Source organism: Primulina tabacum, chromosome 5, assembly GCF_025594145.1.
Source record: "Primulina tabacum isolate GXHZ01 chromosome 5, ASM2559414v2, whole genome shotgun sequence".
NCBI lineage: Eukaryota > Viridiplantae > Streptophyta > Magnoliopsida > Lamiales > Gesneriaceae > Primulina > Primulina tabacum.
In genome coordinates, this window is record NC_134554.1 from 23,759,359 (window position 1) to 23,831,447 (window position 72,089).

At 34.6% G+C, this 72,089-nt stretch overlaps 4 protein-coding genes and 1 long non-coding RNA gene across 6 annotated transcripts; 2 read left to right on the plus strand and 3 right to left on the minus strand.

Moving 5' to 3' along the window:
- The first annotated feature begins 14,742 nt into the window (after window positions 1–14,742).
- Window positions 14,743–35,488, plus strand: LOC142547338 (protein GIGANTEA-like). 2 transcript variants are annotated; one of them, XM_075655591.1, is made up of 16 exons: window positions 14,743–14,911; window positions 15,418–15,473; window positions 15,606–15,696; window positions 17,370–17,441; window positions 17,614–17,668; window positions 17,776–17,918; window positions 18,184–18,446; window positions 21,022–21,077; window positions 28,470–28,707; window positions 28,781–28,931; window positions 30,951–31,157; window positions 31,239–32,768; window positions 33,788–33,856; window positions 34,039–34,257; window positions 34,379–34,471; window positions 34,806–35,488. In XM_075655591.1, exons 3-16 carry the CDS (start codon window positions 15,610–15,612, stop codon window positions 35,097–35,099), a joined length of 3,477 nt encoding a protein of 1,158 aa, XP_075511706.1. In that variant the 5' UTR covers window positions 14,743–14,911; window positions 15,418–15,473; window positions 15,606–15,609; the 3' UTR covers window positions 35,100–35,488. The 2 variants fall into 2 exon arrangements, with proteins under 2 accessions (XP_075511706.1, XP_075511707.1); XM_075655592.1 differs by lacking the exons at window positions 14,743–14,911; window positions 15,418–15,473; window positions 15,606–15,696; ... (2 more) ...; window positions 17,776–17,918; window positions 18,184–18,446 and adding an exon at window positions 18,915–19,042.
- Window positions 23,361–26,678, minus strand: LOC142545067 (uncharacterized). Its single transcript, XM_075652047.1, has 4 exons — window positions 25,875–26,678; window positions 25,283–25,834; window positions 24,366–25,190; window positions 23,361–24,284 (listed from the first exon to the last, which is right to left on the minus strand). Exons 1-4 carry the CDS (start codon window positions 26,266–26,268, stop codon window positions 24,181–24,183), a joined length of 1,875 nt encoding a protein of 624 aa, XP_075508162.1. The 5' UTR covers window positions 26,269–26,678; the 3' UTR covers window positions 23,361–24,180.
- A 19,522-nt stretch (window positions 35,489–55,010) lies between the features above and the next one.
- On the minus strand, window positions 55,011–58,050 carry LOC142547339 (butanoate--CoA ligase AAE1). Its single transcript, XM_075655593.1, has 2 exons — window positions 57,622–58,050; window positions 55,011–56,607 (listed from the first exon to the last, which is right to left on the minus strand). The coding sequence occupies exons 1-2, from the start codon at window positions 57,823–57,825 to the stop codon at window positions 55,141–55,143; spliced, it is 1,671 nt and encodes a 556-aa protein (XP_075511708.1). The 5' UTR covers window positions 57,826–58,050; the 3' UTR covers window positions 55,011–55,140.
- Window positions 58,051–64,855: 6,805 nt separating this feature from the next.
- LOC142547341 (uncharacterized) lies at window positions 64,856–67,278 on the plus strand. Its single transcript, XR_012820664.1, has 3 exons — window positions 64,856–65,024; window positions 66,686–67,022; window positions 67,142–67,278. It is a non-coding gene; the product is annotated as an uncharacterized LOC142547341 (long non-coding RNA).
- On the minus strand, window positions 65,031–69,715 carry LOC142547340 (cyclin-B2-4-like). The gene is made up of 13 exons (XM_075655594.1): window positions 69,497–69,715; window positions 69,238–69,318; window positions 68,958–69,057; window positions 68,808–68,864; window positions 68,558–68,606; window positions 68,319–68,471; window positions 68,110–68,241; window positions 67,462–67,551; window positions 67,154–67,375; window positions 66,944–67,042; window positions 66,665–66,843; window positions 66,203–66,579; window positions 65,031–66,144 (listed from the first exon to the last, which is right to left on the minus strand). Exons 2-12 carry the CDS (start codon window positions 69,311–69,313, stop codon window positions 66,432–66,434), a joined length of 1,305 nt encoding a protein of 434 aa, XP_075511709.1. The 5' UTR covers window positions 69,314–69,318; window positions 69,497–69,715; the 3' UTR covers window positions 65,031–66,144; window positions 66,203–66,431.
- Between the last annotated feature and the right edge of the window lie 2,374 nt (window positions 69,716–72,089).

Here is a 72,089-nt window from a genome sequence, read left to right on the forward strand (position 1 = left end):
TGATGTTTCTTTGTAAATTTGAACCGAGTTTTATCAACTGTTCCAACAGTGAAATCATGATCAGTTAGAAATTTTTAAAATGTCTCATACAAGGCTTGAGGAGCTTGTTTGAGATCATATAATGCTTTGTTGAGATGATAAACATGATCATTAAATAAATGATTTACAAAACCTGGTGGTTGTTCAACATAAACCTCTTCATGTAACTGACCGTTGAGGAATACGCTTTTGACATCCATTTGATATACTTTGCAGTTCTTGAAGGAGGTGTAGGCTAGAAATATTCTTATTTCTTCCAGTCGTGTAACTAGTGCATATGTTTTGTCATAATCGATTCCTTTCTCTTGCTTGTATCTTTGTGCAACCAACCTGGCTTTGTTGCGCATAACTGAATCATCTTCGTTCAGTTTATTTCTGTATACCCATTTTATACATATAATTGACTTTGAAAGTGGTCTTGGAACTAAAGTCCAGACATTGTTATGGGTAAACTGATTTAGCTCTTCTTGCATAACATTTATCCAACTCGGATTAGTTACAGCTTCATCAGTTGTATTAAGTTTGAATTGAGAAATAAATGCAGATTATACAAATAATTAAACGTCTGATTTCTAGATTTTACCGGATCAGATGGATTAACTATAACCAGGTCTTGTGGATGTGATTTACTCCATCTGTAATTGGAACTGGTTGGATCAATTTGTGTAACTAGTTCAGATTGTAACTGAACATTTCCTTCAATTTCAGTTGCAACAGTTTCAGTTTGTATTTTAATATCGTCATGTTGTTCCACAAACTGATTGTTAGGAATAGTTTCGTGTTCAACTGTTTGATCTACTACCTCTGGTTCAGGTGTTTGAAGGATGTTACGGTTGATGTGAACTTCTTATTCACTATCATCTTCCAAGATCAGTCAGCTCAACTGGATCAGTTGGCTTATCAGTTAGAGCAGATTCATCAACTACAACATGAAATGATTTTCCTATATTTAAAGTACACTTATTAAAAACCCACCCTATAGGCCTTGCTAACTGATGAATATCCAAGAAAAATTCATTCATCTGATTTAGCATCAAATGCAGTTAAATTATTTTTGTCATTGTTATGAATAAAGCATTTACAGCCAAATATTTTGAAGTAAGACACCACACTTTTATTTCCATGACAGATCTCATATGGCGTTTTCAAATGATTTTTATTAATCATTGATATGTTCTGATTATAACATGCAGTGTTTATTGCTTCTGCCCAAAATATCTGAGATATACCGGAATCAGCAAGCATTATTCTAGCTGCTTCTTTAAGAGTTCGATTTCTTTGTTCAGCCGCACCATTTTGCTAAGGTGTTTTTTCGGCTGAGAACTCATGCTTAATTCCAGAATTTTCTAAGAATAGAGAAAAGTTTTGATTGACAAATTCAGTCCCTCGTTCAGACCTTATTATGTCAATCTCTACTGATTTTTATTTAAAAGTCTTTTGAAAAGTTTAATCAGTTGTGCAACAGTTTGGTCTTTTGATCTGAGAAAAATAACCCAAGTAAATCTTGAAAAATCATCGACAATTACTAGGGTGTATTTCATTCCCCTAAACTCATGACTGATATAGGACCAAATAGATCCATATGCAACAGTTCTAAGCATCTGGAGAAAGACTTACTCCCTTCGTTTTTTTAAAAAGATCTTACTTGTTTACCAAACTGACATGCTGAACATATTTTATCTTTTGAAAGTTCAATCTTAGGCAGTCCAGTTACAAGATCATGACTACTCAAGTGTGGGATGGGTTTGAAATTAAAGTGGTTCAACCTCTTATGCCATAACTAGTTCTTGGATAGATTAGAAGCTACAAGACAAACGGATTCATAAGATGATAAGTCCAACTTACTTTATAAGTGTTACCACAGCTATTTTCTGTCATGATGATGTTACCAATTGTGTTCTTAATTGTACGGGTGTGCTTGTTGAACTCAACTGAGAAATTATTATCACATGACTGACTTATGCTAATCAACTTATATTTTAGATTATCAACGAGTAGAACATCATCAATAATAATGTTAACATGGATAAGCTTATTCTTACTCACGGTTCTACCTTTCGAGTCATCTCCAAAACTGATTTTTGGACCATGATGTTTGATCAGTTGGGATAACAAATCAGTATCCTCTGTCATGTGTCTTGAGCATCCGCTGTACAGGTACGAGATTGAGTCTTTATTTGATATACTTGTCACATGCAGTCACACACAATGAATAATTTTGGTACCCACATCTATTTTGGTCCTACACTGATTAGTCCTTCAGGAACCCAAACTTGGACCAGTCTAACTGACTTTACAGTTGTTGTGTTCCAAATAGTTTTTCTTGGATTGTGTGTGCTTGATGTATTGTGTGTAGATGAGATAATATGTGTTTTAGCCTTGTTCACCTAGTTGCTCATCCGATATCTTTTCTGAACAGGCTTACGATTATAATAATTGAAATAAGCATTCCTAGAGTTTTGGTTTTCATAGCTGAACCGTTTAGGTGACCAGCTTCGTGAATCATTTGAACTCGAATGGCTATATCTGATTCAATACCTCTTAGTCTTGTTCTTATGTCAATCGTTTGTTCAACTTGTTTACTTGGCTTTGATTGTTCATGTACCATAGCTGATTTTACAAAATGAATATAATTCCCTTTGAACATGTTCAGTTTTGGTTTGGTACCACTGGTTGAAGATTAATCTTGGCTATTAAAGTCCAAACCAGTTTTGTCAGTAACTGATTTCTGCAAATCTTGCATTTCAGTCAATGCGACAGATGACTTATTCCAAACTTGAATCAGATTAGTTTGTCTTGAATTCTCAAGCTTCAACCGCTGAATCACATATTGGTTCTCATTCATTTCAGATTTTAGCTCAACAATCTCCTTTTTTTAGATTCAACAGTTCAACTGATTCATAATGATCAATTTCAGTTTTATTGTCTTGAGAATCAGTTTTTTTTGCTTTGGCCTTCTCAAATGAAAGAGGCAAGTTTGTGATAAACTGAATTCAAAAATCTTGTTCTCGATATCAGTCAGTTAACTAGTTTGAAGTGCAGAGATAAACTAACGGATATATTGAATACTCAAGGAATAAATGAAACACGGAACACAACAATTTTTATGAATGTTCGGAGACTTCAAACGCACCTACGTCACCCTTTCTGTCACAAGGATATGTTTTCACTAAAAGACTTTGATTGATTACAACAAGTGTAATAATCCACTTCAGTTTGGACTCAAACACTGCCAAATTGAAACTCTTAGTTTCTACTAACTTATCAGTATTTCAAACTAATCTTGCTCAGTAACGTAGCACAACTGATCTTAAAAGATTGTATATAACAATGTAATGTGCTAGTGTTTTTCGCTCAAATAATAGCATGAATGCTATGAATAGGACTTTGAGATTTGAGCTTTTTGTCTGTGTAGATATCGCAACTAATCTTTGATGAGTAACTTGATCTTGCAATTTTTCTCTCTTTCGAAAATTCTCAATCCCCTTTTCCTTGCTGAACTCTTCAGATATTTATAGGCTTTGCTCCAACGGTAACATTGAATGAATTAATTAATACATATCCATTGATTCGTCCTTTCTGAGTATGTCAACATTCTTCTAAAAATAGTACGATGTTGCAGTCTGCTGTGCGACGCTCCTTCTGTCAGTTGCAATCTGCTTAATATGATTTGACAGTTTAAAGCTGATATAATTGATGATGTGTCAAACTGATCAGGAGTTAGACTATTCGACTGATCATTTGAACTGACTTAAGTCGTCTTGTTCAGTTCCAACTGATAATCCATTCAGTTGACTTACTAATTCAGTTATCTATTCAGTTCCATTATAGTAATCATTAATCTTCAGTTCGGATAACTTCAGTTGTATGATTTCAGTTTAACTTGTCAATTTTGCAAACTACGATACTTTATTTTTCAAACTCCGAAACCTTTAATTCTAACAAGATATTTTCACCAAATCATTATCCGAGACAAAGTTTTCATACTTTAGAAATATTATGGACTGGTAGACATAAATTGATTATGCATGATCTCGGGGGCAGGTGGGGTGAGGGGACCTTTCAGATTAAACTGATAAAACAACAGTCAAGGTCATAAGCTCAAATGATCTACCAACTCGAGCTGCCCGACAGCTCAAAAGATGGTGATCAGCTTAAATTTATCTTATGGCTCTTATCGGTCAGCAAGTTACCCAATAGCAAGCTGATAAGAACGTTCAACTATCTTCATTATTATGACACATATCTCATTTAATTGTACACGGAAAATTTATTTATCGCCTTAAATGTATGACTCTGATGTTTCAATTTTACTTTTCAAATTTTAAAAGTTCTCCAAAAACATGCTGATGCGTGGATTTATATGATCGTATATATCCATAAGTTTTTCAATTCATTTTCTTTTACACTTACTGATTATCGCCTTCTTTGCTAATAAAACTTACAAATATTCATATTTCTCTCGAAACTACTCACTAACAATCAGAATGTCTTCATTAGTCAGCAATGCTCTTCAAATCAAATTCGATGCAGTTTATCTATTGGTGGATGATGACATCGTGGCCATGTTCAAAACTCTGGAAGCCACCTGACTGAAGGGATTTCTTGGCTGCTCTAGCCATATCTATGAAGAAGGGCTGTCTCAGTTTTTTGCATATACAAGAATTGAAGATGAAGCTATTGTTTATGCTATCACCGATCAAACCTTCTCTTTTAATCAACAATAGTTCACTGACACATTCGGTCTGCCGATAGAAGAAATCGCTGATTTCAACAAACTGCCATATGCAAACATTGAAGCAAAGAAATCAAGTTTTCAGTGTCAGGTGCTCCTCTCAAATAATTCGGAAAGAAGAAAGATAAGAAGATTGAATCCAAACTACTGAATGACATAGTGGCAAAACCCCTGAAAACAAAGGTAGTCTCCTTTGATGCCTTCAAAGTGGAAAGATTGGAAATGATGATTTCTATCCGTGTAGGTATCAAGATTAAATGGTATGTTATCTAATACAATCTATTAGTGGCGATGCTCTCATCCAGACAAACCGCTCCAAGGATTTTCTGTTCAAATCTGCTGATTGATGGAAAATACTCAAGCACAGCTCGGACCGTTAACCAATTTGCACGTTCATAAGGTGCTCAACAAAATGTCCATTGTTTACAAATCAAACCACATCATTACTACATATTATCTGTTTAAGGTCAAGAAATAAGTTGATGAAGGAAAAAAAAAAAATAAATCACCCAAAAGGCACCAGTCAAAAGAAAACTTAAAGTTGAGTTGTCTGACTCGGAAGACACTGATTCTAATCAAGAGAAACTACCTTTCACTCAAGTCATCTCACCAGCTCCTCAGAAGAAGAAAGGAACCAAGAAAACCAAACTTGTGAAGAACTTCAACGAACCTATCAGACCAGCTCTCATCCTAGTTGTTCTGATCAGCAAATTTCTACCAGGAATCAAGATAGTTGAAACACACATTGTCTCTCATGGATCGGGCTTACCTCATATTGACCCCAAAATCAAAGTAAAGGGCACGGTTATTGAACCACCCAAGTTGTTGTTAGTCGTTCAGACGGGTATCAATCTGGCCATGTAGGAAGTGGAAAACATAGTTCAAATTCCGCTGAAGAAGTTTGATAAATGGGCAAACAATAAAATGTTCGGACATTATTCAGATATCAAGATTCTGAAGAAACTTGAACAAATGACAACTCAAGAAAATCAAATTCTTGAATGGACCGAGACTCAGATAATTCCTGAAGGTCTGAACAGAAGAGATTTTCTGCCATGGTGATAAGGGAGAGTGGTTTAAGACTCTTGGTAAGCAAGAAAAGACAAAATTTTAATCTTTAGGACCCAACAACACATGATGACTCTGCATTCATCAGTTAGTTAGAGATGGATGCACATGGGTTATACATGAAATTTAATTTGATGAACATAGAGTTTTAAATGGCTTTATCTATTGAAGCACTTCATGGAGAAAGTCCTTCAGATCAAATGGATCCAGAGGAACAAATCAAACAGCTTGATAAGGAAAAAGAAACGACGAGTCAAGCTGACCAAAGACCAACATATGTTCCCTCCATCAATCAAATTCTCAAATATGCTTTGCACCAGCAACAAGGTGAACATGTTAAGAAAGACTCAGTCACCATGCACTGTTCAGAAGCTCTTCATAAAATTTCACTACTTACAACATCAGAGATTCTGCAGACCTTGCACAACACGATTACTCCTGAAATAATTTCGACATCTTTTCCAGAGACTGATGCCGATCATGATTTTCCTATCCCCAGAGGGAAAAATGCACTGATCACAATGGCAATACCAAAACAATAAGTAGCAATAGTTGATTCCAAGTCTATCATTGCATCCCCGACAGAACAGACATGTGTCTAATCTCTTCAACAGATCAATACAACAAATCGAACGGATGCAGCATCTTCGACTGAGCTCTCATCTATTGATGAGATAATTCACAAATGTTTAAAATTTCGTCCTTCAGTACTCTGCAAAACCTACCGGCTCAAGAAGAAGAAGAAGAAGAGACACCAACAGAGCAAATCGATGAGGACCTGAACTGTAAATACCTACATCCTTCATACAGAACAAGAAGCTTCTGAACTTGAGCTGACACACACTTCTCCATCAATCTCACCTCCAAAGTTCCAGGATCAAGATCAAGGATATAATCCAGAATTTCCACAAATTGATGGCATGCATTCATTCATTAATTACTGATGAATATGCACAATGACATCACTGGATTTAGGACTGATCAGATGGCATCTTCTCTGGATCTTGATGTTTTAAAGATAAATCTCTCTGAACAGATTACTGAAGTACTCAAGATTATGAATATGCATTCCAGTCAGATATATGAACTTAAACATACTCAAAACATGCATGTTGTTGATCTTATATGCCGAATTTAGAAGCAAGAATTTGTACTGACATGACATATTGAAACCATTGGGACTCAGATCTCCCAGATTGTTATATTTTTACAAGGTGGAAAGATTGATGTCAAAAAGGGAGGAAAGCTGAAAGAACAAGACAAATCTAAACCTTCCTCGTCGTCATCTGAGCATAAGAAGCCACATGGTGTAAGTTCTGGAGACAGTGATTGTGGTCATCATCATCACAGCAACTCAAGTAGCACATACAAACTAATCCATACCCCACATCAACAGTTCAAGAAAGGATAAATAAGGAGATATAATTTTTTATGTACAGAACTTTCATAATTTATTATTGTGCATTAATATATGTTTCTTATGTCTTACTTAATATAGACAACTTAATTTTTACATCATCAAAAATGCAGAAATTGTTAGACAAATTTATATCTAAGTGGTGATCACAAACTAAACTGATTTAGCTCAAGCTCATATTAGTACATACTATTAAACTGAACCGACAGATCAAGTTGTTCAACTATTTCAATCTGATAGAGTTTATTAATTAGCACGACTTGAACCAAGATGTTCGAACATAACAAATCAACTTGAAGACCATTCTGTCAACATTCTCTGTTATCTATGAGTTTATAACAAAGCTGTTAGCATCTGCTGGCTACTCCTTCAGCTAGTGTCTAAAGAATTTGAAAAGGCCGACACTATATCTGACAAATCAACAAGGACATGCGGCTATATCCAGATAAATGTCAGCTACCTAGTACATATGAGAGTATCATATATATTTATTGCTGTTAGGGACCAATATCTATAAATAAGGAATGCATCAAGACTGATGAACTCTCGAAAAAACTATTATTGCTTTGTCAATCTTCATCAAGCCTTCAAATCAGACAGCATACCTCAAAAGATTCATCCTTAAGTTGTTTTTTCACACACTCAGTTTCCCATCAATAGATTAAGGATCGATATTGTGCACTTTGTATTCTCGCTTATCTTTTACACACGAGTGTTGTTTTTTTGTGAGAATCAATTGTTATTAGAGAAGTCTGTTTTTGAATATATCAAGTTGAACAAAAAAGTGCTAGGAGTTTCAGTTCATTAGGGTTGTGGAACCGAGCTGAAGTTAGTTTGTACAAGTTGTTGTATCGATCAAATCTTCTAGTAGAATTCTTCTGAAAACAGAAGAAGGGGAGAGGTTAAAGTTTAGTGTTCGAACTTCCATAAACAATTATTTCCTCTTTATTTACTACTATTTACTTGAGTTGCTAAGCATATTATTTATGTTGATAACTGAACTAAAGTAAATCGAGTCGTTGCCTCTTATATCATACCCACTAAGTAATTTGAGCAGTTTTCGCACTTAGAACACGTTTCTAGTAGCTCAAATTACTCAGTCTGATTGGAATATTGTCTTAATCTGTTAGCACAACTTAAACTTAACATTATTTGACATATTTTACATAACCGTTAATTCATCCTCCTCTAAACTGTTATCTTCTATGCAAACAGATTTTAATATTTTTAAATTAAACTAAATTTTAGATCTAATTTATATTTGAAGGATCTCTCCCCATAAACGAAAATTTTAAATTTCTAATCTTATTTAATATTATATTTTTTATTTTCCATTTTTACCTAAGATCGTGTTTTCTTATTTAATAAAATGGGACTTGACCTCACATACCAAACATAGAAGTTTCACTAATCTGAAAGACAAATAATTTTCAAAATATTGGTGAACACTCGATCATTTTTGTAAAAGATTATTTATTTTTAAAATATTGGTAATTTATCTTAAAAAATAAGATTAGCATGTGTGTGTGTGTGTAATTTGTTATTGGGAGAAAGACATTTGCAAATTTAAATTAGATCTAAAATTTAATTCAATTTAATAGTATATTAAAATCAACTATTAAAAACAAAATAAAATCAACTACAAAATTCATATTAATAATTTCAAATCAAATATATTATGTATATACGTGGGTATAAAAACGGTATAACAAAAAATAAATATTAAAAATAAAAAAAACGTATAATTAATAGATATTTTATTTTAAAATTTTGAATAAGCATGAGATCAATAGAAACATCAATCTATAATTTTAAAATTATTTTTAAATTTGGTATTATAATTTTTTAAATTTATAATAAAAAAATTAATTCGTGCTTAAAAATATTGCATGTAAAATTTTTTATCTTAACTGTAGCCAAGTATTAAATAGCTTGAGTCTTTCAATACATTCTGTTTGAATTAGCATTTTATCACCTGTTTACAAATTCGCTCCCCTCATAGTAGACGCTGCAAAAACTGTGGCGTCCACGGTCAAGGATGTCGTTTTGGGATAGTTTTGCATCGAGTAAATCTTTTGTGAGACTAGTCTCACAAATCTTTATCTATGAGATGTCAACCCCTACCGATATTCACAATAAAAAGTAATATTTTTAGCATAAAAAATAATATTTTTTCATGGAAGACCCAAATAAGATATTCGTCTCACAAAATACGACATGTGAGACCGTCTCACACAAGTTTTTGTCTTTCGCATCACTCTTCAAAATAAATAAATTTTTATCTTTTTTACAAAATAATTTTTTTTAAAAAAATACCTTACGTATCTAATAATTACATTCCTTGCAACTCATAAAAATCAAACATGTGATAACTCTGATACCAATTGTATAACCGAGAGTTTGTTGATCTAAATAAAATTATAGTTGGTGATAATAATACAACTTAAATATTTTAAATCATACAACAATTAAAATGTCGCGTTCTAATTGTTATCTCATTAGTGGAAATTACTATGCACAACACAAATATTTTTCTTCATAATATATAACTAAAAAATTATTATTTTACTTTATAAATGAAATATTAGATTAGATCTCATTTGTGTGTAGTAAACAAAATTTATAGATAATTAAAAGTGAAAATAAAAATAAAAAATGGATAGCGGTTGAAAATAAGTGAGAGGTTGAATTTTTTTAAGGTAAAATGTCTAATAAATTAGTGAGCCTCATATTAGGGTTAGAGAACACATCTATCTTTTTATTTATTTGAATGAATGTAAAAAATAATTTTGGATTATAAAGTGTCCAGAAAAATGTTCATCTATTTACTAATTTATCGAAATCGACTTTGAAGAATCAGAATCAACATGAAATTATCTTTGAGATTTTAATTAAATTGAGCAAAAATATAAGTAAAATTTGGGTTTAAAAACATCAAAGACCGATTTTTAAAAGTTAAAAGTGCATAATCACTTTTTTGTTTAGTGATCACAAACACTCTATTAATTAATTTAAATTTAGATAGGAAATTCTCACCCCAACTCTGTCAAAGAAAACCACTATATCATCAGTTTCTTCTATTTTTTTCTCATTTCATCCCATGATTTTTTACAGCTAATGTTTCAATTTATCATATTTTTGGTAGGCACAGTGCCTACACTAATATATATTCCTTAAATATAATGATATGAAAGTTTTTTTTATTCAAATTAATAAATAAAAAGTTGGTGGAACCAATTTATGATTATAGGCTTTTCTCATTTTTTTATTTTTCAAAAAGTATACATTTTGTTGCCCCAAATATGTTGTTGTGATTAAATTGAAGTTTAGAGAGGGTATAAAATTTTAAAAACTTTGAATCACCCTTAACAACTTCTAAACTATAAAAAAATATTTTCAAACAACTAGTTTTGTTGGACCACTGAAAATTGAGTAAGTGCGGAAATTATTCGTCTTGACTAATGATAAACTACAAAATACAATCGATAGTTAACAAGAAACAACTTGATCATAATATGCAAAAATGTAAAATGCGTAATGAAATGAAATAGATATTTTTATAGTTGTTACTTCTACGTCACCCCTTCTTCCACTTAAGAAGGTTAACTAAAAGGTTTTAGTTTTACAACGTTTGTTACAACTCATTTCAGTTAGGACTTATCATTGCCTAAGCTAGAAATCTTAATGATCACTTTACAATATCTGAATATTTAAGAATCATCGGTTAACCAGAAAACAATGCAAAAATAACCCAACAGTGAGCTTGAAGACTTGAGTTGTTAATGTAACACATAATGATCCTCGGAAATCTAATATATTCTAATAGTTATGTGATTTGAACAACTTAAAATTATGTGCCGGAACTTTTCAAGTTCGCAATCTTAATTTTTGATATTAACAAAACTTGTTATTTTGTGTTACTGATGTTTTACCTTAAGTGTACAGAAGCTGGGATCAGTTACGAGCTGTTTACATCGCAAACTGAACACCCAACTGATCGCACAAACTGAATCAAGCGAACTGATACGTCAAATGAGTAGTTCAGCTGATTGTCCAGTTGATAAGTGATTCAGCAGGAGAATCTCAGAAGTCCGGCCAGCTGAAGGAGTGTTCAACTGATAAAGAAACACAGATGATCAGTTCAACTGAACGAGAGTGAAATAAGTTCAACTGACGAGTCAAACTGATTTCACCAGCCCAACTGAAGATCGGTTCAACTGACTAGTTCGGAGCGTCAGTTAAGAATCCTTCAGTTGTAGATGAAGACAAACTCATTCAGTGGATTCCAGCTATACACAAAGGTACAAAGCAATTGTCCAGTCAAAGGATAATAATGAACGTTGCATCAGAGCATTAAAGACAAACGTTTCAGAAGGGCAGTCGAAAAATCGAGACACAGAGTCCAAGGAACGAATTCAAGATGCAACAGATACAATAATTGAGGCTCACTATACGATCAGTTTCTCGCCTATACAAAGAGCAGATCAGTGAAGACAAAATATATAGAACATAAAAGAGATACAAGAGTGTGTAAAGATAAAAAGAAAGGGCGCGCTTATTGCATATTAGCTTTCAGAAGCAATCAGTCCAGAGGGAACGATTCTCAGTCATATCAGTTTAGTTTAGAAGCTTATTTCCCTCAGTGTGTGATAACATCCTTGTTCAGTTCTCACACACGAACACACTCACCTCCACCCAATTACACTCTTGCACAAATACATGAAACTTGTGTATGTAGTCTTTCTCACATAAACGTTAAAGAAGTGTTGGCTGGAAGGTGCTGCCTTCAGTCTAGACTAGGAGTTCAGTTAGGCAGTGGGTAAGTCATAAGCTGGGCGGGTTTGTACAAGTAGTTGTATAAATCAAAGTCTTCTAGTGGATCCTACCCGAGGTGGTAGAAGGGGTGACGTAGGAGCAGTTGAATTTTTCGAACATCTATAAATATATATTGTGTATTTAATTGATTAACTGTTGTTTTCAAACTGACTTGATCTATTAGAACATCCGTCAGTTCAGTTCTTGCCATAACTGAACTGATATATGCGACAACTGATCCCCCGCTTTTTCAGTTATTCAGTTTATATAAGTTAAAATATTTTCTAATCTAACAGACTTCTTCACGAAGGATTACTTCGAGTTTCTTCCGCTTGTTTTTTAACCAAACTCGATTTAATTCATCGGTGTTAATATTTTTAGAACACGAGTTATTGCAGCTCATTGGAGAATATTGTGTTTGAAATGCCTTCAAAGGCACCAGCATACGATCCTTCATTATGTTTGCTTGAGAGTGCTCATAAATCTTTTGAGAAAACAGATAGGCAAATGCACGATAGTTCAAGAGAGTTGTTTGAAGTTCTCGAGTCTTCATATTTGTAGTTGAAGAGCTCCAACGTTCGAATATTTTTCAAATATCATATGTACTATTACCAACAGAATTGACATGTCGCTTTCAATCTCCGTATTTATCATTAAATGCTAATAATTTAGTGGTCCTTATGTTTTGCTACTTTATATTATTTGCTTTTCAAAAAACTAACAGACCATGAACGAAATAGACAGCTTTCTGTCATTCGGTAGTTGTTAGGATACTACATAATTCATTCTAATATATCAGTTGTTGTACGGTTTGTCTTGAAATATCCTTGGAGTTTCAACGGTTTGAGAATGTGTACTGCAAACATGAATTTGATCCGATCAGTTTGACAGATGATATCTTATAGCTAGAGTTCATATAATCTGCAGCTTGACTTTCTTGTGAAAACGATTTGAACTTCTGATGTTTTGTTTGAATGGCTTGAAATGATCAAACGGTCCGAAAACTTGAGATTATAATTAAAGAGCCGTTGGATCTAAAAAACAGCTCGATGCTATTATTTGTCGATTACCAAAATTAGAGTAACAGAAATATTATAACATATATGGATGTGAACATCGATAATAATATTAATAATATATTAATTTTTATTAAAAATCTCTATGATAAATATAAAATGGTGTCATTATCTGTTATTTTTTTTAAATCATGATTTCATATCGAAATCTAGCCATTGGTCTTTTTTTCTATATTATTATTTCAAATTATAGTTTAGTCCTTAATTATTTTTTACAATAATGATATAACATTCATTTAATGTAATAATTTCAAATTACATTATGACATTTTATTAATATGATATCATATTTATTTGAATATAAATCAAATTAATTATAAAAAACTATCCAAGTATTAAGGATGTAAATGAACCAAACCGTTTGTGAGCTATTCGAAGCTCGATTCGATACAAGCTCGTTTGAGCTTGTTTAATGAGGCTCGTTAAGATAAACGAACCAAGTTCAAGCTCTACAATATTCGGCTCGTTAGCTCGTGAACATGATCGTTAGTAAACTCATAAGTAATATCTTAGATGAAAAATAATAATTTTGATATTTAATTTATTGATTTAACACATTAATTATGAAGTATTTATAAAAATCTATTAAATTTATTTATTATAATAAATTGACAAATTTTAATAAGAATATTATATTTTTTTCTAAATGTATAATTTATCTTTTAATGAATTTAATGAATATTTAAATGTACAATTCATATTTATTGAGCTCGTTTAGGTTCGATAAAAGCTTGAATAAGCTCGTGAGCCATGAATATATTTGTTAAATAAAGCTCGAGCTCGGCTCGATTATAAACAAGTCAAGCTCAAATATTCAAGAGTTCCGCTCGATTCGACTCGACTCGATTACATCCCTAGCAAGTATATAAACGTATATGTTGATATGCTAATTATTAAGAGTAAAGCCCACAAGAATATCCAGCATCCCAAGCAGGGGAGCTTGAATCAAAATTTATCCATATATTTAAATATTTTTAGTTAATTTAATAACAACTGAACATACACATAATTCATAAAATCAGAATAAAACAAGAGTGCATTTGAGGATAGAAACCGAAAAGACAAGCAGGTACAAACCAAAAATTGGCATGACCTAAATGGTTAGTTTTATGATATTTTTCTGTTATTAGTCTTTTCCGATGCGATGATATTGTATGTTATGTTACATGAATATTAACAAAGAAAAAAATTTAAATTTGTCAAAAATCAAGAGATACACGGCTAAAACTGAAATTTGACAATTTAGATATTCAAACTCACATGAAAACAAATATATCAGAGAAAATTATAAGTTTTTCAAAATAAAATAACACGAGACTACGTTATGTATAAGTATATACATAAAATAAAATGGGAACTGTGAAAAATAATATTTGTTACACATTAATTTTAAAAAATAAATATCTATTTGTTAAAATAAACATGGTCCGTGACTGTTAATTAAAAGAATTTGAACTTTGATTTCTTATTTGATAATTTATTAAAAGGAAAAAAGGTCATGTGAACGATGGGCATGGGTGGTGATGATGATGATGATATGATGATGATGCCACATGGCCTCGTTAGGCAAGAGGAAAATATCATATCCACGTATGCGTTTGAGAGAATACAGCTAAAGATCTCCTCCTCTCCACCCAAATCTACTATCCTCCCAGAAAAATCTTCATTTTTTCGATTTTAAAAACTTTTTTTTGTTTTTGTTATTACTCTGACAATTGATTGATTAACTACAGTTAAACTCTCCGTTGAAGCTGATACAAGGTACGGATTTGCTGTGCTTTAATTGTTCGCATGTTTAATTATCATCAGTGACTGTTTGGTGAGATTTGACGGATGGAGAAGGGTGATGGCTGTTTTGAAGTTTATGTATTTGTCGATAATTTGGAAGATTATGGAACTTTTCTATTTCGCTGCCTGAGAAAAGTCCGAGTTTAGTTTTTTCGTAATTTACTTCTTGAGGAATTGATGTAAAGGTTGGTGATATTTATGGTCTGATTGTGTTTTTATTTTGTTTAATTAAATCTGGTATATACTGGAAGGCGAGTTGATTTGCTATGTATTTTGTGCCCTTTTTTTTTTGGTTGGCTGAACATGTTTTTTTTTCTTTTTTAACTGTTGAATAAATATATTTTTGGGAATGATAGATTTAATATCGTGACTTCTTGTCATTTGTGCCTTGTATTAGATATGTGATACGTGGAGCTATACAAGTAAGTGTTTATATCGATTCATGGAATGAAGACTGATATTTTCTGTTATATTTGCAGGGCTGTTGCAATATCTTGGTTGATTTTATCTTGAAGTATACAGGCGATATATTAGCGTTAGATGTTGTAGCCATTGTATTTGGATATGAGGAAATGCTTAATTATTGTCTTCTAATACTGGATTGGTAGATGTAGATTATGGGGGGTGATGACTTTTCTGAGTGCGTCCATCTTGTTTGCATGTAAAGGCTTATGGCAACTTCAAGTGAGAGGTGGATCGATGGCCTGCAGTTTTCCTCATTGTTCTGGCCTCCACCACAAGATGCAGAACAACGAAAGGTGTGATTTCCCTGTTGATGATATATTGTGATTGTTGTGTTCAAATACAGGCATTCTTCTCCATAACTCACTGTTGCCTTCAGATAGCAGGCGACATTTATAGATCTACTGGATGTGTGCAACATAATTGATTTCTTAATTTTCTGTCAGATATACAGATTTGTGATTTAGGTTATCTACAAATTCCAGAGAATGGTGGGGAGACAGAAAGTTTTGCTTCTATGTCATTTAGTAATAATGTCATGTGGGCCTTCTGTGATTTTTTTTCTTAAGTGGACATTTGATTTGGTTGCTTGTGTTGTCTTATGTTGTTGCATTCCTCTAAAAGAACCTTAGTTAATAATTTGAAGAGATTGAGTGAAAAACTTCTGTTACAAGGAAATAGATACAGAAGCTTTTTCAATTTACATACATCTTCTTTCTGTATCCTGATGGAAATTTGTGTTTCTTCCCCATGGCTCCTCACAGTGCCCTCCATATGTGTTGATGTAAATCTGACAGCATGGTTAAGAATTGAGTTAATAAAACATACACAGACAGTGTTATACTGGGGGAATGAGGTGTGTACTACATTCTGGGAGGATAAAAGAAAATATTGATATAATAAAACAATCATACAGAAACAACCAATCTCTTTAAATTTCTAATCTTCTGTCTGTCTCCTTCCGACTTTCAAAATATCTTTTTCCAAGCACTTGGAGACACTGCAGGAAGCACAATGATGTAGCCGGGACTGCATCTCTACAATTGTGTGTTCAACCTATTTCCTTTTTGAGTTTTTACCAGGGTTTTTGTCACCAGGATGTTCATGTTTTTAGACTTTATCTGTGTATATGGCAGCCAACTGCCAGGGTGTGGAGAAAGATCTACCAGTTACCTCTTAGGCAAGTGGAGACTGAGATGTGAGGTGAAAACTTTTTGAGGTCATGTGGACAAAGTGCCTTTTCGCTACTGTCGACTGAAAAGTTTAGGCTTCCTATTGCCCTGTCTCGGTGCAAATTTATTTTAGATTCTAGAGTAATGTGATGCTCATTTAGTTAGTCTTGAAGTAAATTAATAAATATGGTTGGACTTTAGATTATTATTTTCTTATAATTTTAAGCATTTCAGTCAATAAAGGGTTGCATCTTTATAAGTGATTAAGCTTTGCATCGCCGCGGCACTATCAAACCTGAGTGGCTGCAGAATTAGCTAAGGAGAGTCAGCAAAAGAAATAAAACATTATCAGCTTCATTTTTTTGAACAATAGTTGTCTCCTGCAAAAATATTTAAGAGAGTCAAGTATGGAAAAACTTTGCTGTCAGTTATTTCTGTCAGGAATGTGTTTTAACCTTCCATCTCATGTGTGCCTTTTAATGATTAAGAAGTGATAGTCGATGGAATGATAAAAAATTAGAGGAGTTTTAAAAATACAGAGAAATTCATGGAGAAGAATTTTGTTAGGCTAAAGAATGGGGCTTGATAGAAATACTCAAATAGTTTGAGTGAGATTGCATCGTGTACACCTATTACTGTCAGTGGAAATGTGGAATAGTGTGCTGTTTTCGTGATCAAGCAGTTCATAGTACATTCAGTTATTCTCACATCTCTTTTCCATGTTCTTGGCTTTAAATAATGCATGCTAGCCTATTGCAAATCTCGTTATCACTGAACACCATTTGTACTTATTGCAGGCTCAAACTACTGCATATGTTGAGTACTTTGGCCAGTTCGCATCAGAACAATTTCCTGATGATATAGAAGAGGTATTTTCTTTCCCCTATAACTACGAGTACGATTTTGTTTCCAATGGATCAATTGTGCAAGGAAAGTTGTTTCTCCGGCACTTAGAACCGTTGCCTTGGTGTTTAGTGAACTGTCAAAAATGCATATATTGATACACATATTTCTAACATGTAACATATGCTGGTTTTGCAGCTTATCCGTAGCCATTATCCATCCAAGGAGAATAGACTCTTTGACGACGTTTTGGGTACTTTTATTTCTAGTAGTACAATTAATTGTGGCTGTGATTGTCTCGATGTATACTTCTTCCAGGCTAGATTGTGTTGCATGATAACTTCTGTGTTTGTTTTCCAGCCACATTCGTTCTTCATCATCCAGAGCATGGTCATACTGTTATTCTTCCCATTATTTCATGTGTTCTTGATAGTGCTCTGGAATATGATCGAACCGGTCCCCCGTTTGCCTCCTTCATTTCCCTATTTTATCCCAGCAGTGAGGTATTCAGACTCTTATCTCTATCTAAAGCTTGTTTTGACTTTCCTCATGTATATTGTACTTGGGGCTAGTGCCTTTGGGGCATGCTTCACCTCTTTGATTTTGTCAGTTCGACACTTGTTTTTGTTTCAAAAAAAAAAAAATTTGACACTTGTTTTGTCAACAAGAGCATTTGATTGTTTGTTTCCTATCCAAAAAAAAAAAAAACAAGAGCATTTGATTTGTCAAAAAGACACTTGACTGAATTGATCAATTCTTTAATTACAGAATGATTATTCCGAGCAGTGGGCTCTAGCATGTGGGGAGATATTAAGAATTTTGACTCACTACAACAGACCCATTTTCAAGCTTGAACGTCAGGAAAATGAAGCAGATAGAAGTAGCGGTGGGAACGATGCTTCAGCTAGTAAAAGAGAACATTCTCTGCCTCCCATACATCCGGAGAGAAAACCACTGAGACCATTATCTCCCTGGATAATAGATATATTGCTTGCAGCCCCCCTTGGCATTAGAAGTGATTATTTTCGCTGGTAAGTGGGTGAAACTCTATACTATCATGATTTGACATTAGACTATAGCATCCGGAATCAATGTACACAAAAAGTTGCTAACATATTTTCATTTTTATATATTAGGGTGTTAATTTCCATTTTATGTTTTGAACCACAAGGTTTATGGATTTTAAATTTATTAACTGTGGACCCACGTGACTAGTCTTTGCAGCCAATAGCATAATTTTTAAGTCCATGCAATTACCAACACTTCACAATAAAGAAGCATACCACTTGCATCTTCTGATATCTGCTGCAGAGTTCTTGTCTGACCAAAATGCAATGCATCCAGTGCGCGCCCAAGTCAGTATCTAAGATTAGGTCAGCTGTTTATGTTTGAAAGAATGACTCTGCTAATAGGCTAGAAATGTTCTAATAGGCTAGGAAATGTTTTTAGGTGCATTGATACAATTTTGAGATGTATCTCGTTGGTTATTAGTATCATGTTCCAAAGACATAGATCACATGGAATGAAAGAAGATCCAAGACTGCAAAATGACACACACGCCTACCATCAGAGGTTCCTCCCCCTATGTGCAGGATCCTCGACTCACCTGCTATAATCCACACACAAAGTAAGTAACAATTACTCTGAAGGGTGAGCACACAGATAGTATGAAACAATTACTCCTTGATCCAAAAGAATACATATAAGGTTAAATAAGGATTAATGCAAGTGTAAAATGCTACTGTGTAATGATATAAAAAAAGGTGTGTTCTTAACAAAACGTATTTTGATTTTATGCAACGATTAATGCAATAAAGTGCAACCGATGAGTTCACATAAAAACTTAATGTCGTGAGTTCCCTCCCTTTTTTTGCATAGGTCACAGCTTTGTTTTACACGGTTTCCATTGCCCTCGGCCTACCTGCTTTCCTCACATAAGCACGTAATTTTATGTAGGCGTATAATATCCAATACAACTATTGTATGTTACGCTATTGTAATATACATTGTATCAAATGAACTTCTAGAATGATTGGTATGGTGCAAGGGATCACAGCTCACTCTAAACAACCAACACCAATCAACTACCAACAACATTCACAAGCTCAAGCTTAAGTAGAGGTCATTTTTCAAAGCAGGGCAAGATTTGTTCTCTTTTAAGAACTTGAGAAGTGATGTCAACCTAACTATTTATCATATCTAGTCATACTGCAGAAAACATACTTAAGTTGTGCTTTAAAGTCTCACGGAAACTCAAGAAACAATTAAAATCGTAAATAACGAAACCATAACTCAATAATATAACACTTGTTTCTTCTGTAAATCTTGTGTAAAATGGTTTTTAGGAAGTTGCACAGCTATAACCAAGGGCTTATGATGAAGCCATAAATAAGTTAGCTTCCATATGGAAGTCAAGGAATTAAGGAAAACTCATGTCATAATTTGTATGTGGATCGGTGGTGTGAGAAGTTTCGAAGCTTATATCTTATAGACAAAATGTCAGAGGTTGTCTTTGAATTTTTGTTACTTTTTCGTTGTGATTGTATGATGAAAAGTGATGAATAATGGCTGACATAGACTGGTCTATATAACGCATCTATCGACATGTAGCTTCTTAAAAAGTTTTTGAAAAACGTCTATAGACACTTCCACAGACCCGTTGCCGGTCTGTGGTTAGATCCGTGCTTGACGCTCACTAGACGTTTCCTTCACGTGCTACAAGACATACAACTCTCAAATGCTACCTCAGATCCATAGCAACTTTTTGTTATAGTCTGTGCGACTCTCTAGGTTCACTGCCTAGCGCGCGGACATGCGCATGTACTACACAGGTCCATGTGTACTCCAACCATGTGACATGCTAACAGAACAGGTCTGTGGGCAGGTCTGAGCCCCAATCCATGACCAAAACAAAGGTATACTGGATACTAGAATTTTGGGTCAGACTGATGTCAATGCTTGGGTTTGTGGCACTCCATAAGTTAATTTTAAAATTCTGATATAAGTTTTGAAGTTAAGAGTTTGAAGCATGATTTCAAATAGGACATTCTGGGATAATGCAAGAAATTGTATGTATCCAACAAAGTCTGTCTGCCGCATGAGGATTTGTAGAAACTGCAAAAAAATACAAACGTTATTAATATTTATAACTTGTGTTGTAAATCATAAGAGAAAAAAGAGATGAGTAAAAAAATTCATGAAGAAAATTAGTCAAGGGCAATTTTTATTGAATTCAATCACCTTTTTACTAGGGGAAAAATTTACGACATACAAATATTTACAGACTCTCAAACTGTAAGCAAATAGAATAATCAATCTACAACAAGAATATATTTATAACATTAAGGTCGTTTGTGTTGTTAGTAATTTGTTCAGTCCCAGCTTACCGAAGTTTTTGGTTTTAACACTGACGAGGTTTCTCGACTTTCCTATCAACATTTGCAGTGTTTTGGTTCAGTAATAGATATATAGCATTTGCCAATGTCACAGTGTTTATACAGCGGCACAAAGTTTTGGAGCAATGCCATATCTACTGGCCAGTTCTTGTATACAAATTCCGAGTTAAACAGTTGGCATCTAAGCCTCCTCTTCTTGGCATGTGTGCAGGTGTGGAGGAGTCATGGGAAAATATGCAGCTGGAGAACTGAAACCACCTTCTACAGGTCAGTTAACTTATCTATTCAGCATTATACATATTATTGGCACGAATGTGTTGAGCTCCAGAAAACATACATGATAAATTGATCACATATTCCCATTGTTCTAAAATTCGGCCTAGGCGGCAAAGCGCCCAAGAAATCACCCTTTTTTGGGCTTTTTAAAAAGTTTTTTGGTCTTTTAATTTAAATTAAAAGCCCCAAAAAATGAGAAATAATTTTTTATAGGTCCTAAATCAAAGTCCAACAAGAAATGTGATTTATTGGCTTGTCCTAATACACCAAACTTCATCTTATTATGTTGATATCATGGAATCCACTTAGCGGCTTCCTAAGCGCAAGGGGTTTGGAGTCGAGCGCCAGCGAATTTTAGAACCTTGCATATTCTTGGCATCAAGATTATTCTGTGCATCCATGAGCTTAATGTGCATTTGATTTAGTGTCATTCGCATTGAAATATAGTTTTATTGGTAGTTTTGTTTATGTTCCAAAATTAGAGTATTCTGTTCCCAAGTCTTGATAATTTAATTCCCTTGAATATTGACTGTGATATCCATAAATATTCAATGTTTATTATTATCTTAATTAAGCTTATCTAAATTACATCTCAAATTGAAGAGATTTATTTTCTTACAGTAGTTAAATGCAGCCGCATAATGCCTCTAGAAATAAATTAGGATCTGATATCTAAAATGCTTTGAGCACATTCAACATCAATCGTTGGAGGCATCCACGAGAATGTGGGAAGTGACATAGAAAGCAGACTTAAAGAAAAGGATAGCGGAACCAAAACAAATTGTTGGTATGAAATTGGGAAGAATGATTAAAGTCATTTGAGAATTAAATTTTATCATTCCACAAACTGTAATGTAGAAGAAAAATTTATATATCGAATAGACTATTTTTGAACTAATACTTGATTGATGAGATGGGACTATGGGCAAAAATAGGTGGACAATGGTAAATTTTGGGCAAGTGTTTCATGTGTGGATGTAAAAAATACAGATTTTTTTGATTTGGTTAAAATACTTATTCTTATAATGAAATATATATTTTCCGAGTTCTCCCCTTAAATTGAAGTAAATAATGTTGTGTTTGAAATTTGGACAAATACTATTGTTGCATATTTTCTGCTCGATAACGCACGGTTGTCAAGTTTTAATATAAGAGAGTAAAATATCGTTCCCACGAGGAGTGTATATATAAAATTTTATCACTGCTTGTAATTAAAATATTTACTGACTTTATCTAGAAGAATCAATAGGAGGTTTAGTTTACTGAAAACGAATTAATTGAAAATAAATATTAATCGAATCACTGAATGGAGCAAATATCAATGAGAGAAAATATCTAGATGAATGATTTCACTTAATTTTCACGATAACTATTACTGGTTGAATTTATATTCATGAATTCCATTCATTTAATAGCAAAAAACATTTAATTATTTTATTCTCCTTTTTCCAAGTGACAAATAGAGTGTATCATTCAAATTTCGATACAAAAATTCCTAATAAAAATATAAGTTCAAATTATAGATTCAAACGATGATCTTACCTAAGACACGCTAAAGTTATTCGTCTTCCGAACATTATAAATATTTAACGATGTGTCTCCAATGATCTATAATTCTAGTCCATCTCCCGAGTTGTAGAATTAATAAGATAACAATCAATTTATGGCCAACAAATTGAAATCGATAATGAACTAGAAAACACAGTTAAACTAACATGTATTCAATCATATAATCACCAGAGTCAAAATCATCGTGTCAACGAAGATACATCATCCTCTAAAATTGAAAGTTAGTTCATAACGGAATCTAAACTAAAACATAGCATGTTTGAAGATTTAGACATCTCAATACAAGAATTTAAAAGGCGGAAGACTAAATAACAAATCCGAAGTAGCGTCTTTGTCCCCAGAATCGTCGTTCTTCGTCGTTGAGATTAATCCTTGCATTCCAAATCCTTCTTCAACGTGTACTCGTTGTCTCTCACGTCTTTTTCTCTCCACAAATGGCTGTCTCCTTCTCGAAAACCTTATTCTTCCTTTTATCCTTCTCCCGAGCTCGTAAAATAAAGCCCAATTATCTTTTCTCGCACGTGTTAGCGTCGCGGCGCTTGTCAAGCAGCGCCTAGGCGCCCGTAAAGTCCAGATGTAGCGCTGCGGCACTAGTTGTGTAGCGCCTAGGCGCCATATTTGTCAAGGCGCTAGGTGACGTCAAGGCGACGAGCCACTGCCTAGCGCCCGAACGCCTAGGCGACAAAAGACGATCACCTAGCCACGAGGCGATAATATAGAGTGAATGTATTATATATTTATGTTCTACTAAAAATCAACTATTAATAATAATGAACTATATGAAAACCTAAATATATAAAGCTTCAAGTAACAAAAAACAAAAATATCTCAATATTGTCGATAAATCAACACATTCAAATCTTAATTCTTATGCTAGACAATTTAATTTTTCCAAAACAATCTAGACTCAGATCAATCACTTTCTAATTCAATCATTTCATCCACATCACCATCCTCCACATTTTCATCAATGTCTGAATAATCATCTTTCAACACATCATCATCAAACTCTCCCTCGTCAGTAGATTCTTCATCTACATCCATTGGTGATTGTAGAGCATGAGTAGTTTGGCTTGTCATCCGACCTCTTCGTCCTCCCCTACCTTTGCCTCTAGAAGTTGAAGCTCCCCTATAAATAGGGTTCGAGGTCCGTTGTTGTCTAGTATGTCTGGTTTCTTCTTCTGCTCCAGCAGCCTCTGCTACAACGTTCCATGTCAAAGTATCATCATCATCATCAAAAACAGGTTCCTCTCCAGCTTCCATCATTCCAATCAACCACTCATTATTACAATCATCAATATTCCTCAAAACTATAGGATCTCGTTTATCCTTCTTAGCCGCACGAGCCTTGAGTGTTTGATTGTACTTCACATATACCAAATCTCTTAGTTTCTTGTGATCGAGTCTATTCCTTTTCTTTGAATGTATCTGTGACACGAAACCATCATAAACTATAAATTGAAAAGAAAAGTGAAAGAAGTCATGTAATACCGTAATAGTATTTACTCACATGCTCAAATATGCTCTAATTCCTTTCACAACCCGAAGCACTACATGTGAGGCTAAGAACTTTGATAGCAAATTCTTTCAAATTTGGAGTACCATTGCCAAACATTTTCCACCAATCCGCTGAGAAAAAAATGTATCTCATCATTTTCATTTGATATTTAAGTATTTAACTATTTAACTTCTTGCAAAAAAAACACATACCAGGTGCCATTGGTTGGTCTTTATTATTCCTTGCTCTAATGGCAAATTCGTTGCCGAACAATGACTCCGAGTTCTTATATACCAGCAACTCCTCCATAATAATCTTATCCCTCACGTCATGGCTTGGAATCAATCTTTGTATGCATGCAAACAACCCATTTGTGACTTCTGCATCCGTCTCAACTTTCGGATTGTGATAGTAAAAATATAGGTTTAAGTAGTATCCTGCCGCGTGCGAAGGATGATGAAGCTGATTATCCCATCTAGCATCAATAAATTCTAACACTTTTTTACATTTATCTCTGTTGTTATCAAAGGACTTGAGAATTGTTTCTTTTGCTCTGTCCATAGCTTCATAGATATAACCCATCGCTGGCCTTGTTTCATTGTCGGCAATGCGAAGAACCATCACTAGAGGACACATCACTTTAAGGGTGTATGTCACATTATTCCAAAATGAAGGCTTGAAAACAGTTTTATTTGCCTTATTACCCTTTATATCATTTGACCATTTACTTTCTATCCACTGTGTTGATATGAACATTCTCTTCAAAGCTTTTTGTCGTTTGTGGAGGCTTTGCAAAGTGAGAAATGTAGTAGCAAAACGGGTGACTCCATGTCTTGGCAGCTCTTTGTTTCTAGTAAATTCTCTCATCATGTGCAAAACACCTCCATGATTGTAAATGTAACCAACAAGAGCAATTGCTCTAGAAATAGTCTTCCGAACCACCTCAATTTTGCCAATATCCTCTAGCATCAAATCAATACAATGAACAACACATGGAGTCCAAAACAAATTCGATCTTTTTGCTTGTAGAAGTTTACCTACAAAAAAAAGAGTACAAAACAAAAAAGAATCAAATTATGTTATATGTAATATAATATCCAAGGAAATAAAATTTCAATACTTCACTTACCAGCTAAAACATAATTGCTGCCATTGTCTGTAATCACTTGCACGACATTTTTCTCTCCCACACGCTCTACAAATCTATCAAGCAACTCATATAACATGGTTCCAGTCTTGACATGGGCGGATGCATCCACAGATTCCAAGAACATTATTCCTTTGGGTGAATTTACCAAAAAGTTGATCAATGTTCTATGCTTTCTATCAATCCACCCATTAGACATAATCGAGCAACCATATTTCTCACATTCATCTCTGTTTTCTTTCAACAACTCATTTGTGTAGGCAATTTCTTTCTGTAAAAGTGGTACCCTCAATTCATGATAACTTGGTGGTTTCAAATTCGGCCCGTACTGACCTATGGCTTCAATCATTTCCTTGAAGCTATCTAAATGGGCAGCATTGAAAGAAATCGCAGCTTGATACATGAAACGAGCTATCTTTTGAACTGTTCGATCTCTAAGCTCTTTATCACAAGCATCGTTTATGTTTGTTTGCCTCAATTTCCCCCTTTTGGTTTTCTTCTTCGTGATTAAGAGATCCATCGGCCCAGACGGCCCTTTAACACTGCCACTGCCACTGCCACTGCCACTTTCCACTTCCACTTCCAGTCTCGTGTATGGAAGTCAAACTTCTCTTTTTGCTTGGTTGTACATCTTCTTCATCGTCTTCATCTTCATCGATATCAAGAAAGCAAAAATCTTGCTTCATTCCACCGCAAGCTCTCAATGTTTGCTTCTTCTTTTCATTCATATAATTCAACAGCTCATCACGGACACTTTGAGGACGCTCTTTGCATTTTCTGACATTTTTTGAATTCCCAGCAATATGTTGTTTGGCTCGAAAAATTCCTCCATTGGACGTGAAGCCACAAAACCTACACGTCACACTATTAGTATCATTTGGATTTTTCAAATAACAATGCTTCCAACCGGGGTCTCTCTTATTATCCCCATCTGGTTGTGTGTTTTCTGATTGAGGATGAGAAGCCATAATTAGATATCTGCTGCAGACAAGAACAACTCCAAGTTACTTGAAACAAAAGCCTGTGCAGAGAATAACTGGTCCAGGAGCCTTCAATCGGCAGAGAATAACAGGTCCAGGAAGCTTCAATCTTCAATCGGCAGACAGAGCATGGTGCGCAGAAGCTTCAATCGGCAGGGGTTGATAATAGAATACGTATCGACATGCAAAACTAGGCTATTTTTTTTAAAATAAATTACTTATGGGCTGAAATTATTTATGGGCTTATTCAGTTGGGCTTTGGTTCATTAAAAAATAAAGGAGAAGCCTGCTTATGCGATGCGCACAGGCTGCTGCAAAGAGGCGATTCGCCTGGAACGCCCATCGCCTGGAGAAAGGCGGTTTCAAGGCGCTAAAGGCGCTCGCCCAGCCATGCACTGTCGCCTGGTTGTCAACTAAGGCGCTGAAGCTCCGCCTAGCGCCGGCGCCTTTGACAACTAAGGCGCTAAAGCTTCGGCAACTCTAGCGCTGCGGCGCTGAGTTGTAGCGCTGCAGCTTTTCTTTCCCTTCTGTCAAGCCTTAGCGCTGCAGCGTTAGTCCTTGAACTGTTCAGCATCTAATGCGGCGCTAGTTGTGTAGCGCCTAGGCGCTAAAGCTTCGGCAACTCTGGCGCTGCGGCGCTGAGTTGTAGCAATGCAGCATTTCTTTCCCTCCTGTCAAGCTTTAGCACTGCAGTGCTGCTTCTTGGCGCTGCGGTGCTAGTCCTTCAACAGTTCAGCATCAAAAACACCTTTAATCGCCATCAATCATCGAATAGTTGTTCATCCCCTGCACGACACGAAAACAACAAATATCACGTATAATTCTGTCCGAAACTAACATAATTCAAATGGATTCTCATAAAAATTAAGTGCAATTCTTGCAATTATCAACTATGAATTAAGTCTCAACTTATGATAATTTTTCAAAACATGTGCCTTAGCAAAGGTGCTAACATCTGTTCCCTCGATTAACAAACTCACGTGACTATTCAACAAACTTTTTCACCATTGATTGCCACCACTTTACATCTGCAGACTAAATAGGTTCAAAAACTACTTAGTCACACTTCTTTCCGCTTGATCGTGATTCGCCACAGTTGCAGACTAATATGTTTAAAAATTGCTTAGACACACTACTTTCCACTTGATTTCCAAAAACCCCTTTTTCACAATGATTTGGTGCTTCATGTTGTTTGTTTTTGTTTGCTTCCCATGGTTAGATGCATTAGATTGCATAAAAATGAGTGATGAAAGGGGCACCATAGTAATACAAAATGAAATATAAATTATCAATGTATTAGAGGTTCAATTGTTCTTGATCTAATTGAGCAACCTGAGTTTGTTGTTTCAAGAAATTTTTATAGCCTAAAAACATTCTTATTCATGCTTCTTGTTCATGTTGGAACTTCTCCATCTTTTTTTTGAGATTGATTTGGCTTTTGTGGTTAGTCCTCGGCTGGAAGGTTGAAGTATGTACCTAACAAATGTGGCCTTCCAGCACGTGCCTTTATTTTTTAAAAGGAAACAAACTTTTGGAAGAAAGATTAAACTAATCGTAATTTTTGCAACACTGATTTTTTTGTTCCAAAATGGTTTCATATTTTATGCATGTGGATAAATGACATGCCCTTATAATAATTCTAAAATTAATTTAAATTTCCATCTCCTTTCATAAAATAAGAAGTGAAATATTTTTCTGAATACTGCCGCATCATGCCCACTGTTTGAGCGGAATAGTGGAGACATTGCAATCAGTATAATCCGACTAAATAGAACCAAACTGTTACGAAATTATTCTTTTTTATCAAAATATAATTAATCTAGTCGAAGTACGAGATCATAAGTGATAATTATGGATAAAGCTTGTTGATCTGAGTTGTATAAATATTAATTAAAAACTCCAAAGAAGATTGGAGTTTTGAGGATAGGTTTATCATCGTAACTAGTCTTTTTTTGTTGATTTAAAGGCAATTTTCATTTCAGCAGGTCCTAATTTTATGAAAATCTTCTGATTTCAACACTGATTAATATTGTTAATGATGGGACGTTGCCACCAAATCTTAAAACTTTTCCCTTAACCTGGAATCTTATGCTCACTGCTAGAGTTTTCCTGAAACAAAGATATGTGATGTTAATTTTTTCGGTGAGCTTTCTTTCCTCTCAAATGTTTGAGTTTCTATCATATCTCAGCTTCTCGTGGATCTGGAAAGCATCCTCAGCTTATGCCATCAACTCCAAGATGGGCTGTTGCTAATGGTGCTGGAGTTATACTTAGTGTATGTGACGAGGAAGTAGCTCGTTACGAGACTGCTACCCTGACAGCAGCAGCTGTTCCTGCACTCTTACTTCCTCCTCCAACAACACCTATGGACGAGCATCTAGTGGCTGGCCTACCAGCTCTTGAGCCCTATGCACGCCTATTTCATCGGTAGATTTTTGACATGGTTTTTCCTAAGCTATAAATTTTCAATCATTTTGTTGATTTTTTTCATCTGTCTTAGATATTATGCAATCGCTACTCCAAGTGCCACACAGAGGCTGCTTCTTGGTCTGCTTGAAGCTCCGCCATCCTGGGCTCCAGATGCGCTTGATGCTGCTGTACAATTAGTGGAGCTTCTTCGTGCAGCGGAAGATTATGCCTCAGGCATGAGGGTAAGCTATATTCACATGCAAATGATGAAATATATTATGGTAAAAGAAACAAAATAAACTCTTAAGAAAGAAATGAAATCAACACCGTTTAAGTTACTGATCTCCAGAGAGCTTGATGTCCTCATGCATATCATAATACTCTGAAAGTTTCTTATGTTTTCCCATTTTGCTGCTGCTACTTCTCTCAGTGTCAGTACAACTCTTTGTGGAAATTTCTTATTTTCAGCTTGACTTAAAAAAAATGGACCTTTCCGAAATGATGAAATCTCCTCATATATTTGGTCGATGCAGTTATCTATTTTTAGTGTCAATACATCAATTATACTGCCTTACCTTTAACTGGTAATACATGTCTAGCACCGCTATAGGTATCACAAATGCCTTATTATTTAGTAATAGTTTCGTCATATTTAGATTGAAATCAAATGTTATAACACTTGATCAAGTCTCATTTAGCTTCAGCTGGTGCATTGTTTTACCTAGAGATGCTTCCAAAACATGGCACGTGTCTCATGGAAGATATTTTTTATGATGTGTATAGTCTATTGTACACTTTTGATTTAATTATCAAGTCATGACGTCAGCGCCCTTGTTTCCATGTAGTGGCAAGACCAGAAAAGCAATGTTTTTCATTGATTGCACTTTTCTTAATATGTGGAGTCATTTAATACATCTATGTGGAGTCATTTAATACATCTATTTTTTAAGGTGTAAGGTCAATTCATCTACACTGTCCTTGGATTCATTTGGTAAACTTTGAATTAAATTTACCCATCTCTTATGTGGATGTTTATCTTCAAGAACAAGGAAAGTAACATATCAGCTCTCTTGCTTGTAATTTATATTTCTTGGTAATTGATTTGTGAGGTTGCTGAGGGCTTCTTTAATGGGTGTTTTGATCTTGCCTGTTTGGGATGTGGTGAAAAATGTGAAATGTGGGTTAATAAAGGGTATAACAGAAAGGCATTCAGGCTAGCAGGTGCAATAGACTTGCATCTCTTACATCCTTTCTTGAAACTATCCCATGCATCCTCACGCAACATTCGATCACTGGATGGAATTTCATTTTTCAGGGTGATATATTTAGTGGACCTTTACAATGTTTGTTATTGTAAAGCAAAGGAGTCAAATAGGGCATTTTCACTCTATTTGACCTCTGCTGAAGTGTGGTCCATTTTGATTAATGCTATTAGAAACAATTTTCGGGATCGAGGGAGGAGGGGTCAAATTTTTGGGGTTGTGGTGGTTCATTGTTTATATCGGTTCGTTTGGTTGGAGAGGAAAAGGAAGAGTTTTGACGACTTAGAAGACTCTCTTGAAGATTGCTGGGATAAGATTAAGTTTAGGGTTTGAAGTTGGAGTTCGAAGAGTGTGAAGTTTAAATCGTTGGTCTCAGATTTGTATAGGAATTGGAGTATGATATTATGCTTATTTGACTTAGGGTTTGACTTCATTATGTGTGGACTTCTGGTCCATTTTTTGTAAGTATAATCTTTTGATTAATATAATTTTGTTTCCTATAAAAAAATTCTATTAGAAACAATTTAGAGCATTGAAAGTCGTGATATGATTGAAAGCATGTGAGTTTTCCATTTTCCCTTGCAGTAAAATGATTACCCCTTAATTCCTTTCCCTCTTATTTTTAACTATATTTCATGGATACTGTTGTTCACATTCTTATCATTTTAGTTTTAAAATACTTGTAAGTGGATGCATTATGATATATTGTGATAATGTTGGTAACTGCATTGCATTGACCTGCTATTATGAATTTATTTGTGTGATCCGTTTTAGTCTTTAGTTGTCTTTGCAGATTTCCTACAGAGACCTATTCTCATGGTTATTGGTCACTTGTATTTTGAATTCCTATGTTAATATCGGAGCATACTGTGCCTCAAATATAGTCAAGGCACAAGGCTACAAAACATTTTTAGTTAATTAGTTATATTTCTATCTTTTACGTGATGCATGCATCGAATTCCCTTTGGAAATCCTGATTGTTTGCATTTATTGATGAAGCTTCCTAGAAACTGGATGCAATTGCATTTCTTGCGTGCAATAGGAATTGCAATGTCTATGAGAGCCGGGATTTCTGCAGATGCTGCGGCTGCTTTGCTTTTTCGTATACTTTCTCAACCAGCTTTACTCTTTCCTCCCTTGAATCAAGTTGATGGTACAGAAAAACACGAATCTTTAGGTGGTAACATTTCATCGGATCGAAAGCAGGTATGGCATCTGCACCAGTCTCGGAATACTCTTCTTACTATGACTCCTTCCTTTTAACTAGCATCTTCTACTTGTTTTCAGCAAAGGGAAATACCTGCAGCAGAAGCTACCATTGAAGCTACCGCCCAAGGGATTGCATCCATGCTTTGCGCACATGGTCCAGAGGTCGAATGGAGAATATGCACAATATGGGAAGCTGCTTATGGTTTGATTCCTCTGAGTTCCTCTGTGGTTGATCTTCCTGAAATTATTGTTGCGACACCATTGCAGCCCCCTCTATTATCATGGAACCTATACATTCCTCTTCTTAAAGTCCTCGAGTATCTTCCTCGTGGAAGTCCATCTGAAACCTGTCTGATGAAGATATTTGTTGCTACTGTTGAAGCAATTCTTCGGAGGACATTTCCTCCTGAGCACTCTAGAGAACAGATAAGAAAAAGTCAATATGTTTTCAGGTCTGCGTCCAAAAACCTTGCTGTGGCCGAACTCCGGACGATGGTCCACTCACTGTTCTTAGATTCATATGCATCAGTAGAACTGTCTTCTCGCCTTCTTTTTGTCGTGTTAACAGTCTGCGTCAGTCATGAAGCACAGTCCAATGGTAGCAAGCAGCCTAAAGGTCCGAATTCTTTTCCTGAAAAAGCAAGCGAGGAGTTTCGAGGAGCCGGTAGAAACCAGAGAGAATTGGGTAGTAAACAGGGTAAGAAACAAGGGCCTGTTGCAGCATTTGATTCTTATGTTATTGCCGCCATTTGTGCATTATCCTGTGAACTTCAGCTCTTCACCTTCATCTCGAAAGCTGGTAATCACTTGGATTCCCTAAATAATGGTAGAGTACCCAAGCCTGTAAAAGTGAATGACACTTCTAGTGAGTTACGGAGTGGTACTGACTCAGCAGTTTATCATACTTGCCGATTATTGGCAATCCTAGAGGCACTATTTTCTTTGAAGCCTTCTTCGATTGGAGCATCATGGGGTTACAGTTCAATTGAAATAGTCGCTGCTGCTATGGTCGCAGCACATGTTTCTGATGTGTTCAGACGATCAAAGGCTTGCACGAGAGCTCTTTCCATCTTGATGAGATGCAAGTGGGACAATGAAATTTACACCAGGGCTTCTTCACTTTTCAATCTAATTGATATTCATAGCAAAGCTGTTGCATCCATTATAGATAAAGCAGAGCCATTGGAAGCACACCTTCTGCATGCGCCATTGTCAAAGGAAATACCTTCATGTTTAACTGGAAATAAATCTAATACATGTGCCCTCTGTTTCCCCTCACAGTCTGGTCATCCATCTACATTGCCTTGTGAAAATTGTTCAAAGACTTCTCTCAATTGTGTGGTAACTGATTCCATTGAGGTGGAAAGGTGTATTATGGGGAAAGGAGTAGCAACTTTCCCCGTAGATGCCTCAGATTTGGCCAACTTTTTGACAGTGGACAGGCATATAGGATTTAATTGCAACGCAAAAGTTCTTCTTAGGTCTCTCCTCACAGAAAAACAAGAATTATGTTTTTCTGTTGTTTCATTGCTATTGCACAAATTGATTGTATCTCCAGAAACCCAACCAAGTGCTGTAAGCACATCTGCACAGCAAGGATGGAGACAGGTAATATGATAGATTCATTCTTTCACGTGTCTTTATGATCTTTTATGCTTCGTAGCATGCTAGATGTTAGAATCATGGCCATCATGCATAGGATTTGTTCTATACAGTCAGCGGTCATAAAATGTGGGTGGACATCCAAGAATGAATCTTCCTACAGCCATAATTAAATTGTGAATATTTTACGAAAAAAATTGTGAATATTCTGTAGTGACGTTTTCTGGATCATTAAATTGCGGGGACAAAGGCTTGATCGATTTTGTTGTCCGTACAACAAGTTTTCTTCTAAAAATCCATTGTTTAATTTAATGATCAGGGACAAAACAGATGAGTGTGTACAGAACTCGTTTTGTTAACATCTTTGGGTTAGATGATTTTCCAATTTCTTACCCAGTGATTAGATACAGTCATTTGCATTGTTAAATGTAGGGTGGGCTGAAAAAAGTTTCCCAATGTCACTTTGAAGTTGCTAAATCCCTCCTGCAAAAGGTTTTTGAGCCACAACCCTCCAGTTTTTAAATTTGTAACTAAAGCTTTCCTATGAAAATGAATGGCTGAAGTCCCTTATTGTTATTAAATTCCTGGCTAAAAATCTGTTATGAAAAATTAGCGAGCTAAAACCTCCTGTTTGAATTCGGATATAAAACTGTCCTGCCAACAAACTTTTTTATGTGCCTGTAGAAATTCTGCCAAAAATTAAGCATTCAAAGTAAAAATATATATTTTAAATATAATAAAAACAATATATGTTTCGTTCTTCCTCAATTTCAGCAAAATTTCTGTGCGAAAAATTTGGGAACTTATGCACTAAGAAAGGAAGAAAAATCATATTTATTTTTACTTGACATCTTATTTTGTTGTCCTCTTAAAATTTAGTAAACATGTGATGTGTGCTCATTCGATTTATATACATGTGATTTTCTTCATTGTTTTCCTGAATTTGACAAATTCTTTGGTAACCGCATGCTTTGAAAGGCTCTAATCTTTTAAAGGACCTTAATGTTTTCAACAAAATTATGCAGGTCGTTGATGCGCTCTGCAATGTTGTATTAGCATCCCCTGCTAAAGCTACAGCGGCTGTTGTTCTTCAGGTCAATATTCTGTTATTCTTGAATTTTACTTTTAAAATTCTTGTTCCCATTCATGAACTTCTATATTTAGTTGCAAGTTACTTTCTCGTCAAAAAACTTCATTAAGCTGTCAGTTATACTTTTGTCCTAAATGTTGTCATTTGGTTGGTGTAATCACTTTACTGTATGTGCTATTTTGTCAGGCGGAGCGAGAATTGAAGCCTTGGATAGCAAAAGATGATGACCTTGGCCAAATGATGTGGAGAATTAATCAGAGAATTTTAAAAGTGATTGTTGAGCTAATGAGAAACCATGAGGCCCCAGAATCATTGGTAATTCTGGCTAGCGCATCAGACGTCCTTCTTCGTGCGACAGATGGTATGCTTGTTGATGGAGAAGCATTCACTTTACCACAGCTGGAGGTAACATCTTCTGATCTTATTTGAATTTTTTTTTTAAAATTTCAGGGTTTTGCTTTTAACGAGTGAATCCTTGTGAGTTTTAATAAGTATTAACTCGTTTGCAACTCAAAATATGTAACAGCTGTTGGAAGTTACAGCCCGAGCAGTTCAACCGGTGCTTGAATGGGGAGAATCAGGATCTTCGGTAGTGGATGGCCTTTTGAACCTGTTGAAGGTATGTAAATTCTCCAACTAAATGTAATTTGCGATAATATTCCATGCAGTTTAAAAAGGACCATGCTCAAATTTTTTTTTATAACCTTTTTTTTAAAACTAAAAACGAGTCCATTGAACAAATCTGATGTCATTTTTTAAAAATAGAAATCTGCCTAGGCGGCTAGGCCCGTTCAGCAATTTCTCCCCTAATGCACGCTCACATGCATACATACATAATAGAAATTGAATCTCACATGTGCTTCTGCTGTTAGTCACTACTCAGAGAATGCCTTCTTCGCTTGCATCTGATTCTTGAAAATTACATCATATTAAATATCGGTTGTGAAATGCAGTGTCGCCTCCCTGCTACAGTTCGCTGTGTTTCTCATCCTAGTGCTCACGTTCGGGCTCTTAGCACATCAGTTCTTCGTGCTATTCTAAATGCTGGTTCTTGTATTAAACAAGTGGATGTTAATGGCATCCGCAAGGACCATTGTCATCAATACCTAAACATAGGTGACACCGATTGGCTATCTGATATTGAGAAATGTTTGACATGGGAAGCACATAGCCGGATCGCAAGTGGGTTTCCTATTAATTTTGTCGGTGCTGCTGCGAAAGAACTCGGGTTTAATGTCACATTCTGAACTCTCCAAAATTGTGGTGGTTTTTCTGTATACGTCCTGTTCTATTATATTCTATTATATTATATTCAGCCACTCGAAATACACAAAAGGCTACATAATTCGTTTCAAAGATGTAGAGAGGTTCGTAGCATCTCTGGAATCCGAACTCTCCGGTTTGATAACCCTTTGCACCAAAGGATGGATGTAAAAAGTTATTGAAGTTTGCTAGTTCTTTAATTAACAATAACTCCGCTCCTAATGGATGTTAGTATTCCCTAACAGCACTATGTAATAATTCAAATGTTAGCATGATTTCGAATTGCTTTTTGTATGGTCCTAGACCACATGAAACGGAGCAGAGCAAATTTTCATTGTTACATTTGGTTATTTATGGCTATCCGTTCACAATACGTCTTATAATTACATATGTATTGAAAACAATGTCGTGCAATAAATGTGCGACACTTGCGGAAATTGTACATCCATATCCAAGACCTCTTCTAAGTATAGTTGAAAATATGAATCACACGTTTCTTTATTCAACAAATATACATTGAAAAACGAGTGCAAATAGATCCAGCATATACATGAAATGCAAGTCTGTCAACAGTAAATCATATGATTAGTATGTTACATACAATAACACGCAATTAGCAATAGATGTAATAAGGATAAATATCATCAATACAAGTCGCAATCAATTCAATTTCTTTCGATGATATTTGAGGACATCTATAAATAGTGACATACATGATCGTTAAATCATGCAGATATTCATAAATACATTATCTCATAAATTGCATAAAAGTTTAGAAATATCTGTTTTCTTGTATCGTGAGATATCTCCAATTCCAATATCAAATTCAATATCAATGGTAAAATGTTAGAATTCGTTCAATGTTAATATTTTTGCGTATCGATCTTTACTTGTTATATTTGTGTGTATGTACATCGAATTTATTCCAGTATTATGTTAAATTTCTAACAAGTAGTATCATAGCGGTTCTTGCCATTCGCCTTGAAACGATTAAGATTTTTAAATTGGGCAAAAATATTGGAAAAATATATGGATACAATTTAATTTTGTATCATGATTTTATACAATTTTCGAAAAAAAAACTCTTAATTTTATTCAATTTTCGAAAATCAAATAAATTGGATAGAAAAGCGTAGCTTTTATAATTTGTGAAATAAGCTATCGTATGGAATCTCCAGCAAATGAGGGTATGGGCCGAAAGCCCATGTCGCTGTTGACCAGAAAATGAAGTCGCCGCGCTTTATTGGAGATTTCCGGTCACAATTCATCGATTTCCGACCATTGAAGAGGCGGTGACTGAGAGGAATGGTCGCTCAAGTGAGACCGACATATTGGAGGTTACAACCGACCATCCGATGACGTATACTAGCCGGAGTTTCACGAAATCATGCAGCCTGCACGAATTTACAAAAAAATCTCTATCTCCGGCCGATTCACGGCGGCGAAGGTGAGGCCGGGCAGTAGTGGTCGGTCGGAAGTTTGGTCGGAGGTGGTCTGGCGGCGCCTAGTCTAAGTTAGTGATAGGTTAATATTGAAATTAGGGTTTTGCAATTTAAGGATTTTTTTATTTAAGGTCTGTTTGAATTTCAAGATTTGACTGAAAATTTTGAAAAATTCAAAACATTGACTTCAATACGAGGATTTTTATTTATTGAGAAATTTGAACTTTTCAAAATTAATTTTTGGATTTCAGTTTAGGATATTCCAAATTAAGAATTTTCAAAATTTAGAATTTTAGTTCATAGGCATGTTTGTATTGTTAATTTATGAAAATTATAAAAGTTGGTTTTAGATATATGGACACTCCAAAATTGTGATAACTAGCTTATTTAGAATTTATTTGCACGGCATATATTGTGTCAACATTATGTGTAATTATTGTTTGGCTATTATGAAATGGGGAATTTGCCAAAAGAATCCCTATTCTCATTCTCAACTTTTTTCTTTACTCCCTACCCCACTAAAACTTTGTTTCAACTCCCCATATCTATAAAATTTCCAATTTTATCCTTATATCTTTATTTTTAAATAATTGATTTTTCTTGTATAAATTATGGCCCATCATGCTTTCGTAAAATAAATTAAATCTTTTACCTCTTTGACCGGAGTACCACCAGGTTATATCCACCGTATTTTACGAACTGCTCCTCACAGTCCAACCACGCGATCGCAACCGATGGTTATCGACGCAGATTCCTTCAGCAGTACTTGGCACAACCCTAATTCGTTTCCTACCTTAGGGTGTACAATAAAAGATAAAATTTTGAAAATAATACATGAGATGGGCTAAGAGCAAAGATCTCTTTATTCAAACACAAACATTTATTAATACATTGAAACCTCCTGTAAAGGAGGAGGAACTTGTTTAGCTACTAATAGTAGCCGAACTTGAAAAACTCATAACCTGGAAAGAGAAAATATTACAATTTATTGTTGAAAGAAATGAAGAAAATATTCGATGATCTTCACTTCTTCCTTCTTGCCTTATTTATAGAAGGCTTATTCGGATTTGAACTTCGAATTTCAAATCTTCATAAACCTTTACAGCTTGCACATGAACCCTGTAGTGGTTGAGTGGTCCATTGAGATGGTGGTTGAGTGGTCCATCGGGATGGTCCCTCCACCTTTCTTGATTTGTCTTCTTCTAGATCATCAATCTAGAAATAGTCATTTCTTGAATTTTTATCTGCCTGCATAAATAGTTTATATGCATCTGGATCAGATCAGCTTGTATCTCATTTCCTGTTTCTTTGAGCCGTTTATAATAATCTTTGGAATTTTTCAGCTTTTTTCTTGTTGCCTTAATCCTTCTTCTGGAAACTTTGAGATATGAAAAATACATTTTCTTTTGTTTCCAGTTTTGGTTTAAGTCTGGTGTGATTTACTGGTTCCCATTTACCCTTATTTATATTATTAATTTTGGGTCCAGTTTTCTTGTCCGTTTATCAGATTTCCATTGTTTTTAAAGATAAGGAATCCAATGTCCTTTGTCATTTTCCACCTATTATTGGTGGTCCTTGTTCTTTTTCCACCGATTATTGGTGGTCCTTCTTTTCTTGGTGAGATGATCACATGTTTCTTTTAACTTTGTCGAGGAATCTTTGGCTTTTTGCTTCCTCGAGGAAAATGTGATTGTGGTCCTTCCCTACTTGTCCTTGTTTCGATAAATTGTTTCCGATCAGATCTCGGTTTGAAACCTTTACCGAACTCTGGTTCTTTCTGATTCTGGCATTCAGGGTAGATATTTTCTGACCATCTTTCTACATGTGCCATATTGCAGAATTTCCGACGAGTCTCTTTACTTGCCGGCAGCTTGCTGTTCCATGGTGCTGCACTGAAAAAGTATAGCTCCAAAACATCTCATCTGGACAAATAATCGTTATTCGCCCAAGTTTCATGAACAGCTTCCTGAATCCATTTAGGTAATCCTGAAATTTCCGGAAAGCTGGGTGAGGTGGTATAAACTGAGGCAAGAGCCCCGAATTCATACCAGGCTTTGACCTCCTTGGGATATGAATTAGGTTTCATCCATATTTTTAGATGCTATTAAAACATTATCAATATAAACAAACATAAATTTAAAATAATCTTTAAAAAGATTATCCATTTTCCTTTGAAATATCTGGGGTGAATTAGCCAATCCCATTGGTAATACTTCCCAAATATAATGTCCTTGAGGTGTGGAGAAAGCTGTGAATTTCTTGCTTTCTTCCTGCATCCGAATGTGATAAAATCCGGACTTACAGTCGAACTTAGAGAATATCTTGGCGTTGCGTATGCAACTAATCAAGTGTTCTCTACTAAGTATAAAATACCCATCAAACTCCAGAATCTTATTAATTTCTTGATAATTAATAACCAATATGGGTTTTCCTCTTTTTATCTCACCACGATTTCTTACCAAGAAACCTGGACTGCTATATGGTGACATATCTGCTTTGATTAAACCAAGGTCCAAATGTTCCTTGATTATAATCTGCACATCCCTTTGATCAATGATATTCATTGGGATAGGCTTGCAACGGACAAATTCATACTCTTTGCCTTCCTTAATTTTAAGGCAAGCTTTGAGTTGATTTCTGTCCCACCATGCCAAGAGATCTTCATTGTAATTTTCTTTGATCCTCTTTTTGACATCTTTCAATGATACCCTAGATTCGAACTCTACTTCATTCGTTTGTAGAGTTATCTTAAGGAATTCTATATCTTCTGGCTGGAGTACTTGATCTGCTCTTAACTGGAGCATTGTTTCTCCAAATCGTCTAGAATCCTTCATCTTTGGGTTCAGAAGTTTTCCTTCATCACCACGCTTGCTGCGAAACTGTATCGTCAATTTTCTGTAAAATGCCTCTCGTAGTCTCTGGACTATGATCTTGTGATCACAGGGTGCTGTGAACACTAATCTTCTAGTCTCATTTTCTTGCGTATAGGATTTGAACATTTGTAGGAAATTATTTTCTTACAATATGTCAGCTCCTGTATCATGAAAATAAATTGGTGGTGTTTTCACCTTGTACCAAGGTGTTTGTCCAGCACCGCCAATCATGATTTCAGTCATCTTAATCCCTTTACATAAGATTAAGATTCTTCTGGAAAAATCTCTTCCGACAATCTTTGGTAATTCTTCTTCCAAATTATTTGGAAAATCTCTTCGTTTTGCTGTACAGATTCCAGCACCTGAATCAATATAAGCAGCAAAATATTCTGCCTTATATTGTTCATATAACATTCCTATTGGAATGTATATAGAGAATGGACTTGTGGTCATTGGATTTTCCACATCTTTATCATTTGCCATAAACTTCATTCCAACTCTAATCATTTCCAAGAGTTGTGTTCCTCGAAAAACTCTAGTCCAAGAATCAGGCGATCTGATTCTTTCCTTGGAATTCCTTGAATATGAACTTCCAATTCTCCGATATTAATCAGTCCTTGGTAAGTTCCTATCATTGGTTGTTCAAATAGTATATTGAATTACAAGAAAATTAATTCCTTTGCTTTGTAATATCAAATACTATTTTTATTTCCTTCCACCCTTCTGGGCATCTAAGTTTTCCTATTGTAGAAAAACTTTTCGGCTCCTGTTGGGTTTCTATGACATGCGTTTTTCCCCACCTGTAACTAGTAATTCTATCTCCCTAAAAAGATAGTCTTCTTGATTCCAATCTAAGACTTTGATTCCTTTGTAGAATCGGTTTGTCTTATATTTGGATATCTGTTTCCTGTATTAAAGGAAACTCAACTCGTTCTGGATAAATTGCCTGAGCAACTTTTCCAAATATCTCGGGTGTTTCAATGAACTCATTTCTAATAAACAATTCTAAATGATGTGTATTAGATAGAGCATATGAAATCTGATAGGTAATAAAATATGACCTATTACCTTCTTTCATCAGCTTTTTTTCCTTGCAATTCTGATGTAAAGTCGAGGCTCGACTGAAATCTCGATCTGCCAGGTTGTAGGCTATCCTTGGATAAATTACTCCTACAATCTTTCCTACACAGAGATTTCCTGAGATTGTTCCCAGTACTGAATCTTGTAGATTCCCCATTCTTTTATCGCATATAGCAATATCAATAGGCGAATCTATTCCTTCTTTGAAAGTAGCCTTTATCATAATATGGATCGCTCCAATATGAATCCAGGATATAGTCCTTGCTACTTCTATCTTGAGTTCTTGTAATTCCTCCTTAATTTCTTCGGAAGGAATTAACTGCATCTCCATTCTATTGCCTGTAAGTTCCATCGGGATTGCCATTTCTCTTTTAGAAAATTTATAGATTAGATGATGCTTTCTGTTTCTTAGGCCAAGAATTCCTAAGAACTTTTCTACCTATCCTGCAGAGAATCCTTGATATCTCTGTAGACTAGGATTTTTTTTCATGATCCTTTGGACCATGTTATGAGATATTGTTGTCTGGCTAAAGAATCCAGACAGATCTTCATGTGTTTCGTGTCGAAACACCTCGTCCTCAGTCAGATTCCGATTCTATTCCATCAGATTCTTCCTGACTTAAGACTTCTTCTTCTTCATATATACTTTCATCTGAGGCAATATCCTCAAATCGGTATACCTGAATAAGATCTTGGTAATAAACTACTTCTTCAATATCCGGGGTTGGATCGAAGCGTTTAATACCTCTTTTTTCATTTTCTGGACAGTTGGTCGAGATATGACCTCTTGCTCCACATGTCCAGCAATTACAATCTTTGAAACTTTCATTGGCTCTAGTATGAGCTCTTCTGAAAGTTTTCTTCGTAGGTGTTCTTCCTATGCTTCGAGATGTACTTGATGCCTGGGATAATATCCTACTCCTTGATGGTCCACTTCTTTGTACAGATTTATAGGATCTGGCTTTCTGTCTAGACCAAACAGTTCTTGGTTTCCAAGAACTTCTTCCACTTCGAGCATAAGGATGAGTCCTAAAACTTTTCCTCTTATGCTTCTGTGGTTTACTTCCAATAATTGTTGGAAGATCATTCTCTTTGCAACACAAAGGAGTTCTTTTGTTGATACCCCTTAAGCGTTTGTAATTCTTTTGTAATGCTGCCATGTGACACCATTCTGCCAATTTTCCTTTAAGAAAAGAGGCTCTTCTTGCCAACGTATCTGGATTTCCAGGTACGTATTGCCTTATGAGCATTTCTCTCCAGGGACTTGGCATTTTTGCAAAGAAAAGCTGCATATCTATATCTTCTTCGACTCCTGAATTCCATCGATATTTGGTGAATAATATAATGTATTCATCCACTAAACATATATCATGTAATTCAAGACTATACAGAGCTTGAGTATATTTTTTTCTCTTCTCTGTATCTTGAATGTTAAAATAGTCTACCCCTATAAATTGTGCTTTAAACAGGGTAGCCATTTTTCCAGCTATCTCACTTAGAGATTCTCCAGCCAGGACTGACTCTTTCATTTCTAATGAAGTCATGTCCCAAGCAATTTTCACTGATCCCATAAGACTCATTTCTAGAAGTTTAATGAATCCTTCTTTGTTGAGATCTAGTGTTCCTACTGCGATTCTCATAGCAAATGTCCAGTCATCTATGAGAACTTCTCTGTTTTTGAAATCTAATACATCAAGGTTAGCATAACCCCGTAAGGATGTATCGATCTAAAACAGTCTTTCCGTAGGGTGTTTGGTGCAAGGGAATTTGACTTCTCCTTGTCCTTGTACCCGCTGGGTGTGATCCTCCACCAGTATGAAAATCAGATCGGGATTCTCTCATGTTAACATTCTGAGATTCCACACTTTCCCTTGGTGGTTCCTGAGTCGATGACCAGGTTATATCAGGTATTTCACCTCCTGCTGTGTTCATCTTTAGATCTACAACTTTGAGATTTGCGAAGGATTCCGCAAGCTCTTGTAGATCCTACAGACTAATCCTTTCTAAAGTTGTCATCAGATAAATTTCTTTTCTGAAACAGATTTAATTAGATTGGTCATCTTTTCTTCTTCATTCAATGGTTTTGACACCACTCTGGCCTTCCCTTGTTGATGTAACAAAGGTTCGGTGCCAAATGATAGTGGTAACCATCCTCCTAAAGTTCTTTTACTAGAACCTGGTTGTTGTTCTAGTTTTTGAATTCTTGTTTGAATATCCTTTAATATTCCAAGAATTTCTTCCTGGATTTTAAGGATTTCTTCAACTCGTTGGGGTAAAAAATATAGCATGTTGTCATAATTTTGTACTGTTTTCTGGATTTCTCTAAGATCTAAAGAGAGCTTAGAGGAGTCTGGTACTATCTCCAGAAACTTATTTTCTTGGATCATAAGTTTGCCTGAGAGTTTACCTGAGGGTGCTGATGCGTCCCTTTTTGCTTCTGATATCTAACAATAGTTAGATGAACTTGTGTATATTCCAAAATATTGGAATAGATCTTGTAAATTATTTTTTTCGAACCTAAGTTCGGATTCATAATTTTTCGAAATTCTCCTCCTCAAACATTTTAATTTCTTTATAATAATAAATCATGTGTTTGAAATAAATTAACCTAAAGCTTTGATACCATTTTCGGGCAGTACCCCAACTCTGAGCTCCACCTTTTGCATCAGGAGATGAGGGATCATGTGATCAATAACAGGGTGACACACGAAATGGTACCTATCAGTTTGCTAACCTCAAACTCTTTATCAGAGCTAAGGTTGTCCCCTACGGAGATTCGTGCTTCGTGTCAGCTCACATGACAGAGAATCGGGGTTCTTTATAAGCTCTGATACCATTTTCGGGAGCTCGGGGATCAATTAAAATCAAATAGGAAATAAGGATAATTTTGTCAATTTTATGATATTAGGGAGTTTAAAGAAAGATTTTGGTGTGTAGGGAGTTTGGGTAAAGTTGAGATTGAGTTTGGGGAGTTAGGGGCAATTTACCCTTATGAAAATTTAATATTATAATCACACATGCAAATAAAATTTAAAAAAATTTCCATATTGAGATTCACATCTTGTTCATATATATTTTTTATATAATTTTATAAGAATAAATTAAATCAAATTGTGAATAACAAAGTGTTGGAAACTTTGACAAACTGAATGTGATAAGATTGAACAACTGATCAAGAAGACTGAAAGTAGCTGAAATATTGTAAACTGACAATTGCTCGAACTGAAGATTATTGCGTATTTAAGGCAACTAAATCAAGCTAAATGAACTTTGTAGTCAACTGGATGATCAGTTAGAACTGATCAGTTAAAAAACAATCAAATGAGCACAATCAGTTAATATTATCGGCTTTGTCAACTGATAAATTAGTTTGACATGTCATCAGTTAAGAAACGTAACTATCAACTGACAATTGTACAAGAGCAGACTGCAACGCATAGTGGGAAATCCGCATTTCAGAAAAACTACAGTGTACGATTGTCAGAAGAATGTTGACGTGGCTATACAATGAATATAAAGATTCAAATAGATTTATTGTTATCGTTGAAAGCAAAGCCTATAAATAGCCGAGAATATCAGTTGAACGAGAGCAATCCTGAAATCAAGCAATCAGTTATCAAGCAAAACTCTGTGCATACTCTTCCAGTTCTAAATCTCTCAAAAGCTCACGCTTAATATACTTATTCATAACATTCAAGGCTATACTTCGAGCTTAAAAGCACAAACATTCACTAGTGTATTATTCGATCTTGTAGAGATCAATTGTGCTAAGTAAGTACGTATCAGCTGAGTAGCGATAAACTGTATTGAAACTAAGAGTTTCAGTTTTGACATTGTTAAGTCCACAATTGAAGGTCTTCTGCTGAACCAGCTATCAGCTGGATAATCAGTTGAACTGTTATTTGAAATATCAGTTGAGCTGATTCAGTTTGGTCGATCAGTTGGTGTTTTCAGTTTACGTCTCGGTAGCTTCAGTTTTACCTCGTTTAACTAATCAGTTCAAAGCCTGATCAGTTCCAGCTTCCTGCGCACTAAGGTAAATCATTAGAAACAAAATCGCAAGTTTTGTTAACATCAAAATCAAGATTGCGAACATGAAATGTTCTAATAAGAACATTGTGGGCTATTATGTATACCAGGAGGTAGTGAGAGCATAATTTACAGAAAAATTATCAAAATTTTCTAGGTATTGACCACCATAAAGCTGCAAAATGGTTGGGAGCACATTCATGGTATTGAAGTTTTACATGCTTATATAGTTGAACTAACAATTCAGAAGTAATTTATTAGTTCTACTATGAAGTCTAAATTTGTCTATTATTTTGAAGCACTATTGTATAATGTATGTTAAGGAGTTTCATTTTTGGGCTTAGAATTGTCCAAGCTATTAGGATTATATTACGACAATTCAGTTGTAGTCTTTGTGACTAAAGCAATAACCGAATTAAGTACGTCAATATAAAGTATTTTAGTTTTGGAGAACATGTTAAGCAAAATAAAGTGGGAATTGAATACATTGTTATTGAATTAATGATCAAAGACATGCAAATTAAGATGTTTAAGGATCATGTGGTAATTAATGATGTATTTGTTTCCTAAAAGATTTTTGGTATATACATTTGATTTTGATAATAAAACCCAAACAATTGTGATATTTCGCATTTTGTGTTATGTATATCCAGTTATCTTGAGAAAATATCAATTAAGTTGGACTTACAATAAAACATTGGTTTTATTTATCAAGTTACATTAAGGAATATGATATATGTGACACATGAAAGATAACACTCAGTATAACAGAATCTATCGTCATGATTCTTGCATCTCTTCCTTAACTTTGGATGTTGATTGATTTCTTGATGATCTAGTTCATAAGTAGACCAATTGGAAGAATATTATATTATTTTATAAAGTCTATAAAATAATTAACTATGGTTAACATATTTCTTTAAGATAAATGTGAGAGATGTCTCATATTTAAAAGAAGATAAATCAAGAATATTATTTGTATTAAGATTATAAATATTTTGAAATTTGATTTATCATATCTTTGATAAATATTATCAAGATAAGTCACAAACAATTCAAACTCTCCCGATGATGATTAGAGAAATTCTATAACTAGTGAAATACATGATCCCTAAAATCTATGCAGTTATTCAAGAATACATCATATCATAAATTGCATAAAAATTTAGAATATTTCTGTTTTCTCATGTTCGTGAGATGTCTCCAATTCCAATATCAATTGTTAGAGATTATAATATGCTCATGTTTATATTTCTACATACCGATGGTTATCGACGCAGATTCCTTCAGCAGTACTTGGCACAACCCTAATTCGTTTCCTACCTTAAGGTGTACAATAAAAGATAAAATTTTGAAAATAATACATGAGATGGGCTAAGAGCAAAGATCTCTTTATTCAAACACAAAAATTTATTAATACATTGAAACCTCCTGTAAAGGAGGAGGAACTTGTTTAGCTACTAATAGTAGCCGAACTTGAAAAACTCATAACCTGGAAAGAGAAAATATTACAATTTATTGTTGAAAGAAATGAAGAAAATATTCGATGATCTTCACTTCTTCCTTCTTGCCTTATTTATAGAAGGCTTATTCGGATTTGAACTTCGGATTTCAAATCTTCATAAACCTTTACAGCTTGCACATGGACCCTGTAGTGGTTGAGTGGTCCATTGAGATGGTGGTTGAGTGGTCCATCGGGATGGTCCCTCCACCTTTCTTGATTTGTCTTCTTCTAGATCATCAATCTAGAAACAGTCATTTCTTGAATTTTTATCTGCCTGCATAAATAGTTTATATGCATCTGGATCAGATCAGCTTGTATCTCATTTCCTGTTTCTTTGAGCCGTTTATAATAATCTTTAGAATTTTTCAGCTTTTTTCTTGTTGCCTTAATCCTTCTTCTGGAAACTTTGAAATATGAAAAATACATTTTCTTTTGTTTCCAGTTTTGGTTTAAGTCTGGTGTGATTTACTGGTTCCCATTTACCCTTATTTATATTATTAATTTTGGGTCCAGTTTTCTTGTCCGTTTATCAGATTTTCATTGTTTTTAAAGATAAGGAATCCAATGTCCTTTGTCATTTTCCACCTATTATTGGTGGTCCTTGTTCTTTTTCCACCGATTATTGGTGGTCCTTCTTTTCTTGGTGGGATGATCACATGTTTCTTTTAACTTTGTCGATGAATCTTTGGCTTTTTGCTTCCTCGAGGAAAATGTGATTGTGGTCCTTCCCTACTTGTCCTTGTTTCGATAAATTGTTTCCGATCAGATCTCGGTTTGAAACCTTTACCGAACTCTGGTTCTTTTTGATTCTGGCATTCAGGGTAGATATTTTCTGACCATCTTCCTACATGTGCCATATTGCAGAATTTCCGACGAGTCTCTTTACTTGCCGGCAGCTTGCTGTTCCATGGTGCTGCACTGAAAAAGTATAGCTCCAAAACATCTCATATGGACAAATAATCGTTATTCGCCCAAGTTTCATGAACAACTTCCTGAATCCATTTAGGTAATCCTGAAATTTCCGAAAAGCTGGGTGAGGTGGTATAAACTGAGGCAAGAGCCCCGAATTCATACCAGGCTTTGACCTCCTTGGGATATGAATTAAGTTTCATCCATATTTTTAGATGCTATTAAAACATTATCAATATAAACAAACATAAATTTAAAATAATCTTTAAAAGGATTATCCATTTTCCTTTGAAATATCTGGGGTGAATTAGCCAATCCCATTGGTAATACTTCCCAAATATAATGTCCTTGAGGTGTGGAGAAAGCTGTGAATTTCTTGTTTTCTTCCTGCATCCGAATTTGATAAAATCCGGACTTACAGTCGAACTTAGAGAATATCTTGGCGTTGCGTATGCAACTAATCAAGTGTGCTCTACTAAGTATAAAATACCCATCAAACTCCAGAATCTTATTAATTTCTTGATAATTAATAACCAATCTGGGTTTTTCTCTTTTTATCTCACCACGATTTTTTACCAAGAAACCTGGACTGCTATATGGTGACATATCTGCTTTGATTAAACCAAGGTCCAAATGTTCCTTGATTATAATCTGCACATCCCTTTGATCAATGATATTCATTGGGATAGGCTTGCAACGGACAAATTCATACTCTTTGCCTTCCTTAATTTTAAGGCAAGCTTTGAGTTGATTTCTGTCCCACCATGCCAAGAGATCTTCATTGTAATTTTCTTTGATCCTCTTTTTGACATCTTTCAATGATACCCTAGATTCGAACTCTACTTCATTCGTTTGTAGAGTTATCTTAAGGAATTCTATATCTTCTGGTTGGAGTACTTGATATGCTCTTAACTGGAGCATTGTTTCTCCAAACCGTCTAGAATCCTTCATCTTTGGGTTCAGAAGTTTTCCTTCATCACCACGCTTGCTGCGAAACTGTATCGGCAATTTTCTGTAAAATGCCTCTCGTAGTCTCTGGACTATGATCTTGTGATCACAGGGTGCTGTGAACACTAATCGTCTAGTCTCATTTTCTTGCCTATAGGATTTGAACATTTGTAGGAAATTATTTTCTAACAATATGTCAGCTCCTGTATAATGAAAATAAATTGGTGGTGTTTTCACCTTGTACCAAGGTGTTTGTCCAGCACCGCCAATCATGATTTCAGTCATGTTAATCCATTTACATAAGATTAAGATTCTTCTGGAAAAATCTCTTCAGGCAATCTTTGGTAATTCTTCTTCCAAATTATTTGGAAAATCTCCTCGTTTTGCTGTACAGATTCCAGCACCTGAATCAATGTAAGCAGCAAAATATTCTGCCTTATATTGTTCATATAACATTCCTATTGGAATGTAAAGAGAATGGACTTGTGGTCATTGGATTTTCCACATCTTTATCATTTGCCATAAACTCCATTCCATACTCTAATCGTTTCCAAGAGTTGTGTTCCTCGAGAAACTCTAGTCAGAGAATCAGGCGATCTGATTCTTTCCCTGGAATTCCTTGAATATGAACTTCCAATTCTCCGATATTAATCAGTCCTTGGTAAGTTCCTATCATTGGTTGTTCAAATAGTATATTGAATTACAAGAAAATTAATTCCTTTGCTTTGTAATATCAAATACTATTTTTATTTCCTTCCACCCTTCTGGGCATTTAAGTTTTCCTATTGTAGAAAAACTTTTCGGCTCCTGTTGGGTTTCTATGACAGGCGTTTTTCCCCACCTGTAACTAGTAATTCTATCTCCCTAAAAAAATAGTCTTCTTGATTCCAATCTAAGACTTTGATTCCTTTGTAGAATCGGTTTGTCTTATATTTGGATATCTGTTTCCTGTATTAAAGAAAACTCAACTCGTTCTGGATAAATTGCCTGAGCAAATTTTCCAAATATCTCGGGTGTTTCAATGAACTCATTTCTAATAAACAATTCTAAATGATGTGTATTAGATAGAGCATATGAAATCTGATAGGTAATAAAATATGACCTATTACCTTCTTTCATCAGCTTTTTTTCCTTGCAATTCTGATGTAAAGTCAAGGCTCGACTGAAATCTCGATCTGCCAGGTTGTAGGCTATCCTTGGATAAATTACTCCTACAATCTTTCCTACACAGAGATTTCCTGAGATTGTTCCCAGTACTGAATCTTGTAGATTCCCCATTCTTTTATCGCATATAGCAATATCAATAGGCGAATCTATTCCTTCTTTGAAAGTAGCCTTTATCATAATATGGATCGCTCCAATATGAATCCAGGATATAGTCCTTGCTACTTCTATCTTGAGTTCTTGTAATTCCTCCATAATTTCTTCGGAAGGAATTAACTGCATCTCCATTCTATTGCCTGTAAGTTCCATCGGGATTGCCATTTCCCTTTTAGAAAATTTATAGATTAGATGATGCTTTCTGTTTCTTAGGCCAAGACTTCCTAAGAACTTTTCTACCTATCCTGCAGAGAATCCTTGATATCTCTGTAGACTAGGATTTTTTTTCATGATCCTTTGGACCATGTTATGAGATATTGTTGTCTGGCTAAAGAATCCAGACAGATCTTCATGTGTTTCGTGTCGAAACACCTCGTCCTCAGTCAGATTCCGATTCTGTTCCATCAGATTCTTCCTGACTTAAGACTTCTTCTTCTTCATATATACTTTCATCTGAGGCAATATCCTCAAATCGGTATACCTGAATAAGATCTTGGTAATAAACTACTTCTTCAATATCCGGGGTTGGATCGAAGCGTTTAATACCTCTTTTTTCATTTTCTGGACAGTTGGTCGAGATATGACCTCTTGCTCCACATGTCCAGCAATTACAATCTTTGAAACTTTCATTGGCTCTAGTATGAGCTCTTCTGAAAGTTTTCTTCGTAGGTGTTCTTCCTATGCTTCGAGATGTACTCGATGCCTGGGATAATATCCTACTCCTTGATGGTCCACTTCTTTGTACAGATTTATAGGATCTGGCTTTCTGTCTAGACCAAACAGTTCTTGGTTTCCAAGAACTTCTTCCACTTCGAGCATAAGGATGAGTCCTAAAACTTTTCCTCTTATGCTTCTGTGGTTTACTTCCAATAATTGTTGGAAGATCATTCTCTTTGCAACACAAAGGAGTTCTTTTGTTGATACCCCTTAAGCGTTTGTAATTCTTTTGTAATGCTGTCATGTGACACCATTCTGCCAATTTTCCTTTAAGAAAAGAGGCTCTTCTTGCCAACGTATCTGGATTTCCAGGTACGTATTGCCTTATGAGCATTTCTCTCCAGGGACTTGGCATTTTTGCAAAGAAAAGCTGCATATCTATATCTTCTTCGACTCCTGAATTCCATCGATATTTGGTGAATAATATAATGTATTCATCCACTAAACATATATCATGTAATTCAAGGCTATACAGAGCTTGAGTATATTTTTTCCTCTTCTCTGTATCTTGAATGTTAAAATAGTCTACCCCTATAAATTGTGCTTTAAATAGGATAGCCATTTTTCCAGCTATCTCACTTAGAGATTCTCCAGCCAGGACTGACTCTTTCATTTCTAATGAAGTCATGTCCCAAGCAATTTTCATTGATCCCATAAGACTCATTTCTAGAAGTTTAATGAATCCTTCTTTGTTGAGATCTAGTGTTCCTACTGCGATTCTCATAGCAAATGTCCAGTCATCTATGAGAACTTCTCTGTTTTTGAAATCTAATACATCAAGGTTAGCATAACCCCGTAAGGATGTATCGGATCTAAAACAGTCTTTCCGTAGGGTGTTTGGTGCAAGAGAATTTGACTTCTCCTTGTCCTTGTCCTTGTACCCGCTGGGTGTGATCCTCCACCAGTATGAAAATCAGATCGGGATTCTCTCATGTTAACATTCTGAGATTCCACACTTTCCCTTGGTGGTTCCTGAGTCGATGACCAGGTTATATCAGGTATTTCACCTCCTGCTGTGTTCATCTTTAGATCTACAACTTTGAGATTTGCGAAGGATTCCGCAAGCTCTTGTAGATCCTACAGACCAATCCTTTCTAAAGTTGTCATCAGATAAATTTCTTTTCTGAAACAGATTTAATTAGATTGGTCATCTTTTCTTCTTCATTCAATGGTTTTGACACCACTCTGGCCTTCCCTTGTTGATGTAACAAAGGTTCGGTGCCAAATGATAGTGGTAACCATCATCCTAAAGTTCTTTTACTAGAACCTGGTTGTTGTTCTAGTTTTTGAATTTTTGTTTGAATATCCTTTAATATTCCAAGAATTTCTTCCTGGGGTTTAAGGATTTCTTCAACTCGTTGGGGTAAAAAATATAGCATGTTGTCATAATTTTGTACTATTTTCTGGATTTCTCTAAGATCTAAAGAGAGCTTAGAGGAGTCTGGTACTATCTCCAGAAACTTATTTTCTTGGATCATAAGTTTACCTGAGAGTTTACCTGAAGGTGCTGATGCGTCCCTTTTTGCTTCTGGTATATAACAATAGTTAGATGAACTTGTGTATATTCCAAAATATTGGAATAGATCTTGTAAATTATTTTTCTCGAACCTAAGTTCGGATTCATAATTTTTCGAAATTCTCCTCCTCAAACATTTTAATTTCTTTATAATAATAAATCATGTGTTTGAAATAAATTAACCTAAAGCTCTGATACCATTTTCGGGCAGTACCCCAACTCAGAGCTCCACCTTTTGCATTAAGAGATGAGGGATCATGTGATCAATAACAGGTTGACACACGAAATGGTACCTATCAGTTTGCTAACCTCAAACTCTTTATCAGAGCTAAGGTTGTCCCCTACGAAGATTCGTGCTTCGTGTCAGCTCACATGACAGAGAATCGGGGTTCTTTATAAGCTCTGATACCATTTTCGGGAGCGCGGGGATCAATTAAAATCAAATAGGGAATAAGGATAATTTTGTCAATTTTATGATATTAGGGAGTTTAAAGAAAGATTTTGGTGTGTAGGGAGTTTGGGTAAAGTTGAGATTGGGTTTGGGGAGTTAGGGGCAATTTACCCTTATGAAAATTTAGTATTATAATCACACATGCAAATAAAATTTAAAAAAATTTCCATATTGAGATTCACATCTTGTTCATATATATTTTTTATATAATTTATAAGAATAAATTAAATCAAATTGTGAATAACAAAGTGTTGGAAACTTTGACAAACTGAATGTGATAAGATTGAACAACTGATCAAGAAGACTGAAAGTAGCTGAAATATCGTAAACTGACAATTGCTCGAACTGAAGATTATTGCGTATTTAAGGCAACTAAATCAAGCTAAATGAACTTTGTAGTCAACTGGATGATCAGTTAGAACTGATCAGTTAAACAACAATCAAATGAGCACAATCAGTTAATATTATCGGCTTTGTCAACTGATAAATTAGTTTGACATGTCATCAGTTAAGAAACGTAACTATCAACTGACAATTGTACAAGAGCAGACTGCAACGCATAGTGGAAAATCCGCATTTCAGAAAAACTACAGTGTACGATTGTCAGAAGAACGTTGACGTGGCTATACAATGAATATAAAGATTCAAATGGATTTATTGTTATCGTTGAAAGCAAAGCCTATAAATAGCCGAGAATATCAGTTGAACGAGAGCAATCCTGAAATCAAGCAATCAGTTATCAAGCAAAACTCTGTGCATACTCTTCCAGTTCTAAATCTCTCAAAAGCTCACGCTTAATATACTTATTCATAGCATTCAAGGCTATACTTCGAGCTTAAAAGCACAAACATTCACTAGTGTATTATTCGATCTTGTAGAGATCAATTGTGCTAAGTACTTACGTATCAGTTGAGTAGCGATAAACTGTATTGAAACTAAGAGTTTCAGTTTTGACATTGTTAAGTCCACAATTGAAGGTCTTCTGCTGAACCAGCTATCAGCTGGACAATCAGTTGAACTGTTATTTGAAATATCAGTTGAGCTGATTCAGTTTGGTCGATCAGTTGGTGTTTTCAGTTTACGTCTCGATAGCTTCAGTTTTACCTCGTTTAACTAATCAGTTCAAAGCCTGATCAGTTCCAGCTTGCTGCGTACTAAGGTAAATAATTAAAAACAAAATCGCAAGTTTTGTTAACATCAAAATCAAGATTGCGAACATGAAATGTTCTAATAAGAACATTGTGGGCTATTATGTATACCAGGAGGTAGTGAGAGCATAATTTACAGAAAAATTATCAAAATTATCTAGGTACTGACCACTATAAAGCTGCAAAATGGTTGGGAGCACATTCATGGTATTGAAGTTTTACATGCTTATATAGTTGAACTAACAATTCAGAATTAATTTATTAGTTCTACTATGAAGTCTAAATTTGTCTATTATTTTGAAGCACTATTGTATAATGTATGTTAAGGAGTTTCATTTTTGGGCTTAGAATCGTCCAAGCTATTAGGATTATATTACGACAATTCAGTTGTAGTCTTTGTGACTAAAGCAATAACCGAATTAAGTACGTCAACATAAAGTATTTTAGTTGTTGGAGAACATGTTAAGCAAAATAAAGTGGGAATTGAATACATTGTTATTGAATTAATGATCAAAGACATGCAAATTAAGATGTTTAAGGATCATGTGGTAATTAATGATGTATTTGTTTCCTAAAAGATTTTTGGAATATACATTTGATTTTGATAATAAAACCCAAACAATTGTGATATTTCGCATTTTGTGTTATGTATATCCAGTTATCTTGAGAAAATATCAATTAAGTTGGACTTACAATAAAACATTGGTTTTATTTATCAAGTTACATTAAGGAATATGATATATGTGACACATGAAAGATAACACTCAGTATAACAGAATCTATCGTCATGATTCTTGTATCTCTTCCTTAACTTTGGATGTTGATTGATTTCTTGATGATCTAGTTCATAAGTAGACCAATTGGAAGAATATTATATTATTTTATAAAGTCTATAAAATAATTAACTATGGTTAACATATTTTTTTAAGATAAATGTGAGAGATGTCTCATATTTAAAAGAAGATAAATCAAGAATATTATCTGTATTAAGATTATAAATATTTTGAAATTTGATTTATCATATCTTTGATAAATATTATCAAGATAAGTCACAAACAATTCAAACTCTCCCGATGATGATTAGAGAAATTCTATAACTAGTGAAATACATGATCCCTAAAATCTATGCAGTTATTCAAGAATACATCATATCATAAATTGCATAAAAATTTAGAATATTTCTGTTTTCTCATGTTCGTGATATGTCTCCAATTCCAATATCAATTGTTAGAGATTATAATATGCTCATGTTTATATTTCTACATATCGATATTTACGTATTATGCTTTTGTGTATATAGTAGGGGTGGGTACGGTATGGTATACCGTACCGAACTACGGTACCGTATACCGTACCGAAAATATCGGTATGGAATTTTTTCATACCGATATCGATACCGAAAATTCGGTATATCGCACATTCGGTATACCGAATTTTCGGTATGGAAAAATTTCATACCGGTACCGTACCGACACCGAAAATTTTGTCGGTATACCGAAAAAATGTCGGTATACCGAACTTAAATTTAAAAAAAAAAATAATAAAAATACCGAAATACCGAAAAAAAATATTTCATACCGATACCGATACCGAAAATTTCGGTACGGTATGATACCGTACCGAAATGTTCGGTATACCGATTTTTTCGGTAAGTTCGGCATTTTTTTCGGTATGATTTTTCGGTATTTCGGTATTTTTTCCTATCCTTAGTATATAGATCGAATTTAGTTAGATCGAATTTAGTTCAATATTATTTTAAATTTCTAACAGACATGCTCCATCCTATGTTGTATCCGGAAAGGGATTAACCTTGGATTCAGCAAAACAAGGTGTTCAAGGCAACACATTTTGTCAGGGTCTCAAACCAATCCAACGGCTATAACTACAGCGCAATATTTCTAACTTTGTTATCGGTGGTGAGGTGATTGTTAGTTGGCAAAAGTTATTGCAGGCAAAGATGCAAAAATCCCAGAACCAACTTAAATCATACAACAATGTCAACAAAGTTTTTCACACAGATCTTGATGCAACAAAAAGTTAAAGTCCGACAAATATTTCACATTACTTTGTTAGATTTTTGGATGAATGCTACAATTTACTGGCTTTTGAAAGACTGCCCAGATCTTTAGCCTTTTGCCTGAGAACAAACTTCTGTGTCTTCCCTGTTGAAGTTTTAGGCAAATCATGAAAAATTACTGTCTTTGGAGCCATGTAATGTGGCAACTGTTCCCGACAGAAATTTATAATGTCACCCTCCGTCGCCTCGCATCCATCCTTAAGTTTCACAAAGGCACAAGGTGTCTCGCCCCAATGATCATCAGGTCTCCCCACAACAGCAGCCTCGAGAACCGATGGATGACTGAAAATAACTGATTCTACTTCAATCGAGCTTATATTCTCCCCTCCAGAGATTATAATATCCTTCGATCGATCCTTTAGCTCGATATAGCCATCAGGTTGCTTCACACCAATATCCCCACTCCTAAACCAACCACCTTTAAAAGCCACCCGAGTCGCCCTTTCGTCTTTCAAGTAACCATTCATTACTGTATTCCCTCTAAACATGACTTCTCCCATTGTTTTTCCATCAAGTGGCACACTCACCATTGTATCAGGATTCTTGACATCAACCTCTTCCATTCCAAGATGCTGCAGCCCTTGTCGAGACTTGATTTTTGCTCGTGTTTCGGGGGGTAACGAGTCCCACTCTCGTTTCCAAGCGCAGATTGTTGCAGGACCATAAGTTTCTGTCAAACCATATGAATGCTGTATTTTGAACCCCAGTTCTTCCATCTTAAAGAGTACATGAGGAGGGGGTGGCGCACCGCCTGTCATCACTGTCACCTTTTCTCGTACCGGCCTTCGCTCGTTTTCCAATGAATTCACGATCATGTTCAGCACGGTTGGTGCACCTCCCATGTGTGACACACGATGTGCGGCTATGCTGTCAAATACTGCCTTTGCAGTGACACTTCGGATGCAAATATTTGTACCACCTTGAGCCGCCACGGCCCAAGTAAGGCACCATCCATTGCAGTGAAACATGGGGACTGTCCACAAATAAACTGGCATAGATTTCATCTCATTAAGTAGAGCAGCAGCTAACGAATTGAGATATGCCCCTCGATGGCTGTAAACGACGCCTTTTGGATTTGATGTCGTGCCTGACGTGTAGTTCAAAGAGATGGGGTCACACTCATCATTAGGCCTTACTATTTCAAAATCAGATCGCCCTGTCAGCAAGAAAGACTCATATTCTAAAGCTTCAGGCGTAGAAATCTTGTCATTTGTACCAGAAACTGAGTCGCAGGATTCCTGAATCAAGATTAAACAAGGCAGTTTGATGCCTTTCTTTGATAATATTTCTAACGCACCCTTGGCAATATGAAGAAGTTGGTAGTCAACAAATATGACTTTTGCTTCCGAATGTTCCAGCAAAACTGATACCATCGCTGGATCATGTCGCGTGTTGAGTGTACAGAGGACCGCTCCCGCCATTGGAACAGCAAAATGTAGCTCATACAATGCTGGTATATTTGGGGCCAAGGCCGCAACCTGGTCATAGTAGTATATCTCACTTGTTACTTGCTAAGGAGAATAAACATTAATATATATATATATTGTTAGATGTCCGGCTCCAATTGTTGGCGTGAGATGTATGTTAGATCTTCACATCGACAAAATTAATGTGGATTAAGTTTTTGTGAGTTATATACATGGACGTAGACACTACGACTGAGTATAATATGAAGTTAGTGCAAGAAAGAACCAAATTTATAATAAAATAAAAAACTGCGCGCTTTTATTTTTCGGTTTTACATTGATTACTGTAGCAACCAAATAAAATTTACAGATTAGGAATTGAAACATAATTAAAGATATACCAATTTTAGATAAAAATTGTATGTTTAAAGATATTTTTAATTCTAAAAAATATAATGTATTCTTGTAGATACTTTTATGGGCATAAACTTCCCAAAATTTTTACCATTATCTGAAAACATAAAGTAAAATAACAGGTTTCTGCTTAATAAATAAATGACATATTTAATAATATCAGAAAATAATTCTATTACTTCTTTATCAAAATCACAAGGGCATTTATGCAAAAGATTATTAGGTTCTGATCTTGCGGTTCTTTCTGATATTATTCTTTTAATGTGTTTAAAGTGTTTTTTTTTTTTTAAAAAAATTCTCTATTTTAATACACAAATGTTTTGTTTAATACACAAAATGGTTATATATACTATTTTAATAATATAATTATAATCCTTTAATTTTTATATGGAATTTTATCACATTTTTATTAAAGTTCACTTGCAGACAACGAAAAGTAGTACAATAATTGCAACCACGGACCACCCAAAATATTATTGCCCAAAAACATGAAGTTTATTACTACCTAATAAAACAGTAAAAATACAGAATCACACAAATTTGCAATTTTCTCAGACACAAAAATCCCACAAAAAAACTCTCTCTCAAGAGTGATTCAAACAAGAAAATAGATATAAAAAATATGAATATAATTCCCAGAAAGATATGAATAAAAAAGGATGAGATCCTTACAACATGGCCAGTGGAAAGAGAGAGATTAGCGGTGAGAGCAGAAGCAAGCCTCACACATCTTTCATGAGTTTGCTTCCATGTGAACCTCAAATCTCCATACACAACAGATACACTGTCTCTGTAAATGGCTGCTGATCTTTCCAAGAAACTTATAGGACTCAGCGGAACATAGTTTGCCGAACATTTCAGCATGCCCTTTTCCATCTGATGTTAGTATTTTGCGATTCTTGGATCTCGAAAGATTTGTGATTTGAGAAAAATCAGGTGTCTCTTGTTCAGATTCGAGACCCGATCTTGAACTATTGAAGATAAGAAGCAGTAATGAAGTCAGAAATTGGAACAGAGTGGCGAAAATGATGATAACGAAGAGACTTTTGACTTTACAATGAGTTCGAGGGAGACATGCTCGAGGGAAAATGAGAAAAACGGGGCGTTGGAAGCGTTTATTAAACAAAAGGGTGAGTGAATGTAATTTACCTCTTTTTTTATTTTTTTTTTAAAAATTAATTTTTTCATTAGTTTATTTAATTTTTATTTTTATTTTATATACAATAAAATTTATAATTTAATTAATTAAAAAACTTACATGACCCAATCTTACCCAACTCAACCCAATCTACATCTCACTTCATTCCTTCCCGATCTTCACAATATCTTCTTCTTCTAAATCCTCCTTGTCATCCATTCTAATTTGTTTGGTTTTTGGTTAACAATGAGTCTACAAAATATTGGTCTGTAAAAAATCCAACGAGATACTCACGTATGAGTAAGAAATCAACTATTTATTTTGAATTTTACTGGGTCGAACTCGACTCATAAATTCGAATAGGATGTTAAAGATCTATTTTGTTCATTTCTTGATAGATAAAACACACGCACACAAATTGCGATAAAAAAATTTTGTTCGCAACTAGATCGACGATCAAGGAGAGTGGGTCGAGCTCTTTACACCTCGGTCGAGCTTGACCCACCTCGACCGAGGGCGTGATGAGGCGAGAGTTGGGTCGAGTCAACTATTATTTCACCCCAATCTTAGTGGCACGAACCAATTTTTTAGATGAACACTATTTAATTTTAAATTTTGACAAGTGATAACATTTTTTTTGCAGATTTTTTTCCCCACCAAACTTGGGAAAAATCAATTCTTTGAATGTAAGTTAATGTTAAGAACAAAATACGTTGAGATTTGTAAGAAATTATAATATTTGGTCCAGCATACACAATTTGGTAATTTAATTATATGTGCTAAGGATTATAACAATTCGAATAAATTGTTATGGTTTTTGATGAGTAGACAAACTTATGACAGTGGATGTAATGAATTTTGGATTGTATATCATAAACGATCTTTACGGTTTTCAGTGTAGAGTATTGTTTGCTAACGGGGCTAAATTGTTCAAAATTTTATCTTATGATACCTGATGAAGATGAATTTAGGTGGAGACATTTTTGGTGGAAGAGACAATATAGGTTTGGGAGATTTCATAGTTAGAATGGATGAGTATGATAATGACTTAGGGGAAGAAATAGACATAGAGAAGTTGAAATTGGTCAGTCTTTTGTTCGCGGCAGGTGTATTGGTTAGACAACGTGATAAGATCGGGTAAAGGTGAAAGAGTGTTTAGAAGGGGGTTGAATAAACACTAACAATTTTCACAACCTTTTCGTTTTTCTTGAGTCAGTTTAGTAATAAACTGATACTCGAGAATCTTGTCAGTCGATATCAATCAGTTAACAATAAAAGTGCGGAAATAAACTCACTGATAGATAGAATAAAAACTGAAAAAAGAAGACACAAGATTTTATGGATGTTCGGAGATTTCAAGCACTCCTATATCACCCATTCTATCACAAACATATGATATTCACTAAAAGACTTTGATCAAACCACTTCAGTTATGGACTTAACAATGCCAAACTGAAACTCTTAGTTACAAAACAGTTAATAGTACTCAACTGGACTGAAATAATTTAGCACAACTGATCTCTCAAAGATCATCTATAAAAACAATATCAGTTTGTACTTGTAAGCTCGAAGTATAGCCTTGAATGCTATTATTGTATACAATAAGAGTGAGCTTTGATGTTTGCAAATATTTCAGTAGAGTAACAGTATATAAATCGGGCTGATTAAGATTCGAAGTTGAGAACATAGTGTTATATTTCTCAGTTGCTCTTCTCTGCTATTTATAGGTTTTGCCTCCAACGGTAATATTGAATACGATTTGAAACTTTCTATTCGTTGATTGTCACGTCAACATTCTTCTGACAATCATGCATTGCAACTTTTCTGACATGCGGCTATCCCACTACTTGTTGCAGTAAGCTTTTGTGTAGTTGTTGGTTGAACGTCCTTTTACTTAACCGATGACGTGTATAGCTGAAAGATCAGCTGATACAATGTAGCTGATAAGCTCACAACTGTTTGTAGTAACTGATCAGTTCCAACTGATCAGTTAGTTGTCTGCGTACTTCAGTTTGTTAGTAGTAGCTGATCAGTCAGTTGTCTTCGAAAAACTTCGTACTCATCTTCAGTTATAGGCAACTGATAGTTTGTATATTTTAGATCAGTTTCTATCAGTCTTCTTGATCAGTTAGTTCAATCTATTAAGCGCTTAGTTTGTCAAACTTCCGAAATTCAGTTTCCAAAAATTTCTCTCTTTTTGGTGTTTGACAAAACTTAGATAATATAAACTGATCAACTGAACTCATTGTAGATAAAATAATCCTTTATTGAAAACTCTTTCAATGTACATATTTGTACAAAGAATGAAAGAATAAAAGAATCTTCTAGCTGACAAAAATAATCTTCAAAATCTGCCAAATATCTTCAGTTGGTTGAGTAGGTCTCTTTGTAGATTACCTCTGCTGATCTTTTCCTTCTTCTTCCCCCTTTTTTTCAAACGCATCAACCTTTTTGGATAGCATACGAACATCTGAGGAGAGGTCTAACACTGCATTCATCGAAATTTCTTGTAGTAAATCCATTATTTTTGAGACAGTGTTTTCCAAAAAACCAAGGCATCTTGTGACCGAGGCCTGAGTTTGGAAGTGAGCTTCAGATGACACTCTGTCTTTTCTTAGTTCTTCCATTTGGAAAAATAAAGAAGTTACTTCCTTTGTGATTTGCTGTAATCTTCCCATAGTGTGTTAATTTACAAAGTTGAGCTTCATAGTATGCATAAATTGGGTCGACTTGATATCAGAAATGGAAGACATTACACTGACAAGGTTGGTCTGAATAGCCTGAATTTCTTCAATCATTGATTCAGTTTCAATTGATATCCCAGGAGACATGGGTCCAGAGGTTTCTGGTTCCTGCTCTCTGTTTTCTTGATTAAAGATTACCAAGGCCCTGTCAGTTGTTTCAGTTTCAAGAGTGACCTCGGAATAGCAGTAGAACTTGACGGCTCTGTAGATTTTTTATTAGCTGAACCAGCAGTTGGTTCTTCAGTTTGTTACTCAGCTGATTCATAAATAAGTTCTTCAGTTTGTTGCACAATTGAAACCATGGTTGGCTTTTCAGCTGGCACCTATTTAAATTGCAGATGAGCCTCTTCAGTTATTGTGAGAACAACTTGTTCAGTCATGGAAGATGACTGAACAAGGTCTTCAGTTCTTGAGATAACTGCATGTTCAGTCGTGGGAGTCGATTGAACTGGCTCTTCAATTGTTTGAAGAATGGCCTGAGAGACTGGTTGTTCAGTTGTTATTTGTTCTTCAACTGCCTTTGTAGTAATCAGCTAAAAACTTCAGTGGCAATTGATTTAATCACTTTGTCGATGTTTGCCAGTGATAATTCAGCATCAGTATAAAGTTGAAGTTCTGCAGTTGAGGATTGAGGAGCAGTAGTTGACGGTTGCGCATCCTTTGAAGAAGAATCAGTTACTTGCACAGAAGATTTACCAACTGTTCTTGGGATGGATTTTGCGGTTGAACTGATTGTTCAGCTTGCTCGTCTGATGAAAGATCTTGGGAATCTGCTGGAATAGTCAGTTTTTGATCTAGTTCCCAATGCTTAATCTCCATCTACAGTGATATAAGATCCGAGTCCAACTGATCATGAACTGCTTTGTCATTAAAGGCAGTTGGACTGGTGGGATCATAGTTTTAGCGTAGCTGAACAACCATTTGTCTTAGCTTCTTTTCCCGTACTTGATCAAAGAAGTACTTCTTCCTCTGCAAAGCCTTATTTTTGTCCAAAGTGGTTCATTCGGACTGGTGGTTTTCCATCATCTATGGAGCACCTTCAAACTACAATGATTGTGTTTGCTTTTATGATCTTCATTAGACCGTCAGTGATGACATATTCTGTTGGTCAACAACCAACCAAACCTCTCGTTTTTTCACTATACTCGTACAAGAAGGACTCTCTTTCTGTCTGGAGGGAATCATCGGTTCTCAATCAATCAATGAACAACTTTTGATGCATCTTTCGCTTTGATGAACAAAGTTTTAACTCAAGTTCCAGTTATACAGCTGGAACGTCGTTCGGAACTCTATGTCATCGTCATGTGCAAATAAATGTGCATGCATTATAGTTTTCAATTATCATAATCTTCTTTAGAGAACAATGGAATCTTGTTGAAAGATGTTATTTGAGTATATGCATAACAGAGGTCGAGAAAAATCTGCTCTGACACCACAAATACAGAGGAAATACTGGGAAAAATGGTCTGATGATTATTACGAGTATTATATACTCAAATATAACAAATAAACAAAATAAGTAAATCCAATGAAAGAAATGACAAGAATTTTATGGATATTCGAAGACACAGAGAATTGAGCTCCTCTCTTCTTCAACTTAGGAATGATTTCACAAGAATTCTTCGGTTTACAACTCTTTACAACAACTCAATTCGACCTTAGAACCTATATACTACCTAACTCGAAACTCCTAGTTAACTCAAATAGTTGAGACACATTCTAACAACCAATGCAACACAAATGAATTAAAGAAGTGATTCATCGTAATCAAACTGTCGAACAACTCTTCAAACGTTCTAGACAGAAACATTTGAATGGTTTGACAGTAGCCCTTGATGATCTGATAAATTTTATTTGATGTGAGGGCTGATTACCAGTATTTGATATCAGAGTGATGAGTGCTCAGAAATCATTTCGGAGAATATTTTAAGTGTGTAAAATCTCGTAGTTGTCAAAGTTGCAGTTTGAAACTCTACTTGAAATTGTCTATTTATAGTACTTCTTGCATCTTCCTGTTCAACGTTCGACTGTAGCCCAATAAATGGTCATTAACGCAATAATATTGATGTCGTCGTCTTTACTTGATTTATCGTGCAATTTAATTAATGAGCAATTTGATATTTACAAAATGTGAGAGAAAATAGCTACTGACAGCAAAAAGTAACTAACTCTACGCATAGACTTTTTAGGAAGACAATCTGGTCATATGTTATCTTATTTGTGGTGTATGATCAGTCTATCAAATTTTCTGATAAAGTAGGTAAGATACTTGTAAGACATGTGACTTGTATCTTACGATAATTTTACTCATATGTTTATAAATCTACTTCAATAAGGTGAACGGTTGAGTAGCCTTTATGCCACAGACTTTTACGCTTGAGCGTTGAGTATATCAAACACGTTGATGATGATAAAACGGTTGGATAACTTTGCATCTTGAGACCGGTTGAATGACTTCTTCCGAATCTTCAATGGGCTATTGGGTATCTGTCATGCATTGCAAAGACAACTTTATATAATACAGTAAATTATTGTTTGTTATCAAGGAAATTAAGGAACCTAACAATTAGTAAATATATAATAACAAAATTTAAACACAAAAATTGAAATAAGAGAATTCAATTATCAAATTATATAATTGTAACCTCGAAAACTATAGAAAATGAATTTAAATAATTATTTTACACATTTTAGAATGACACATAATAAGTCAATTGAATTTGTTTCTAAAATCGTACAAACCGACCATATAAACCAAATTATAATACTAAAAAATTAAATCAGATCGTAATAAAATGGTTTGATTATCATATTAGAAATTTTAAAAATCGTAAACCGAAAAACCAAATCGTAATTACATAAAATTGAACAAAATCGGTCGTTGCTCACCCCACGAATACTACACTGCACATATTTCACAAGCAATTGTCTATTACACAAAACTTTAGAAGTTTTTTCACCTCAACGAGTAATCGAGATGATTAAAACTCGGACATTAAAATAGACTATTTCCAAAGTCAAATGCTCGTAATTTTTAGAATATAACTCTTTGCTCTCTAAAAGATTTTTAGGTTTAATTGTTTTAATACATGCTACGAGCTAAAATTAAATTCAGAACAAGTATAAGGGCAATCATGTCAATTGACCTTTTTTCATTGTGGTAAGGGTGAAAGTTCTGTGGTGTCAATTCTGGTGGGTTGTGTGTGTTGGGTCCTATTCAAAAATTATTCAACCCAACCCGAACTCGAGACAACTCGAAACTCTCAACCCGAACCTGAATCCGAATCAACCCGATCAACCCGATTAACTAGATTTTAATTTTCTTTTAATATTTTTAAGAAAAATAAATAAAAATAAAAAAATATATTTAATTTAAACACATGATAAAAAAATTTCTATCGTATTCTCTGGTGTCAATTCTGGTGGGTTGTGTGTGTTGGGTCCTATTCAAAAATTATTCAACCCAACCCGAACTCGAGACAACTCGAAACTCTCAACCCGAACCTAAATCCGAATCAACCCGATCAACCCGATTAACTAGATTTTAATTTTCTTTTAATATTTTTAAGAAAATAAATAAAAATAAAAAAAATATATTTAATTTAAACACATGATAAAAAAATTTCTATCGTATATAAGATTTAAATTTGAAAGTATAATTGTAAAAAAATAAAATAAATTTATTAAATCAAATAAACAATCGTTTGAAAAATAAAAAAAATGTTCAAAATAAATATTAAATTATTAAAATTTATTATATAAATATATAATAAATATTTTTTTAAACATACAATATATAAAAATATAGTCAATATTTATTAATAATATTTTTTTTTTCGGCCCAACCCAATCCAATCATTTTTTTGGGTCAGTTATCGATGGTCTAACCCGATCTGAATCGAACCCAAAAACTCTAAATTCAAACTGATTTCTTTTTGAATTGAATCGTGTCGAATTGATGAAATGCGTCTATTTTTGACACCGGTATCTGAAACTTTTTACCACGTGGAGCGGAAAAAGAGTGGAGAGAATGCCGTGTAACTCAGGAGTGTTCCTACTCGTACTCTTGTTTTCCCCTCCCTCTCTAGAGTTCGTATACGAGCTTAAAATCTAGGTGAAATACGAAAATGTACAGTTCGTGCAATCTCCTCTCTGCGCCTGCACGATGGTTCTCAAGTGAAGATTCATCAGCGGTAATCAATCGTTACTTTGTTTCTTCTTTCAATTTCTTGTCTTCGTTTGATCGAATTTTTGTTTGCAATTGAGTTTATTTGGTCGTAGCGGAGATTTTTTTCATTCCGAGGTAAATTGAGGAAAATTCTTCGAGACTATAAGTTTGAGTGGGAACGAAGTTAAAAATATGGAAAATTTTGTTGAGGTGGCGGTGGTTTTTTGTTTTGTTTTGTTCTTTTTTCCTCTGCGAATTAGTTTTGAATGGATGAAAATAAAAATTTCGATGAAAATGATCACTTATAATAATTGGTATGATTTTTCATAAAGGAATTTCACAGTATGGCAGAATAACTAAGGAAAAACAAAAGTTATTTTTACTCATTTATTTTAGCCTATTCACTATTCTGATTTTGCGTGAAAAGCTTCAAGTCTGGGTACCTTGCAAATTGATATCTAGTTCAGCTTGAAAAAAAGAACTAGTGTTGATCTCATGGCCAGTAACTTGAGATAATAAAAATATGAAAATAAAGTTAAAAAAAACTGGATATCGATATTTAGTGGAAACTCCTAAAATTATTAGATAAAAATCACGGGTAAAATGAAAAGAATTTTCATTATATACAACCCACTAACTGTGTTTCCAAACAGAATATTCACTCTCTTAATACAGGACAACTAAATATCTTACAAATATTATAGAGAACTAAGCACTCAAATAAGAATGTATGGAGTTGAGAGAAAAACTTAAAAATGAGATGATTGGAATGAGAGGAGGGGAGCTCTATATTATATTTATCGAGTTCCTTCCCTACGCATATTGTGGCTGTCTTTATGACTAATTCTGCAAAGGATGAAGTTGAGCAGAGTCGAGAGGAAGTACTGGATACAAGAAATTTGGACGATGAATGATCATATTTTGATTGAATACTTAATTTGTTTTTTTTATAAATATCGGTGATTATGAACTACATATGCACGACTCTCTTTTCTTGCTTTTCATTTACTCCACAGTGCATACTTTATGTATCTTTTGTTACTGATATTTTTATTTTAACTTGAATAAGATCACAATATCGAGTCACAATTTTATTGTTCAACGCCAAAGATCCCAATATAATTAAACATTATCAGGGATCTCGACTCATTTGTAAGTATTTGTACATTAACTTATAGAGAATTTATAAGGCTAATCAGAAACAATTTTTAAAACACCAAAAACTTTTGAGGAGTGAAGATTTAAACTTTTAAGGGCATCAAAAAGAGAATTGATATTCTTCAAAAACAAAGAGAGAATTTATATGGATATTATAATAAATGCACAGAAATCAAACAGCACTCTCTTGAACCAAACCACCAGATGCAACTTATGTTGCTCACATGTTGCAGCACTCACAAGCATAAGCAAATTACTGCATTCTAAAATCTCACTAAGGCTCTGCTGCATCTATAAGAAAAACAGCTGGTTTAGTCTTAGCAGCATAGCCATATTTTGAAGTACTGTACTTCTTGTGTACACCAGTAAGTTTAGCCATTCCAGCATTGGTATGCAAAGTCACCATAAGTTTTGCACATCCCCTACAAAATAACATCCACCGACTAAATATACTTGAAAAGATGGACATGTTTTGTGGTTGGAAAATGTTTTGTAGTTTGTACTTACAGAAGATGGTGTTCCATGTAGCTTGTATGTTTTTCGAGTGTCTTGCTCCACTGGCTAGAACCGTTAAGAGCACATTGAGCAGTGTAGATGGCAGCAGCAGCTAATAAAGATGGTGAGAACTTGAGCATCTCACTCTCAACGAGGCAGAGTTCAATTGTGAAGAAGGATAATAACTCCAACTGGTTCCAGTTCGGAAAAAGAAACGTTACAAGGTGTGAGACCATGAAAGTATTTGAGTTGTGGACTTAGAAAAACCAAACTAAGTTAGATTCAACCAACCGTTTTGTCGGATTGAGCGGCTTTTAAAAAACGTTTCATGAAAACATACGGCGTCGGCACAGAGAGATTAAATTGTAAGGTATTGACGATCAGTTTCTCCTGTCGCCAATTAAATTAGAAACCGTTTGTCATGAGCAACATCAATGGAAAAGATTCATCACCCTTTTAAACTGAAATTCAGGTTCTGTTTTTGAATAGGTAGTGATGTACCATATCGAGAACTTCTTTTCTGCAGTAAGCTCTGTCAGATATCAGTATAAGATCATCCACAACAGGAACAGAAACTTCTTCGTATTTGCAAGCTAGGAGCATGGCCGTCACTCCAACAAGCTGCAGTTTCTTTCTCACAACCGACTGTAATGCTAGAAATCTATCTATGAGATTGACAGTTAGATATAGCGTCTCCTCCATCAGTTCAAACTTGTAATGCACCTATTTGGACAACGTAAAATGTTAATTATCTCGGTACTTTCTTCTTATTTTTGAACAAGGACACAACTTGGAGTCCAGTTTATTACCTCAATCAGCCAGTCAATAAGAATGCCTCTCATTCTTTCATTAATGTCAGATTGGTTTTCCATGTAGTTTGATGGGACACAGCTTAAGCTCTGTAATCAAGATCACAGGATCAAAAGAACAAGACAAACAATAGGAGAAAGGGATATACATTAGTTGCACGAACACGAAAAATAGACCAAGAAAATTAGTAGAAGATATATTTGTTTTTTCCGTGCTAAACTCGATGGAATACCACCATGTCGATTCTTGAATTTACAGGTTTCGTATAAGTCACATCCGATCAAAACATTAGTTGAGTACACAAGAATAATAGTCCAAGAAACATTTTCTTGTTGATTTAACTTGATTGATATTAGAAAATAGTAGTAATTTTCAAATAAATGGAGCCAGAAGGGGATCATGTCCGAGCCGCAGCTTCTCTTCTCCAAAAAGTTTGCTATAGACCTATAAAATTTTATAATTAAATTATATATATACATAAATAAAATATCACCTCTTAAGATTTTTTGAATCTCAGTTATGCTATCCTCCTATACGTGAACGATCCAATGTAGATAATGGGATTGTACCACACAATTTATCGTCGATTTAACTTGATTGATATTAAAAAGTATACTTATTATCAAACAAATGGATAGATATTTCACCTCTGTCTTCTTGTAATAAGCATATATATCATCAATATACTCAGTCACGGCAAGTGGATTCTTCTTATCACAGCTGTCTATGTCAACTATCGTCTCCTCTTCATTGATGTCTTCCATTTCAACTTCCGCATCCTAGATCAATTTAGAACGTGAGAATAATATAATCGAGTTTACTGATAGCAAGTACCAAAATAAAAAGAAATCAATACCATCTCATCTATTTCTTCCAGCATTGCTTCTGTGTGCTGCACAAACATTGGCACGACATCGTCATCAATGGGTGTTTGTTCCTCTGCATCAATAATAGTGAAGTCCTTTGATTGATTGATACTCACACCTGGTTGAATTGATGGCTTGATTTCCTAAAATAAGGCACAGTTCGATCATCAGGGAGCACGGTTAAAATCTAACTTAATGAGCCTCAATTCTTGTTTATATGAAACCATACCTCAGCTGATGGATAATGATCTTTGCCAGCCAATTGTGCAGCAAACATTCTGAGCAGAATATGAATTAGAAAACAATGTCTAAAAGCTAATTTTTAGCATAAAGGCTTTTGATGATCATATGCCTTTGCATTGTATAAATTTCCGAGGAATTTTTGTAGAATTAAGTCACACTATCCAAGCACTTGTCTTAAAACCAAGAAAGACTTAAATCTTGACAAAAAGGGTACCACTAGAGGAGATATAACAAACCTGGTGACAGGACGATGCACCGGAATAACAGGATTCTTATTTTCAGCAACATTTTTCCTAAACAACAGAAAGAATTAAAAATTAAAATCAACAATGGAATTCAAATATGCATTTAAAAATAACCAAAATGAAGTTTTACGAAAATCATACTCTGTCAAAACACCTCTTTTGTGTATAGCACAGGGGTAAGCAGGATCTCTTATGATATTCTTATTGATTGCACTCAACGCCCTCCTATTTTGCCCAACTCCTATTCATCATAAAAAGATTACTTTTTATCAGTTAACCCTATATGATTAGGGTTTACTGGAAAACAAGATCAAAGACTCCAATGTCTTCTAACGTGAATGAAAAGAAAGAAAATAAACAAGAATTAAAGAAGGGCTTAAGTTTTTGAATTTGAGCTAAGCTTTTTGAATATTCAAATTACCTTGAATGTTTGAAGGCCTGATTGTACCCGGAAAATTCTCATTAGATCCACCCATCCTGATTTCTCTTTTAAACATAATTTCTGCAGATTTATACATTCAATCATGAACCCATCGAAGAAATCAAAAACCCAACAAAATTTCATCTGAAAAATGGGAAATTTGGATCAGTAACAATCACCCAAGATTGGAGAACAGATTTAAAAAAGAACCCAGATCATAAAATCAACATCAAGTCTTTTCAATATTTTTTTCTCGAACCTCCACGGCAGGAAACTCCCAGAAAAATATACACGAATCCAGTGAAGAACTCCTCCGGGAATCTCAAAGATTCAGAGAGAGGCTATAAAGAAAACCCCATCTAATCAAATCAATCAGTCTCGAAATTGATAGACCAAAATCCCCTCAATTCAAATGCTGTGCGTGAGAATCGTTTTTTTTTTTTAATCCTTTGAATCAAAAGAGGAGATTTGGGGAGAACGTAAACAGCGGATATATGTCCGCACATGCATATTTGAAACCAACGGCTAGTAAATCATGGCCGTTTGATCAAAGGTCGCGTGGTTCCGCGATTGGGCCAACGGTTATTTTGTTCTTCTTTCAAATATTTTTCGATTAAATTAATTAATTTTCCCTTAAAAAAAAGTCTTTCTTGTATTAAGTGCCATTTTCTCTTGCCACCAATTATTTAATAACAATTAAACCATCCTCCCCCTATCTACTTATTTCTTTCAAACAATAATAATTAACACCGTAATATTTATTTATTTCATCACTGATTACATAAAATAAAATGGTTCACATATAATATATTTAGAAATTATGAAATCTTATTTGTATTTTATGATATAATATGAAAAGCCAAAACTTTTATCTTTCCCATTTTGTCACTTCATTTGTAATATAATATAATATATGAATTTATGTGCTTTAGGTTGTTTGAATGATTGATGCCATTCACCTCAAGGAGGCACTTTCGAGGCCAAGAAATTTGCCATTTTACAATCCTAGAAAGATTATCAAAAAAGGAAAGAGAATTGTTCATTTTTGGATTTGTAGGAGAAAATCCATGGATGTATATAATTATTTTTTTCAGTTGTACATAGAATAAATGGTCGTCATAGTACATGTACAATAGATATAGATTATATTATAAAATGCATTCGAAATGACAAAATTATCTTACATGTAATTTTGAAAGAATTTTTTGATCGATAACCCAATTTATAACATCATTGTACATATATCGTTCAGTTTATTATTATCTTATTACTTCATTATTGAACATTTGTATATGAAGTAATTTATTTGCCGATTTAGACGACGCACATAAATGTGATATGAAATTATAATTGAAATGAGAGATTTGGGTGATCATTTTTCCCTTTCACATTAGTTTTGATGCACAAAATTCATTTAACCTTTCGTTTGCCCCAACTAATTATGCTAAACATCCCAAAAAAGGAGCTTGATTAGTGACACATGTAAATCTAGTAGGAAAAAGTTTCCCTATCAAACCAATGATGATTTGATTTTGAAAATTATAGCATGGAGCGAGAATGCTACGCTGCCTTTGGCTTATTTTCTTTCTTTTTTTAACTTTTTGGAGCCTAAATGCCATGTTAATATGTTGGTCTTAAAATACATTCGGAATTATTCGATAAAAACAAATATATAAAATCACTTAATTTAGTAGAAAACAAAAAGATCAAATCTTATATATATATGTTTGGGCTAAAATCTTTAATTTACGAAAGCCCAAATTAATTGTAAAAGCTCAAATGAAATTAGGGAGACCCAGTTAAAATATGCAAGCCTATCAAATGTAGCATATCAAGCCCCGTCAATTTGAACCAGTCATGAAGTGCAGAAAAAAAGAGAAGAACATGGCATGAAAGGGAGATATCGTGGAATGAAAAGGGAGAGAACATGGATCATGGGGGGTGGAGAAGAACCGTACAGTTACCAGGAAGAAAAGAGGCATCGGCCAACACAGAACAAAACACAAAACTCTGCACAAAAAATCGATAAATACTCACTAGTTTTCAAGCATTTCAGTATATTTTCTAGCATTATAGGTCTTATCGTTTTAGATTTGAGTAGGTCTCTTGTGAGACGGTCTCAAGAATCTTTATATGTGAGACGGGTCAACCCTACCGATATTCACAATAAAAAGTAATACTTTTAGCATGAAAAATAATATTTTTTCATGGATAACTCAAATAAGATATACGTCTCATAAAATACGACCCGTGAGACCGTCTCACACAAATTTTTGCCTTTAGATTTCAAACTTTATATATTAAATTTTTATGTCTTGTAAATTCCTACCGTTTATTGAAAATATAAAAAATTTCAAGTATTTATTCTTCAAATTCCAATAGTTTTCTTCGTTTTGGCATCATATTTGTTTTAAGATATTAGAACCGACAGGTCGAATTTAGGATTATATTTCGCTTGATTTTTAGAAGTTGGAATTTTTTTTTATCATTTTTACACAAATCAGTGCATATTTGCACCTGATATGCTATTAAATCAAATATTGTGCAAACAATATATATATATATATATATATATATATATGATGGAATGCGGGCCAACCCGTCTCAGCCCGTCAAATATATCTAAAAAGTGGAGCGTCAATATTTCAACCTGCCCAAGTGATCAACTCCCGATTCTAACTACAACTCTTGGTCACAGTCGATACAATCTTGTAATTTAGTAATTGATTTTTGTTTTCTTGGAATAAAGGTTGATTTTGGTGTTCGGAATTTGAACAGTGTTGACCAAAAGTAGGACTGCAATTTTTGACAGTTGTCATTGGACCTTCAAGATGCCGTTCTAGCCAGGTAAC

Bases quoted from the DNA above. Each gene is read 5' to 3' on its own strand.
- LOC142545067 (XM_075652047.1), bottom strand. From the start codon at position 26,268: ATGGCTTCTCATCCTCAATCAGAAAACACACAACCAGATGGGGATAAT. The intron at 25,835-25,874 runs GTGGAAAGTGGC...GCAGTGTTAAAG, and splicing joins ACACGAGACTGGAAGTGGAA to GGCCGTCTGGGCCGATGGAT. The intron at 25,191-25,282 runs GTAAGTGAAGTA...TTTTTTTTGTAG, and splicing joins CAGCAATTATGTTTTAGCTG to GTAAACTTCTACAAGCAAAA.
- LOC142547339 (XM_075655593.1), bottom strand. From the start codon at position 57,825: ATGGAAAAGGGCATGCTGAAATGTTCGGCAAACTATGTTCCGCTGAGT. The intron at 56,608-57,621 runs GTAAGGATCTCA...TACTATGACCAG, and splicing joins CTCTTTCCACTGGCCATGTT to GTTGCGGCCTTGGCCCCAAA.
- LOC142547338 (XM_075655591.1), top strand. From the start codon at position 15,610: ATGGCAACTTCAAGTGAGAGGTGGATCGATGGCCTGCAGTTTTCCTCA. The intron at 17,442-17,613 runs GTATTTTCTTTC...CTGGTTTTGCAG, and splicing joins TTCCTGATGATATAGAAGAG to CTTATCCGTAGCCATTATCC. The intron at 28,932-30,950 runs GTAAGCTATATT...TTATTGATGAAG, and splicing joins ATTATGCCTCAGGCATGAGG to CTTCCTAGAAACTGGATGCA.
- LOC142547340 (XM_075655594.1), bottom strand. From the start codon at position 69,313: ATGTTTAAAAGAGAAATCAGGATGGGTGGATCTAATGAGAATTTTCCG. The intron at 68,242-68,318 runs GTATTGATTTCT...AAATTGATCTAG, and splicing joins TGGAAGAAATAGATGAGATG to GATGCGGAAGTTGAAATGGA. The intron at 66,844-66,943 runs GTTGGTTGAATC...AACTGGAACCAG, and splicing joins CCGCTCAATCCGACAAAACG to TTGGAGTTATTATCCTTCTT.